The following is a 64,176-nucleotide window of genomic DNA, read 5'->3' as shown; positions in this document are numbered from 1 at the left end:
AAGAGTGAGGGGGTAAAGAGTGAGGGGTAAAGAGTGGGGGGTAAAGAGTGAGGGGTAAAGAGTGAGGGGGTAAAGAGTGAGGGGTAAAGAGTGGGGGTAAAGAGTGAGGGGTAAAGAGTGAGGGGTAAAGAGTGGGGTAAAGAGTGAGGGGTAAAGAGTGAGGGGTAAAGATGAGGGGGTAAAGAGTGGGGGGTAAAAGAGTGAGGGGTAAAGAGTGAGGGGGTAAAGAGTGAGGGGTAAAGAGTGGGGGGTAAAGAGTGAGGGGTAAAGAGTGGGGGGTAAAGAGTGGGGGTAAAGAGTGAGGGGTAAAGAGTGAGGGGGTAAAGAGTGAGGGGTAAAGAGTGAGGGGTAAAGAGTGGGGGTAAAGAGTGAGGGGTAAAGAGTGGGGGGTAAAGAGTGAGGGGTAAAGAGTGAGGGGTAAAGAGTGGGGGGTAAAGAGTGAGGGGTAAAGAGTGAGGGGGTAAAGAGTGAGGGGTAAAGAGTGGGGGGTAAAGAGTGAGGGGTAAAGAGTGAGGGGTAAAGAGTGAGGGGTAAAGAGTGGGGGGTAAAGAGTGAGGGGTTAAAGAGTGAGGGGGTAAAGAGTGAGGGGGTAAAGAGTGAGGGGGTAAAGAGTGAGGGGGTAAAGAGTGAGGGGTAAAGAGTGAGGGGGTAAAGAGTGAGGGGTAAAGAGTGAGGGGTAAAGAGTGAGGGGTAAAGAGTGGGGGGTAAAGAGTGAGGGGTAAAGAGTGAGGGGGTAAAGAGTGAGGGGTAAAGAGTGGGGGGTAAAGAGTGAGGGGTAAAGAGTGAGGGGTAAAGAGTGGGGGGTAAAGAGTGAGGGGTAAAGAGTGAGGGGGTAAAGAGTGAGGGGGTAAAGAGTGAGGGGTAAAGAGTGAGGGGTAAAGAGTGAGGGGTAAAGAGTGAGGGGTAAAGAGTGGGGGTAAAGAGTGAGGGGTAAAGAGTGAGGGGTAAAGAGTGAGGGGTAAGAGTGGGGGGTAAAGAGTGAGGGGTAAAGAGTGAGGGGGTAAAGAGTGAGGGGTAAAGAGTGAGGGGTAAAGAGTGAGGGGTAAAGAGTGAGGGGTAAAGAGTGAGGGGTAAAGAGTGGGGGTAAAGAGTGAGGGGTAAAGAGTGAGGGGTAAAGAGTGAGGGGTAAAGAGTGAGGGGTAAAGAGTGAGGGGTAAAGGGGGGGGTAAAGAGTGAGGGGTAAAGAGTGAGGGGTAAAGAGTGAGGGGTAAAGAGTGAGGGGTAAAGAGTGAGGGGTAAAGAGTGAGGGGGTAAAGAGTGAGGGGTAAAGAGTGGGGGGTAAAGAGTGAGGGGTAAAGAGTGAGGGGTAAAGAGTGAGGGGTAAAGAGTGAGGGGTAAAGAGTGAGGGGTAAAGAGTGAGGGGTAAAGAGTGAGGGGTAAAGAGTGAGGGGTAAAAAAGAGTGAGGGGTAAAGAGTGAGGGTAAAGAGTGAGGGGTAAAGAGTGAGGGGGTAAAGAGTGAGGGGTAAAGAGTGGGGGGTAAAGAGTGAGGGGTAAAGAGTGAGGGGTAAAGAGTGAGGGGTAAAGAGTGAGGGGGTAAAGAGTGAGGGGTAAAGAGTGGGGGGTAAAGAGTGAGGGGTAAAGAGGAGGGGGTAAAGAGAGTGCTAAGGTCTGGATCACGAGGATTCGAACCTTCATCAGGTGCTGAGGTCTGGATCACGAGGATTCGAACCTTCATCAGGTGCTGAAGGTCTGGATCACGAGGATTCGAACCTTCATCAGGTGCTGAAGGTCTGGATCACGAGGATTCGAACCTTCATCAGGTGCTGAAGGTCTGGATCACGAGGATTCGAACCTTCATCAGGTGCTGAAGGTCTGGATCACGAGGATTCGAACCTTCATCAGGTGCTGAAGGTCTGGATCACGAGGATTCGAACCTTCATCAGGTGCTGAAGGTCTGGATCACGAGGATTCGAACCTTCATCAGATGCTGAAGGTCTGGATCACGAGGATTCGAACCTTCATCAGGTGCTGAAGGTCTGGATCACGAGGATTCGAACCTTCATCAGGTGCTGAAGGTCTGGATCACGAGGATTCGAACCTTCATCAGGTGCTGAAGGTCTGGATCACGAGGATTCGAACCTTCATCAGATGCTGAAGGTCTGGATCACGAGGATTCAAACCTTCATCAGGTGCTGAAGGTCTGGATCACGAGGATTCGAACCTTCATCAGGTGCTGAAGGTCTGGATCACGAGGATTCAAACCTTCATCAGATGCTGAAGGTCTGGATCACGAGGATTCGAACCTTCATCAGATGCTGAAGGTCTGGATCACGAGGATTCGAACCTTCATCAGGTGCTGAAGGTCTGGATCACGAGGATTCGAACCTTCATCAGATGCTGAAGGTCTGGACCACTAGGATTCGAACCTTCATCAGGTGCTGAAGGTCTGGATCACGAGGATTCGAACCTTCATCAGGTGCTGAAGGTCTGGATCACGAGGATTCGAACCTTCATCAGGTGTTGAAGGTCTGGATCACGAGGATTCAAACCTTCATCAGATGCTGAAGGTCTGGATCACGAGGATTCAAACCTTCATCAGGTGCTGAAGGTCTGGATCACGAGGATTCGAACCTTCATCAGATGCTGAAGGTCTGGATCACGAGGATTCGAACCTTCATCAGATGCTGAAGGTCTGGATCACGAGGATTCGAACCTTCATCAGGTGCTGAAGGTCTGGATCACGAGGATTCGAACCTTCATCAGATGCTGAAGGTCTGGACCACTAGGATTCGAACCTTCATCAGGTGCTGAAGGTCTGGATCACGAGGATTCGAACCTTCATCAGGTGCTGAAGGTCTGGATCACGAGGATTCGAACCTTCATCAGGTGCTGAAGGTCTGGATCACGAGGATTCAAACCTTCATCAGATGCTGAAGGTCTGGATCACGAGGATTCGAACCTTCATCAGGTGCTGAAGGTCTGGATCACGAGGATTCGAACCTTCATCAGGTGCTGAAGGTCTGGATCACGAGGATTCAAACCTTCATCAGGTGCTGAAGGTCTGGATCACGAGGATTCAAACCTTCATCAGGTGCTGAAGGTCTGGATCACGAGGATTCGAACCTTCATCAGGTGCTGAAGGTCTGGATCACGAGGATTCGAACCTTCATCAGGTGCTGAAGGTCTGGATCACGAGGATTCGAACCTTCATCAGATGCTGAAGGTCTGGATCACGAGGATTCGAACCTTCATCAGGTGCTGAAGGTCTGGATCACGAGGATTCGAACCTTCATCAGGTGCTGAAGGTCTGGATCACGAGGATTCGAACCTTCATCAGGTGCTGAAGGTCTGGATCACGAGGATTCGAACCTTCATCAGGTGCTGAAGGTCTGGATCACGAGGATTCGAACCTTCATCAGGTGCTGAAGGTCTGGATCACGAGGATTCGAACCTTCATCAGGTGCTGAAGGTCTGGATCACGAGGATTCGAACCTTCATCAGGTGCTGAAGGTCTGGATCACGAGGATTCGAACCTTCATCAGGTGCTGAAGGTCTGGATCACGAGGATTCGAACCTTCATCAGGTGCTGAAGGTCTGGATCACGAGGATTCGAACCTTCATCAGGTGCTGAAGGTCTGGATCACGAGGATTCGAACCTTCATCAGGTCCTGAAGGTCTGGATCACGAGGATTCGAACCTTCATCAGGTGCTGAGGGTCTGGATCACGAGGATTCGAACCTTCATCAGATGCTGAAGGTCTGGATCACGAGGATTCGAACCTTCATCAGGTGCTGAAGGTCTGGATCAAGAGGATTCGAACCTTCATCAGGTGCTGAAGGTCTGGATCACGAGGATTCGAACCTTCATCAGATGATGAAGGTCTGGATCACGAGGATTCGAACCTTCATCAGATGCTGAAGGTCTGGATCACGAGGATTCGAACCTTCATCAGGTGCTGAAGGTCTGGATCAAGAGGATTCGAACCTTCATCAGGTGCTGAAGGTCTGGATCACGAGGATTCGAACCTTCATCAGATGATGAAGGTCTGGATCACGAGGATTCGAACCTTCATCAGGTGCTGAAGGTCTGGATCACGAGGATTCAAACCTTCATCAGGTGCTGAAGGTCTGGATCACGAGGATTCGAACCTTCATCAGATGCTGAAGGTCTGGATCACGAGGATTCGAACCTTCATCAGGTGCTGAAGGTCTGGATCACGAGGATTCGAACCTTCATCAGATGCTGAAGGTCTGGATCACGAGGATTCGAACCTTCATCAGATGCTGAAGGTCTGGATCACGAGGATTCGAACCTTCATCAGGTGCTGAAGGTCTGGATCACGAGGATTCGAACCTTCATCAGGTGCTGAAGGTCTGGATCACGAGGATTCAAACCTTCATCAGGTGCTGAAGGTCTGGATCACGAGGATTCGAACCTTCATCAGATGCTGAAGGTCAGGATCTACGAGGATTCGAACCTTCATCAGGTGCTGAAGGTCTGGATCACGAGGATTCGAACCTTCACGCATCAGTGACCAACATCTGCCGCAGCAGCTGCTGGAGGAGGGTGGAGGCCCCGGGACGCACCTGCAGATCATCTCAGGTGAGACCACGAGCTCTTCCAACCAACACTAACAAGCTGCTAATGGGAGGCTCCGAGAGGTCAAAGGTCATGTCCAGAAGAACTTCTTCACGCTGAACCACAAACGTCACGTGACGAAATGTTGTTTTCAAGGTTTAAACAAAAACATCAGTTAGTAAACACTGACACCTAGTGGACCATATTATCACTGCACTTGTTTTTATCTTTAACGTGTTAAACATGTACGAAGTAGAAGCAAATAGTATATTTATATTTATATCTATATCTATATCTATATCTATATCTATATCTATGTTTATGTTTATTTTTATTTATATCTGTATTTATATTTATATCTGCATTTATATCTATATCTATATCTATATCTATATCTATGTTTATGTTTATTTTTATTTTTATTTTATATTTATATTTATATTTATATCTGTATTTATATTTATATCTGCATTTATATTTATATCTATATCTATATCTATATCTATATCTATGTTTATGTTTATTTATATTTTTATTTTATATTTATATTTATATTTATATTTATATTTATATTTATATTTATATTTATATTTATATCTGTATTTATATTTATATCTGCATTTATATTTATATTTATATCTATATCTATATCTATATCTATATTTATATTTATATTTATATTTATATTTATATTTATATTTATATCTGTATTTATATTTATATTTATATTTATATCTATATTTATATCTATATCTATATTTATATTTATATCTGTATTTATATTTATATTTATATCTGTATTTGTATTTATATCTATATCTGCATTTATATTTATATTTATATCTGTATTTATATCTATATTTATATTTATATTTATATTTATATTTATATTTATATCTTTATTTATATTTATATTTATATCTTTATTTATATTTATATTTATATTTGTATCTTTATTTATATTTATATTTATATTTATATCTTTATTTATATTTATATTTATATTTGTATCTTTATTTATATTTATATTTATATTTGTATCTTTATTTATATTTATATTTATATTTATATTTGTATCTTTATTTATATTTATATTTATATTTATATTTATATTTAATCTTTATTTATATTTATATTTATATCTTTATTTATATTTATATTTATAATTGTATCTTTATTTATATTTATATTTATATTTATATTTATATTTATATCTTTATTTATATTTATATTTATATCTTTATTTATATTTATATTTATATTTATATCTTTATTTATATTTATATTTATATCTTTATTTATATTTATATTTATAATTGTATCTTTATTTATATTTATATTTATATTTATATTTATATTTATATTTATATCTGTATTTGTATTTATATTTATATCTATATCTGCATTTATATTTATATTTATATCTGTATTTATATCTATATTTATATTTATATTTATATTTATATTTATATCTTTATTTATATTTATATTTATATTTGTATCTTTATTTATATTTATATTTATATTTATATTTATATCTGTATTTATATTTATATTTATATTTATATTTATATCTGTATTTATATTTATATTTATATTTATATCTGTATTTATATTTATATTTATATTTATATTTATATCTGTATTTATATTTATATTTATATTTATATTTATATTTGTATCTTTATTTATATTTATATTTATATTTATATTTATATCTGTATTTATATTTATATTTATATTTATATTTATATCTGTATTTATATTTATATTTATATTTATATCTGTATTTATATTTATATTTATATTTATATTTATATTTAATCTTTATTTATATTTATATTTATATCTTTATTTATATTTATATTTATAATTGTATCTTTATTTATATTTATATTTATATTTATATTTATATTTATATCTTTATTTATATTTATATTTATATCTTTATTTATATTTATATTTATATTTATATTTATATCTTTATTTATATTTATATTTATATCTTTATTTATATTTATATTTATAATTGTATCTTTATTTATATTTATATTTATATTTATATTTATATTTATATCTGTATTTGTATTTATATTTATATCTATATCTGCATTTATATTTATATTTATATCTGTATTTATATCTATATTTATATTTATATTTATATTTATATCTTTATTTATATTTATATTTATATCTTTATTTATATTTATATTTATATTTGTATCTTTATTTATATTTATATTTATATTTATATTTATATTTATATTTATATCTGTATTTATATTTATATTTATATTTATATTTATATCTGTATTTATATTTATATTTATATTTATATCTGTATTTATATTTATATTTATATTTATATTTATATTTATATTTATATCTGTATTTATATTTATATTTATATTTATATTTGTATCTTTATTTATATTTATATTTCTACATGTTTTGTGTTCAACGTGAATCACAGGAATTCGTGGATTAAATAATGTTTATTAAACTCTTGAAAATCAATATTTATACTTTCTTTAAAAAAAAAAAACTTCAAATTAATGGAACTTTTGTTGATTATTTGCATAAATCGAGTAGAATGAGTTCATTATAGTTAACAGTTATTTCAACCAATCGCAGCGCCGGGTGTCGTTGTTTACATCACGTGGCCGGAAGTGTGCTCCAGACAAGATGGCGGCCGCGCAGAAGTGAACACGTTTGTTGAAGAACTTGAAACTCGTGACGAAACGTTGAGTCGCGATGACGTCACAGTCACTCGACGGTCTGCCGCACGCGCTGAGGAGAAGCTTCCGGACTCTGGACGCGCACGTGACGCAGTGGACGCGCGTCACGTGCGCGTTCGATCCGATGTTCGTGTCCTTGACGAACCTGAGTGCGCAGGCGCGAGCCCTGAGCCGCGTCAGCGTGACGTCACTGCACACCTGCCCGCACCTGCAGCAGCGACTCACCTTCAAGCTGGACGAGGCTGCCGACGTGCTGTGGAGCAAAGTGCAGGAGAAGATGTTGGTGCAACGTCAGAGTGACGTCACAGAGACGTCAGAGAGACGTCCATCAAAAGATTGATTGACATGTTGTTCTGTGCAGGACCAGTCTTCAGGCTCTGAGGGACTCGCTCAGTGATCAGCTCGCGCCGGTTCTTCACCTGGTTCCTCAGCAGGTTCCTCACCTGGTTCCTCACCAGGTTCCTCAGCAGGTTCTTCACCTGGTTCCTCACCTGGTTCCTCACCTGGTTCCTCAGCAGGTTCCTCACCAGGTTCCTCAGCAGGTTCTTCACCTGGTTCCTCAGCAGGTTCCTCACCTGGTTCCTCAGCAGGTTCCTCAGCAGGTTCCTCACCTGGTTCCTCAGCAGGTTCCTCACCTGGTTCCTCACCTGGTTCCTCAGCAGGTTCCTCAGCAGGTTCCTCAGCAGGTTCCTCACTCGGATCTTCTTCAGCTTCTGACTCGTGGCTCAGATGTTGTTCCTTCAGTCGCTGACATGTTGTCGTGGCTGCAGGACAGTGATCGTCACTATCGACATCAGTATCTTTTATCCCTCGCTGCTTCATCCCTCCTTCATCTCTCCTTCATCTCTCCTTCATCCCTCCTTCATCTTTCTTTCATCTCTCCTTCATCCCTCCTTCATCTCTCCTTCATCTCTCCTTCATCTTTCTTTCATCTCTCCTTCATCTCTCCTTCATCTCTCCTTCATCTCTCCTTCATCCCTCCTTCATCTCTCCTTCATCTCTCCTTCATCCCTCCTTCATCTCTCCTTCATCCCTCCTTCATCTCTCCTTCATCTCTCCTTCATCCCTCCTTCATCTCTCCTTCATCTCTCCTTCATCCCTCCTTCATCTCTCCTTCATCTCTCCTTCATCTCTCCTTCATCCCTCCTTCATCTTTCTTTCATCTCTTCTTCATCCCTCCTTCATCTCTCCTTCATCCCTCCTTCATCCCTCCTTCATCTCTCCTTCATCTCTCCTTCATCCCTCCTTCATCTCTCCTTCATCCCTCCTTCATCCCTCCTTCATCTCTCCTTCATCTCTCCTTCATCTCTCCTTCATCCCTCCTTCATCCCTCCTTCATCTCTCCTTCATCCCTCCTTCATCCCTCCTTCATCTCTCCTTCATCTCTCCTTCATCCCTCCTTCATCTTTCTTTCATCTCTCCTTCATCCCTCCTTCATCTCTCCTTCATCCCTCCTTCATCCCTCCTTCATCTCTCCTTCATCTCTCCTTCATCCCTCCTTCATCTCTCCTTCATCCCTCCTTCATCTCTCCTTCATCTCTCCTTCATCTCTCCTTCATCCCTCCTTCATCTCTCCTTCATCTCTCCTTCATCTCTCCTTCATCCCTCCTTCATCTCTCCTTCATCTTTCTTTCATCTCTCCTTCATCTCTCCTTCATCTTTCTTTCATCTCTCCTTCATCTCTCCTTCATCTCTCCTTCATCTCTCCTTCATCCCTCCTTCATCTCTCCTTCATCTCTCCTTCATCCCTCCTTCATCCCTCCTTCATCTCTCCTTCATCCCTCCTTCATCTCTCCTTCATCTCTCCTTCATCCCTCCTTCATCTCTCCTTCATCTCTCCTTCATCTCTCCTTCATCCCTCCTTCATCTCTCCTTCATCTCTCCTTCATCCCTCCTCCTCTTGCCAGTCATGGTCCTGATCCTTCATCTCAGGTACTTGAGGAGGAAGACTCTGCTCCAGAGCCTGAGGGAGGAGAAGCTCTCACAGATGGAATCTTCTCACCAACGATGGAAGTCGATCGAAGATCCTGCGTCTGAAGCTCGAATCTCAGGTCAGTGAAGAACTTTGTTATTTGAAGGTTCGTTGAAGAAGATGTTGAAGCTCAAGAGAAGGTAGAGGACAAGTGTTCAAGGTGAAGGTGATGAAGATGATGATAAAGATGATGAAGGTGAAGGTGATGAAGATGATGATAAAGATGATGAAGATGAAGGTGATGAAGATGAAGATGATGATGAAAATGATGATGATGATGATGAAGATGATGATGATGATGAAGATATTGATGAAGATGAAGATGAAGAAGAAGATGATGATGTAGATGAAGATGATGAAGATAAATGATGATGATGAAGATATTGATGAAGATGATGATGAAGAAGAAGATGATGAAGATGATGATGATGATGAAGATATTGATGAAGATGATGATGATGAAGATGATGATGAAGATGAAGATGATGATGATGAAGATGATGATGAAGATGATGATGAAGATGTTGATGAAGATGATGATGATGAAGATGAAGATGATGATGAAGATGTTGATGATGATATTGATGATGAAGATGATGATGAAGATGAAGATGAAGATGATGATGATGAAGATGATGATGATGATGAAGATGAAGATGATGATGATGAAGATGATGATGAAGATGATGATGAAGATGTTGATGATGATGAAGATGATGATGATGAAGATGAAGATGATGATGAAGATGTTGATGATGATATTGATGATGAAGATGATGATGATGATGATGAAGATGATGATGATGATGAAGATATTGATGAAGATGATGATGATGAAGATGATGATGAAGATGAAGATGATGATGATGAAGATGATGATGAAGATGATGATGAAGATGTTGATGATGATGAAGATGATGATGATGAAGATGAAGATGATGATGAAGATGTTGATGATGATATTGATGATGAAGATGATGATGAAGATGATGATGAAGATGATGATGATGAAGATGATGATGATGAAGAAGATGATGATGATGAAGATGAAGATGAAGATGATGATGATGAAGATGATGAAGATGATGATGATGATGAAGAACAAACGTGATTATTGTGAAGAATTAAACAATTTTAAACGTCCTTTTCGTTCCAGACGTTCTTTGCAAAGTTTCCTTCTTCCTGGAGTCTGGATGAAAGGAGGAGAAAAGGAGGAGAAAAGGAGGATGAACGGATGATAAAATGAGGATGAAAGGAGGATGAAAGGAGGATAAACGAGGCTCAAACAAATGAAACTTCATGAGTCGTTGATTCAAATCAATCATTTGTTGATTAAACTTCTATTGATTTCACCTGCGATCGATCGACACAATAAAAGCTGCTTCTGTCAACACTTTTATTTTGAAGTCCAACCACAAACCCACACTTGATGACACACACAGACACACACACACTCACGCACAGACACACTCACACACACACACTCACGCACAGACACACTCACACACCCACACACTCACACACACGCACAGACACACACACGCACACACTCACACACTCACACACACACGCACAGACACACACACACACACTCACGCACAGACACACAGACAGACACACACACTCACGCACAGACACACACACACAAACACACACACACACTCACGCACAGACACACACTCACACACACACACACTCACGCACAGACACACACACACAGACACACACACGTACGCACACACACACAGTCACACACACTCACGCACAGACACACAGACACACACACAAACACACACACACACTCACGCACAGACACACACTCACACACACACACACTCACGCACAGACACACACACACAGACACACACACGTACGCACACACACACAGTCACACACACTCACGCACAGACACACACACACAGACACACACACGTACGCACACACACACAGTCACACACACTCACGCACAGACACACAGACACAGACACACACACACTCACGCACACACACACTCACGCACAGACACACACACACAGACACACACACACAACACTGAGAACCTTCAGAACCAGCAGGTTCTCCTCAAACACTGAACATGATAGTAAACGTCATCCTCAGCTGGGCGGCAAAGCGTCACCGTTGGGGTCATGACCCGGCGGTTCCTCACACGTACTCCTTCATGGCGAGGCCGGCGGGTCCGGGCGGGTCGGCGGCGGGCGAGTTGGCGAAGCTGCGGCCCACGTAGCCGCGGCGGCGGCGGCGCCCGCCGGCCTCCATGACGGGACACGTGCTGCTCAGGACGGCGCCGCTGAGCACCAGGATGACGGCGGCCGCCCAGCCCAGGTAGATGGCCTGACCCAGCTCACGCTTGTGCGTCAGCGGCACGCCGGGGTCGTAGAAGTCGCGCACCACCGTGTTGGCGGTCCAGGACACGGGCACCAGGACGCACAGGCCCGTGACCACGAACAGGACGCCGCCGGCGAGGGCGAGGCCCGCCTTGGCGCGCCGGTCGTCGCCGGCGCAGGTGGTGCACTTCATGCCGCAGCAGGACACGGTGCAGGACAACCAGCCGGAGAAGATGGCGAGACACATGAGCGCCCGCGCCGCCTGCAGGTCGGGCGGCAGCGCCAGCAGCGAGTCGTAGGTCTTGCACTGCATGTGGCCCGTGGTCTGGTAGATGCAGCTCATCCAGATGCCCTCCCACTTGATCTCCGACGTCAGGATGTTGCTGCCCAGGAAGGCCGAGACTTTCCACTGCGGCAGCGCCGTGACCGCGATGGCCATGATCCAGCCGGTGACGGCGCAGGTGAAGCTGATGAGCTGCATCCCCGTGTTCACCATGATGATGCTCTTCAGGCTTCAGAGGGACTTCAGAGAGTCTTCAGAGAGTCTTCAGAGAGTCTTCAGAAAGTTCCTCAGAGTTCTTCAGATAGTTCCTCAGAGAGTTCTTCAGATAGTTCTTCAGAGAGTTCTTCAGAGAGTTCTTCAGATAGTTCCTCAGAGAGTCTTCAGAGAGTTCTTCAGAGAGTTCTTCAGATAGTTCCTCAGATAGTTCTTCAGAGAGTTCTTCAGAGACTTCTTCAGAGAGTTCTTCAGATAGTTCCTCAGAGAGTCTTCAGAGAGTTCTTCAGAGAGTTCCTCAGAGAGTCTTCAGAGAGTTCTTCAGAGAGTCTTCAGAGAGTCTTCAGAAAGTTCCTCAGAGTTCTTCAGATAGTTCCTCAGAGAGTTCTTCAGATAGTTCCTCAGAGAGTCTTTAGAGAGTTCTTCAGAGAGTCTTCAGAAAGTTCCTCAGAGAGTTCTTCAGATAGTTCTTCAGAGAGTTCTTCAGAGAGTTCTTCAGAGAGTTCTTCAGAGAGTTCTTCAGATAGTTCCTCAGAGTTCTTCAGATAGTTCCTCAGAGAGTTCTTCAGAGAGTTCTTCAGATAGTTCCTCAGAGAGTTCTTCAGAGAGTTCTTCAGATAGTTCCTCAGAGACTTCTTCAGAGAGTTCTTCAGATAGTTCCTCAGATAGTCTTCAGAGAGTTCTTCAGATAGTTCCTCAGAGAGTTCCTCAGAGAATCTTCAGATAGTTCCTCAGAGAGTTCTTCAGATAGTTCCTCAGAGAGTTCTTCAGATAGTTCTTCAGAGAGTTCTTCAGATAGTTCCTCAGAGAGTTCTTCAGAGAGTTCTTCAGATAGTTCCTCAGAGTCTTCAGAGAGTTCCTCAGATAGTTCCTAAGAGAGTCTTCAGAGAGTTCTTCAGAGAGTTCTTCAGATAATCTTCAGAGAGTCTTCAGAGAGTTCCTCAGATAGTTCTTCAGAGAGTTCTTCAGATAGTTCCTCAGATAGTTCTTCAGAGTCTTCAGAGAGTTCTTCAGATAGTTCCTCAGATAGTTCCTCAGATAGTTCTTCAGAGAGTTCTTCAGAGAGTTCCTCAGATAGTTCTTCAGAGAGTTCTTCAGAGAGTTCTTCAGATAGTTCTTCAGAGAGTCTTCAGAGAGTTCTTCAGATAGTTCTTCAGAGAGTCTTCAGATAGTTCCTCAGATAGTTCTTCAGAGAGTCTTCAGAACGTCCTCAGAGTCCTCAGCTCCCGGCGGACATGATGCTTTCTCCGACACTTTCACTCGCTGCATTATTCAGCAGCTCCAGGTGTTTCTTTACCTGAAGTCACCTGATCCTGAGCAGACGATGACGACCTTCAGCAGAAGAAGAAGCTTCTGGATCCACAGCGTGTCCGACCCTTGACCCTGGATCCGACCTCACGACCTGCTGCCGTCACATGTGGACCAACAGTGAGAGAAGCTCAGGATGACTGGAGGTCCGCCCGCTGGAGTCCCTGGAAAGCTGCGCGCGAGACGAGCCACGACTTTTCCTTCCAGACTCACTGAAGCATCAATTAAACATCTACCAGGTCGGGTTCCCTGCGTCGCCTCGGCAACCGTCGCCGTGGCAACACAACACAGGAAGTGGAGGGAGTCGCAGCAGGAAGTAGATCTTTGATCAAACCTGCTTAAAACTGTCACTTTTTACAAACATTACTTTATAAAGAGTTTAAACTTCATTCTCTCTTTTTTCACAGAAATACATTTTAATTATTCATATCTTTTATACACGTTTGTTAAATAATACACAGTATATTCAGTTGGTAAAAGTGTTTATTTGTCCTTAAAGTATTTCTGTCTCTCAAACATGAATCAAATCAAGTTGTTTATCTTTTTAAACGTCAATCATTACAAATGTTTTTGTTTCGCTCGCGTTTCTGCTTCATTTCAAAAACAAAAATGGCGGCGGCGGTGAAACAGCGACCTCTGGCGACAGAAAAGAGGAGCGCAGGCTGGAGGCATAAAAAACATTTTATTACATGAACAAAGATTCCCTGCAGCTAAAGAAACATGTTTAACGACAGCATGAGTGGCAGGTCCGAGTGAAGCTCCGCCCCTTTGACATGGTTCCACCCAATCACAGAGCAGGAAGATGACGAGCTCTTGAACCCCGATAACGATAGTCGCACGATCAAATACACAAATGATAATGATTGTTTAAAAAAAATTGCAGAGCTTTAAAAAAAACTTTATTAAGAAGTGCATTTCCGAGGGGGAGGAGCCAGCGTGGTTGCCACGGAGACAGCTGGGCCAGAGGGTCTCTTGTGAAGTTACCTCGTTTGAAGGAGACCCCCTCGTCACCCCGTCTATTGCTCGAGCACTAAACTCTCAGAATAAATATCTTTAAAAACATGCAGCGAGCGAAGGTTACACTGTTGAACACAAGAGTCTAACAACTACACAACTACACACAAGTGCACATTTTCCCACTGATTGATACAAGCAAATGAAACTAAAGACACGACAGCGAGAAGAACCACAGCAGCCGCGACGAGAGTACTGACTCCAGTTACACACCTGGACACACACCTGCGAGAACACACCTGTGAGAACACACCTGCGTGAACACACACCTGCGAGAACACACACCTGCGTGAACACACACCTGCGAGAACACACCTGTGAGAACACACCTGCGTGAACACACACCTGCATGAACACACACCTGCATGAACACACCTGCGTGAACACACACCTGCGAGAACACACCTGCGAGAACACACCTGTGAGAACACACCTGCGTGAACACACCTGCATGAACACACACCTGCGAGAACACACCTGTGAGAACACACCTGCATGAACACACCTGCATGAACACACACCTGCGAGAACACACCTGTGAGAACACACCTGCATGAACACACCTGCGTGAACACACACCTGCGTGAACACACACCTGCGTGAACACACACCTGCATGAACACACCTGCGAGAACACACCTGCGTGAACACACCTGCGTGAACACACCTGCATGAACACACACCTGCATGAACACACCTGCATGAACACACCTGCATGAACACACCTGCATGAACACACCTGCATGAACACACCTGCATGAACACACACCTGCATGAACACACACCTGCATGAACACACACCTGCATGAACACACCTGTGAGAACACACCTGCGTGAACACACACCTGCGAGAACACACCTGCGAGAACACACCTGTGAGAACACACCTGCATGAACACACCTGCGTGAACACACACCTGCGAGAACACACCTGCATGAACACACCTGCGAGAACACACCTGCGTGAACACACCTGCGTGAACACACCTGCATGAACACACCTGCATGAACACACCTGCATGAACACACCTGCATGAACACACACCTGCATGAACACACACCTGCATGAACACACCTGCATGAACACACACCTGCATGAACACACACCTGCATGAACACACCTGCATGAACACACCTGCATGAACACACACCTGCATGAACACACCTGCATGAACACACACCTGCATGAACACACACCTGCATGAACACACCTGCATGAACACACACCTGCATGAACACACACCTGCATGAACACACCTGCATGAACACACCTGCATGAACACACCTGTGTGCACGTCCTCGACAGGAAGCTGCTCAAACTCATTCATAGTAAACCTGCAGCTTCAGGTGGTTTATTACAAAAGGGTTCTAGCGAGCAGACCCCCTGCTGAGGCGTACACGACCCACAACTCACTTCAGACGCACACCAGGTGCTCCAGCAGCCTTCACGCCTGTCAATCAACCACGACCTGTCAATCAACCACGGCCTGTCAATCATGAAGTGTTTGTGTGCGAAGGTCGAGCTTTAATCCAGTGTTTGTTAAAAACATGAAACACATTGAAATATATACACACATGATAGAAACATATCCATTACTTTGGTCTGATCCTCAGATTCAACCCACTCGATCCATTACTTTGGTCTGATCCTCAGATTCAAACCACTCGATCCATTACTTTGGTCTGATCCTCAGATTCAAACCACTTGATCCATTACTTCTGTCTGATCCTCAGATTCAAACCACTCGATCCATTACTTTGGTCTGATCCTCAGATTCAAACCACTTGATCCATTACTTCTGTCTGATCCTCAGATTCAAACCACTCGATCCATTACTTTGGTCTGATCCTCAGATTCAAACCACTCGATCCATTACTTTGGTCTGATCCTCAGATTCAAACCACTCGATCCATTACTTTGGTCTGATCCTCAGATTCAAACCACTCGATCCATTACTTTGGTCTGATCCTCAGATTCAAACCACTGGATCCATTACTTTTGTCTGATCCTCAGATTCAAACCACTCGATCCATTACTTTGGTCTGATCCTCAGATTCAAACCACTTGATCCATTACTTTGGTCTGATCCTCAGATTCAAACCACTTGATCCATTACTTTTGTCTGATCCTCAGATTCAAACCACTGGATCCATTACTTCTGTCTGATCCTCAGATTCAACCCACTGGATCCATTACTTCTGTCTGATCCTCAGATTCAACCCACTGGATCCATTACTTCTGTCTGGGCCACTGGTCTCCTCGCCATCACGTCACGATGCTACAAACCAAGTCTACACTCGTCACCTGCTGAACTACACAACCAGCAGATCATCACAACAGCACGACAACGACGACGACAACATCAACCACAAGTTCTAAACAACATCTCTTAAGATAAGCAGGAAAAAAACATCTTATATTAAACCTTTACAAATCTGTTTGTATAAATGCATAAAGGTACGAGAGCGCCCCCTGTTGCCTGCCCGGGTCAGTGCAATGAAGAGAAGGAAGTGAAGACGATGCTGGTTCGAATACACCATAGAATCTTTACCATGACGACGATCAGGTCCGAACAAGAGAAGGATCTCCACACACACCGTCAGCCTCGCGGGTCTGGACCGGGTCAGGACCGGGTCTGGACCGGGTCAGGACCGGGTCAGGACCGGGTCAGGACCGGGTCAGGACCGGGTCAGGACCGGGTCACCGCTGCTACACGAGCTCCGCCCACCGTTGAGTGATGTCAATCAAAATAAGTGATTCATATGTGACTATAGATGTAAATATATGTTTACGTGAGAATATAAAAACATTTACAGCAGTTTAACTCCTTGATTTCCCTTTTACAATTCAGTGGCCTGCCATGAACATCTCCACACACACACACACACACACACACACACACACACACACACAGCAGTATATACAGATATGCACACACACACACACATGATGGGAGGAAAGTAGTAATGGGCGTGAACACCCGGGTCACCTCGCTTGTACAAGACAGTGAAGGAAAATGTTAAAACACGTAAAAAAGGAAAAAAATATTTCATTCTTAAAAGGTCAGGTCGCCCCCCCCCCCCCTTGACCCCCACCCCCCGCTGTGACCCCCCCGCTGTGACCCCCCCGCCCCACCCAAGAGCTTGTGACAGAGGGCCCTGAAGGGCTTTGAGGTAAACGTAGATCCTGGCTTCGCTGACACTGATCCGGCCTGATGACGCCGGTTCGTGTCCATCAACACAAAAACAACACAATGGCTCAAACTATTTCCCGCTCGTTTCCTTCGGAGACACCGCGACCCTCGACCCTCGACCCTCGACCCTCGACCCTCCCTCAGTGCTGGGGTTGCTGGTTTAATGGCGGCTCGATCGGGGAACGCTGGTGAGTCCCGTGTCAGAGCTGCTGGACACTGAGGTCCAAGAACCGCTTTGGTGCCGACACACCAGGAGAAGAGACAAAACACACGAGGAGGAGGAGGAGGAGGAGGAGGAGGAGGAGGAGGAGGAGGAGGAGGAGGAGGAGGAGGAGGAGGAGGAGGAGGAGGAGGAGGAGGAGGAGGAGGAGGAGGAGGAGGAGGAGGAAGAGAGGGAGAATAGAGGGAGGAAGAGGAGGAAGGAGGAAGGAGGAGAGGGAGGAAGGAGGAGAGGGAGGAAGAGGAGTTTGATGGATCGCCAGCCTAAGCGAAGTACATGGTGTGCTGGGTGTCGTAGTGGATCTGAACCGCCTTGGCCAGCGCCTGTGGATCCCGACCGTTGCTCTGGCCCGACACGTGGCTGCCTTCAGCGCTGAAACACAGGAACATCGTCTCAGAACCACAACTCCCAAGATGCAACACACTAATTATTATGATTAAGTAATTGTGACAGTTAATCGAAGTCTTCCTCGAGGTGATGAACATTTAAATGTTGACAGTTTTCACTCAAACTTGTTTTAACTTTAACTCTAAAGACACTTTATTTTCATATTTTGCTGCTTCTGTGAGTGAACGTCCTCGTGAGAAGATGTATATTTATATTTATACGTGTTCAATGACACGTATAAATATAAATGTACTTATATATATATTTATACGTGTTCAATGACACGTATAAATATAAATGTACTTATATATATATTTATACGTGTTCAATGACACGTATAAATATAAATGTACTTATATATATATTTATACGTGTTCAATGACACGTATAAATATAAATGTACTTATATATATATTTATACGTGTTCAATGACACGTATAAATATAAATGTACTTATATATATATTTATACGTGTTCAATGACACGTATAAATATAAATGTACTTATATATATATTTATACGTGTTCAATGACACGTATAAATATAAATGTACTTATATATATATTTACACGTGTTCACGAGCGACATCGAGACTAACTCACTTGTTCACTAGTGACATCGAGACTAACTCGCGTGTTCACGAGTGACATCCAGACTAACTCACTTGTTCACGAGTGACATCGAGACTAACTCACGTGTTCACGAGTGACATCGAGACTAACTCACGTGTTCACGAGTGACATCCAGACTAACTCGCGTGTTCACGAGTGACATCGAGACTAACTCACGTGTTCACGAGTGACATCCAGACTAACTCACGTGTTCACGAGTGACATCCAGACTAACTCACGTGTTCACGAGTGACATCCAGACTAACTCACGTGTTCACGAGTGACATCCAGACTAACTCACGTGTTCACGAGTGACATCCAGACTAACTCACGTGTTCACGAGTGACATCCAGACTAACTCGCGTGTTCACGAGTGACATCCAGACTAACTCGCGTGTTCACGAGTGACATCCAGACTAACTCACGTGTTCACGAGTGACATCCAGACTAACTCGCGTGTTCACGAGTGACATCCAGACTAACTCACGTGTTCACGAGTGACATCCAGACTAACTCACGTGTTCACGAGTGACATCCAGACTAACTCACGTGTTCACGAGTGACATCCAGACTAACACGTGTTCACGAGCGACATCGAGACTAACTCGCGTGTTCACGAGTGACATCCAGACTAACTCACGTGTTCACGAGCGACATCCAGACTAACTCACGTGTTCACGAGTGACATCCAGACTAACTCACGTGTTCACGAGCGACATCCAGACTAACTCACGTGTTCACGAGTGACATCCAGACTAACTCACGTGTTCACGAGTGACATCCAGACTAACTCACGTGTTCACGAGTGACATCCAGACTAACTCACGTGTTCACGAGTGACATCCAGACTAACTCACGTGTTCACGAGTGACATCCAGACTAACTCACGTGTTCACGAGTGACATCGAGACTAACTCACGAGTTCACGAGCGACATCCAGACTAACTCACGTGTTCACGAGCGACATCGAGACTAACTCACGTGTTCACGAGCGACATCGAGACTAACTCGCGTGTTCACGAGCGACATCCAGACTAACTCGCGTGTTCACGAGCGACATCGAGACTAACTCGCGTGTTCACGAGCGACATCGAGACTAACTCGCGTGTTCACGAGCGACATCCAGACTAACTTGCGTGTTCACGAGCGACATCCAGACTAACTCGCGTGTTCACGAGCGACATCGAGACTAACTCACGTGTTCACGAGCGACATCGAGACTAACTCACGTGTTCACGAGCGACATCGAGACTAACTCACGTGTTCACGAGCGACATCGAGACTAACTCGCGTGTTCACGAGCGACATCGAGACTAACTCGCGTGTTCACGAGCGACATCGAGACTAACTCGCGTGTTCACGAGCGACATCGAGACTAACTCGCGTGTTCACGAGCGACATCGAGACTAACTCGCGTGTTCACGTGCGACATCGAGACTAACTCACGTGTTCACGAGCGACATCGAGACTAACTCACGTGTTCACGAGCGACATCGAGACTAACTCACGTGTTCACGAGCGACATCGAGACTAACTCACGTGTTCACGAGCGACATCGAGACTAACTCACGTGTTCACGAGCGACATCGAGACTAACTCACGTGTTCACGAGCGACATCGAGACTAACTCACGTGTTCACGTGCGACATCGAGACTAACTCGGGTGTTCACGAGCGACATCGAGACTAACTCGCGTGTTCACGAGCGACATCGAGACTAACTCACGTGTTCACGAGCGACATCGAGACTAACTCACGTGTTCACGAGCGACATCCAGACTAACTCACGTGTTCACGAGCGACATCGAGACTAACTCACGTGTTCACGAGCGACATCCAGACTAACTCACGTGTTCACGAGCGACATCCAGACTAACTCACGTGTTCACGAGCGACATCCAGACTAACTCACGTGTTCACGAGCGACATCGAGACTAACTCACGTGTTCACGAGCGACATCGAGACTAACTCACGTGTTCACGAGCGACATCGAGACTAACTCGCGTGTTCACGAGCGACATCGAGACTAACTCACGTGTTCACGAGCGACATCGAGACTAACTCACGTGTTCACGTGCGACATCGAGACTAACTCGCGTGTTCACGAGCGACATCGAGACTAACTCGCGTGTTCACGAGCGACATCGAGACTAACTCACGTGTTCACGAGCGACATCGAGACTAACTCACGTGTTCACGAGCGACATCGAGACTAACTCACGTTTTCACGAGCGACATCGAGACTAACTCGCGTGTTCACGAGCGACATCCAGACTAACTCACGTGTTCACGAGTGACATCCAGACTAACTCACGTGTTCACGAGCGACATCCAGACTAACTCACGTGTTCACGAGTGACATCCAGACTAACTCACGTGTTCACGAGCGACATCCAGACTAACTCACGTGTTCACGAGCGACATCCAGACTAACTCACGTGTTCACGAGTGACATCCAGACTAACTCACGTGTTCACGAGTGACATCCAGACTAACTCACGTGTTCACGAGCGACATCCAGACTAACTCACATGTTCACGAGCGACATCCAGACTAACTCACGTGTTCACGAGCGACATCGAGACTAACTCACGTGTTCACGAGCGACATCGAGACTAACTCACGAGTTCACGAGCGACATCCAGACTAACTCACGTGTTCACGAGCGACATCGAGACTAACTCACGAGTTCACGAGCCACATCGAGACTAACTCACGTGTTCACGAGCGACATCGAGACTAACTCACGAGCGACATCGAGACTAACTCACGTGTTCACGAGCGACATCCAGACTAACTCACGTGTTCACGAGCGACATCGAGACTAACTCACGTGTTCACGAGCGACATCGAGACTAACTCACGTGTTCACGAGCGACATCGAGACTAACTCACGTGTTCACGAGCGACATCGAGACTAACTCACGTGTTCACGAGCGACATCGAGACTAACTCACGTGTTCACGTGCGACATCGAGACTAACTCACGAGTTCACGAGCGACATCGAGGCCAACTCTCGTGTTCACGAGCGACATCGAGACTAACTCACGTGTTCACGAGCGACATCGAGACTAACTCACGTGTTCACGAGCGACATCGAGACTAACTCACGTGTTCACGAGCGACATCCAGACTAACTCACGTGTTCACGAGCGACATCGAGACTAACTCACGTGTTCACGAGCGACATCCAGACTAACTCACGTGTTCACGAGCGACATCGAGACTAACTCACGTGTTCACGAGCGACATCGAGACTAACTCACGTGTTCACGAGCGACATCGAGACTAACTCACGTGTTCACGAGCGACATCGAGACTAACTCGCGTGTTCACGAGCGACATCGAGACTAACTCGCGTGTTCACGAGCGACATCGAGACTAACTCGCGTGTTCACGAGCGACATCGAGACTAACTCGCGTGTTCACGAGCGACATCGAGACTAACTCACGAGTTCACGAGCGACATCGAGACTAACTCACGTGTTCACGACAATATTGAAATATAAACTGGTTTCTTCTCATCAGTTCTTCACCAGGACCTTCAAGGACGCGACAGTTGAGCAGTTTGAAGGCGTTTAGATGTTAAGAGTCTTTTTGGACGGAGAAGCTGCAGTCGCTACATTAAAATGAACAAACGTGTCTAAAAAGAACGGATTAAAATGATCCACATTATTCCACATGAAGCTTGAAAGTCAAGTTGCAAACCGAGTCTGGTTCTGCTCCAGGTTTCTTCTAAAAGCAACGCTGGTGAGTCACTGTTTCTTGAACCGTCGAGAGAGAAGTTCATGAAAACACACTTGAAATAAAGTTCAATCACTTGTGATGAACGATTGAAACTTCTTTAGTTCCTCAACCCGGAAGTTATGAGTCGAGAAGAAAGAATATGTTTGGTCTACAGAAGAAGATGATGCTCTTCATGATGTTCCTCTGTTTGAAGAGAAAAGATTTGTTTAAATCTCTCGTTCATATACTTATTTTTCTTAACATAAATGTGTGACATCATGATGTCGAGGAGTCGATCTTGACATGAACATTTAAAACCTTTTAAATCATGTTCAATGAAATGTTTATTCATCTTGTTTTTATGCTTCAAGTCGTCTTTGATGCTTCAAAATCAGCTGTTATCGTACGTGATGATTGACAGCAGAGATGATGAGATGTTCTAGGAAAGAACCTGGAACCTGATGTTTCAAGTTCATTTATTTTAAACGTGCTCCATCCACACAGAAGGAACCAGAGCAGCTTCTCTAGTCAGAAGAGCCGGAACAAGGCGGCGCTCTGGTCTAACCTGTCGTGGTCTTTGTCCACCAGGTGGTAGCGAGCGCGGAACGCCACCAGCCGGGCGTAGTACGCCGGCGCCGGGATGGACACGGAGCGCGTGCAGCGGACGTAGGTGTGGCAGAGCTGGTAGGTGAGCAGCTGCAGCTCGTCCGCCGTGAAGCAGTTGTCGTCCCACAACACGTGGTAGTGCGAAGGTCGGCTGGTTCCCTGAGGAAGTTACACACGAGATCAACACAAGTTGTTGCTTTTTGTGTTCATTTTAGTCTTGATCCAACACTCCTGTCATATACTGTGATGTTTTCAAGGCATAATGATGGTGATCCAACAGATACCAGAATAAAGGTGATCTTGTGGCAGAGAGACTGTGGGTCATGAACACATGACCTACTACATCAGTCTAGACTGTGGGTCATGAACACATGACCTACATCAGTCTAGACCGTGGCTCATGAACACATGACCTACTACATCAGTCTAGACTGATGTGGGTCATGAACACATGACCTACATCAGTCTAGACTGTGGGTCATGAACACATGACCTACTACATCAGTCTAGACTGTGGGTCATGAACACATGACCTACTACATCAGTCTAGACTGTGGGTCATGAACACATGACCTACTACATCAGTCTAGACTGTGGGTCATGAACACATGACCTACTACATCAGTCTAGACTGTGGGTCATGAACACATGACCTACATCAGTCTAGACTGTGGGTCATGAACACATGACCTACATCAGTCTAGACTGTGGGTCATGAACACATGACCTACATCAGTCTAGACTGTGGGTCATGAACACATGACCTACATCAGTCTAGACTGTGGGTCATGAACACATGACCTACATCAGTCTAGACTGTGGGTCATGAACACATGACCTACTACATCAGTCTAGACTGTGGGTCATGAACACATGACCTACTACATCAGTCTAGACTGATGTGCTTCATGAACACATGACCTACATCAGTCTAGACTGTGGGTCATGAACACATGACCTACTACATCAGTCTAGACTGTGGGTCATGAACACATGACCTACTACATCAGTCTAGACTGTGGGTCATGAACACATGACCTACATCAGTCTAGACTGTGGGTCATGAACACATGACCTACATCAGCCTAGACTGTGGGTCATGAACACATGACCTACTACATCAGTCTAGACCGTGGGTCATGAACACATGACCTACATCAGTCTAGACCGTGGGTCATGAACACATGACCTACATCAGTCTAGACCGTGGGTCATGAACACATGACCTACTACATCAGTCTAGACTGTGGGTCATGAACACACGACCTACTACATCAGTCTAGACTGTGGGTCATGAACACATGACCTACATCAGTCTAGACTGTGGGTCATGAACAACTACATCAGTCTAGACCGTGGGTCATGAACACATGACCTACTACATCAGTCTAGACTGTGGGTCATGAACACATGACCTACATCAGTCTAGACTGTGGGTCATGAACACATGACCTACATCAGTCTAGACTGTGGGTCATGAACACATGACCTACTACATCACTACACTAAATCAATCTAGACTGATGTAGTAGGTCATGAACACATGACCTACTACATCACTACACTAAATCAATCTAGACTGATGTAGTAGGTCATGAACACATGACATGATACTGAAGTGGACCCACAGGTGTCATCAATGATGGCGTCTCACCTGGATGCCAGCGTGGCTGCACAGGTAGAAGTCGAACTCCGACGGGTGAGTGATGGTACTGTCCACGGTGGTGCCGGCCGGGACGTTTCCGCTCTTGCCGACCTGGAGGAGTCAACGTTAACAACACCGAGGTCTTAGAGTCCAAGTCCAGGCAAACTGACCCGCTCTGCTTTATCCGAGCAGAAGAGACGGGTGTGGTGGCGCTTCTGGACCACGATGTAGGTGATGCCGGGCCTGTAGTCCTCCTCCAGGCTGATGCAAGCCTTCCTGATGGCGATCAACTCTGGCCACGCCACCTGCTTCATCTGACCCTCCGACACGCCGCCGCGGTAGTAGATGATGCGCGTGGGCTTGAAGCGAGTCGACTTGTAGAACTGAATGAGCAGCTCTCGAACCATGTTGGTCAGATCCTGGATCACCTCCTGACTGAAGAGCTGCTCCTGCAGACACAAGAGGAGGAGAAACACTAGAAAATAGTTGGATTACAGTTGAAAATAGTTGGATTCTAGTTGAAAATTGTTGGATTCTAGTTGAAAATTGTTGGATTCTAGTTGAAAATTGTTTGATTCTAGTTGAAAATTGTTGGATTATAGTTGAAAATTGTTGGATTCTAGTTGAAAATTGTTTGATTCTAGTTAAAAATTGTTGGATTATAGTTGAAAATTGTTGGATTATAGTTGAAAATTGTTGGATTATAGTTGAAAATTGTTAGATTATAGTTTAAATTGTTTGATTATAGTTGAAAATTGTTTGATTATAGTTGAAAATTGTTGATTATAGTTGAAAATTGTTTGATTATAGTTGAAAATTGTTTGATTATAGTTGAAAATTGTTGGATTATAATTAAAATTGTTGGATTATAATTAAAATAGTTGGATTATAATTAAAATTGTTTGATTCTAGTTAAAAATTGTTGGATTATAGTTGAAAATTGTTGGATTATAGTTGAAAATTGTTGGATTATAGTTGAAAATTGTTAGATTATAGTTGAAAATTGTTTGATTATAGTTGAAAATTGTTTGATTATAGTTGAAAATTGTTGATTATAGTTGAAAATTGTTTGATTATAGTTGAAAATTGTTTGATTATAGTTGAAAATTGTTGGATTATAATTAAAATTGTTGGATTATAATTAAAATAGTTGGATTATAGTTAAAAATTGTTTGATTATAGTTGAAAATTGTTAGATTATAGTTGAAAATTGTTGGATTATAGTTGAAAATTGTTTGATTATAGTTGAAAATTGTTTGATTATAGTTGAAAATTGTTGGATTATAATTAAAATTGTTGGATTATAATTAAAATAGTTGGATTATAATTAAAATTGTTGGATTATAGTTGAAAATTGTTTGATTCTAGTTGAAAATTGTTTGATTATAGTTGAAAATTGTTTGATTCTAGTTGAAAATTGTTGGATTATAGTTAAAAATTGTTTGATTATAGTTGAAAATTGTTTGATTATAGTTGAAAATTGTTAGATTATAGTTGAAAATTGTTGGATTATAATTAAAATTGTTGGATTATAATTAAAATAGTTGGATTATAATTAAAATTGTTGGATTATAGTTGAAAATTGTTGGATTATAGTTGAAAATTGTTTGATTATAGTTGAAAATTGTTTGATTCTAGTTGAAAATTGTTGGATTATAGTTAAAAATTGTTTGATTATAGTTGAAAATTGTTAGATTATAGTTGAAAATTGTTGGATTATAATTAAAATTGTTGGATTATAATTAAAATAGTTGGATTATAATTAAAATAGTTGGATTATAATTAAAATTGTTGGATTATAATTAAAATTGTTGGATTATAATTAAAATAGTTGGATTATAGTTGAAATAGTTTGATTATAATTAAAATAGTTGGATTATAATTAAAATAGTTGGATTATAGTTGAAATTGTTGGATTATAATTAAAATAGTTGGATTATAATTAAAATAGTTTGATTATAATTAAAATAGTTGGATTATAATTAAAATAGTTGGATTATAAGTGTGTGAAGACTTACACTGGTGACCTGGGACATGTCCTGCCGTGACGTCTGCACACGCACAGTAGCACAGTAGCGACTCGGATGACCATCCATACTTCCCACCACTGCAGCGATCGAAGGCTTCTTTCCATCTCCTGCTGGAGGATGAGTGACATCTGCTCCCAGAAAGATGACGGGCTGCTGGAACACAGACGGCCTGCAGGGGGCGTGACGACAAGAGGTTCACATCACACTGAAGAAGACTCTTCACAGTGTTGACCTCTGACCTCTGATGTGGCACCAGGACGTTGTTGATGCCTCCCAGCTTGGCGTTGATCTTCAGACAGAGGTTGGAGAGGGTCTGTGGGGAGGTCTTCACCACGTTCTTCACCTGGACACACTGGGTGGCCATGCCCAGGAGAGTGTCCCCGACACGCTTGACCTCGGCTGGACGACAGTTGACCTCAAGTTACACAACAATAAACCACTACAAGTGTTTGTGACCTCATGAGCTGGACTCACTGGTGACATCACTGGACAAACTACTGTCCAGCATGATCATCTCCCATGATGCAACACTGTCATCAGTGAACACATGCAGCACCAATGCTCCTCCCATGATGCAACACTGTCATCAGTGAACACATGGAGCACCAATGCTCCTCCCATGATGCAACACTGTCATCAGTGAACACATGGAGCATCAATGCTCCTCCCATGATGCAACACTGTCATCAGTGAACACATGGAGCACCAACGCTCCTCCCATGATGCAACACTGTCATCAGTGAACACATGCAGCATCAATGCTCCTCCCATGATGCAACACTGTCATCAGTGAACACATGCAGCACCAATGCTCCTCCCATGATGCAACACTGTCATCAGTGAACACATGCAGCATCAATGCTCCTCCCATGATGCAACACTGTCATCAGTGAACACATGGAGCACCAATGCTCCTCCCATGATGCAACACTGTCATCAGTGAACACATGGAGCACCAATGCTCCTCCCATGATGCAACACTGTCATCAGTGAACACATGGAGCACCAACGCTCCTCCCATGATGCAACACTGTCATCAGTGAACACATGGAGCACCAACGCTCCTCCCATGATGCAACACTCATAGACTCAGGGACTCATTCATTCCTCGCGTTATTACAATGTTTACTTCTGAGTTTAAGGACGGAAGTGAAAAGATGATTCTATGTTAATCTTTGTATCCTTTTTATTTTTCTTTGATCTTGTTTTTTATTTCTAGACTTGGATTGAGTCGTTTTTATAGAAACTTTGTTCTTGTTTCATGAATCAATCGTCTGTTTCCAGAAAGAGACCTGCATCCATCATCTATAAATCCATCCATCCAACATCTATAGAGTCTTCAACACAAACATCTCACCATACACCAGAGTCTTCAACACAAACATCTCACCATACACCAGAGTCTTCAACACAAACATCTCACCATCCACCAGAGTCTTCAACACAAACATCTCACCATGCACCAGAGTCTTCAACACAAACATCTCACCATACACCAGAGTCTTCAACACAAACATCTCACCATCCACCAGAGTCTTCAACACAAACATCTCACCATACACCAGAGTCTTCAACACAAACATCTCACCATCCACCAGAGTCTTCAACACAAACATCTCACCATACACCAGAGTCTTCAACACAAACATCTCACCATCCACCAGAGTCTTCAACACAAACATCTCACCATACACCAGAGTCTTCAACACAAACATCTCACCATACACCAGAGTCTTCAACACAAACATCTCACCATACACCAGAGTCTTCAACACAAACATCTCACCATCCACCAGAGTCTTCAACACAAACATCTCACCATACACCAGAGTCTTCAACACAAACATCTCACCATACACCAGAGTCTTCAACACAAACATCTCACCATACACCAGAGTCTTCAACACAAACATCTCACCATACACCAGAGTCTTCAACACAAACATCTCACCATACACCAGAGTCTTCAACACAAACATCTCACCATACACCAGAGTCTTCAACACAAACATCTCACCATACACCGGAGTCTTCAACACAAACATCTCACCATCCACCAGAGTCTTCAAAACAAATCTCACCATACACCAGAGTCTTCAACACAAACATCTCACCATACACCAGAGTCTTCAACACAAACATCTCACCATACACCGGAGTCTTCAACACAAACATCTCACCATACACCAGAGTCTTCAACACAAACATCTCACCATACACCAGAGTCTTCAACACAAACATCTCACCATACACCAGAGTCTTCAACACAAACATCTCACCATCCACCAGAGTCTTCAACACAAACATCTCACCATACACCAGAGTCTTCAACACAAACATCTCACCATACACCAGAGTCTTCAACACAAACATCTCACCATACACCAGAGTCTTCAACACAAACATCTCACCATACACCAGAGTCTTCAACACAAACATCTCACCATACACCAGAGTCTTCAACACAAACATCTCACCATACACCAGAGTCTTCAACACAAACATCTCACCATACACCAGAGTCTTCAACACAAACATCTCACCATACACCAGAGTCTTCAACACAAACATCTCACCATACACCAGAGTCTCCAACACAAACATCTCACCATACACCAGAGTCTTCAACACAAACATCTCACCATACACCAGAGTCTTCAACACAAACATCTCACCATACACCAGAGTCTTCAACACAAACATCTCACCATACACCAGAGTCTTCAACACAAACATCTCACCATACACCAGAGTCTTCAACACAAACATCTCACCATACACCAGAGTCTTCAACACAAACATCTCACCATCCACCAGAGTCTTCAACACAAACATCTCACCATCCACCAGAGTCTCCAACACAAACATCTCACCATACACCAGAGTCTTCAACACAAACATCTCACCATACACCAGAGTCTTCAACACAAACATCTCACCATACACCGGAGTCTTCCCGGGCAGGATGACCACGATGAGCTGGAGTCCGACATAAGACATCTTCAGGTGTTTGAACATGGGCTCCACGCTGTCGGCTCCCTGGGCGTACTTGCAGAAGCAGGGCTGGCCTTGGATGGGCATCCCTGCGTCCTTGGAGATCTTGCGCAGTTGGTCCGTGAAGCTCCTTCAAACGACATTTATCGTGAAACACAAACCTTCTCAAACTTCTTCGATCCTTCACTCACTTGAGAAGATCTTCTCGACACTGCTTCTGAGGAGCGAAGCAGGCCACGGCCCAGACTTTGATCTCGATGCCGGCGTAGAACTGCTTTCCTCTCATGTCCCACACGCCCTGGTTGGGCGTGGCGACGGTTTTGTTCTGCGGAGAGAGTCCCTAACCTCTTAGTCAATCCACCGTCTGGACCAGCCAACGCTCGCCATACACAGTGTCGGGAACATACGAGTGTCGGGAACATACGAGCGTCGGGAACATACGAGCGTCGGGAACATACGAGCGTCGTGAACATACGAGTGTCGGGAACATACGAGCGTCGGGAACATACGAGCGTCGGGAACATACGAGCGTCGGGAACATACGAGCGTCGGGAACATACGAGCGTCGGGAACATACGAGCGTCGGGAACATACGAGCGTCGGGAACATACGAGCGTCGGGAACATACTAGCGTCGGGAACATACGAGCGTCGGGAACATACGAGCGTCGGGAACATACGAGCGTCGGGAACATACGAGCGTCGGGAACATACGAGCGTCGGGAACATACGAGCGTCGGGAACATACGAGCGTCGGGAACATACGAGCGTCGGGAACATACGAGCGTCGGGAACATACGAGCGTCGGGAACATACGAGCGTCGGGAACATACGAGCGTCGGGAACATACGAGCGTCGGGAACATACGAGCGTCGGGAACATACGAGCGTCGGGAACATACGAGCGTCGGGAACATACGAGCGTCGGGAACATACGAGCGTCGGGAACATACGAGCGTCGGGAACATACGAGCGTCGGGAACATACGAGCGTCGGGAACATACGAGCGTCGGGAACATACGAGCGTAGGGAACATACGAGCGTCGGGAACATACGAGCGTCGGGAACATACGAGCGTCGTGAACATACGAGCGTCGGGAACATACGAGCGTCGGGAACATACGAGCGTCGGGAACATACGAGCGTCGGGAACATACGAGCGTCGTGAACATACGAGCGTCGGGTACATACGAGCGTCGGGAACATACGAGCGTAGGGAACATACGAGCGTCGGGAACATACGAGCGTCGGGAACATACGAGCGTCGGGAACATACGAGCGTCGGGAACATACGAGCGTCGGGAACATACGAGCGTCGGGAACATACGAGCGTCGGGAACATACGAGCGTCGGGAACATACGAGCGTCGTGAACATACGAGCGTCGGGAACATACGAGCGTCGGGAACATACGAGCGTCGGGAACATACGAGCGTCGGGAACATACGAGCGTCGTGAACATACGAGCGTCGGGAACATACGAGCGTCGTGAACATACGAGCGTCGGGAACATACGAGCGTCGGGAACATACGAGCGTCGGGAACATACGAGCGTCGTGAACATACGAGCGTCGGGAACATACGAGCGTCGTGAACATACGAGCGTCGGGAACATACGAGCGTCGGGAACATACGAGCGTCGGGAACATACGAGCGTCGGGAACATACGAGCGTCGGGAACATACGAGCGTCGGGAACATACGAGCGTCGTGAACATACGAGCGTCGGGAACATACGAGCGTCGGGAACATACGAGCGTCGGGAACATACGAGCGTCGTGAACATACGAGCGTCGGGAACATACGAGCGTCGTGAACATACGAGCGTCGGGAACATACGAGCGTCGGGAACATACGAGCGTCGGGAACATACGAGCGTCGGGAACATACGAGCGTCGGGAACATACGAGCGTCGGGAACATACGAGCGTCGGGAACACGCGCTTCACTCTCTCAGAAGATAGATGCGTATCCTGCAGAAGGATGAGGTTCTACCTTCAGCTGTGAAGGAAGGATGAGGTTCTACCTTCAGGTGTGAAGGAAGGATGAGGTTCTACCTTCAGCTGTGAAGGAAGGATGAGGTTCTACCTTCAGGTGTGAAGGAAGGATGAGGTTCTACCTTCAGGTGTGAAGGAAGGATGAGGTTCTACCTTCAGGTGTGAAGGAAGGATGAGGTTCTACCTTCAGGTGTGAAGGAAGGATGAGGTTCTACCTTCAGGTGTGAAGGAAGGATGAGGTTCTACCTTCAGGTGTGAAGGAAGGATGAGGTTCTAGCTTCAGGTGTGAAGGAAGGATGAGGTTCTACTTCTCAATGTAGTTGGTTTGATCTTATAGATGATGTGTGTCGTTCTTCTGGATCAGTAGATCATAGTGAGAAGAACATCCTTCAATACTTGTTTCATTTGAAACATTTCTGTCCCGCTTAAGATGTTTGGACTTTAAAGTATTCTTTGATTTAAAAAGGAACAAAGAGGGTTTTGAAGTGACTTCCAGGAATTTAACAGATGCAAAGGAATGGAATAATTCACTTGAGGTCCAAGGACCTGGACGAAGGTTCTCTCTCACACGCCCAGGACTCACCCTGCCACAGTCCCTCCCGGTGTCGGTGCTGACCCGGCCCCCGTACTGCAGCATGGGTGCCGGCAGAACCCGGCCCGTGACCTCCGTCATGTCATTGTGGACTACGATGCCGAACTCCTTCAGGTACGGGTCTGGACCCCCGACCATACTGTTGCTTTTCACCTGCAAGAGAAGACCTGGTTTTAGAAGGTCCTTCTCCACGGGCCGGACCTCCAGGTGAACCCACCAGACGACTGATCTCCTCCTGTCTGTCGGGGGCCGAGCGAGCGGTGGCTTTGATCATGGTGGACGTCTGGTTGTCGGTGAGCTTCTTGATGCAGCGCTGGCCTGCTACGATGTTACACACCTGCACACAGGTGTGTTCGTGGTCCAGACATGAAACCAGACGCATCAACAATTAAAAAACACTAATAATGTAGAAAACACAACTTTCAAATATTTAAATGATTCAATTATTTTATTATTTAAACAAATTCAACCTTTAACTAAAGAAATGATTCTATTCAATAATTAAAAAATAATTAAATGTCATAGAATTACTCAAAGTACCTTCAGTACCAGATACACACGTGGATATTAACAACTACACTAAAACTTTAACAACACTTTACACACATGTTTGACTTCATATGGCGATACTTCACAAGATTCTGAGTTCGTTCATGTTTTCAGAAAGAAAACTTTAAAGAGTTAAATGTTGTTATTTAAGAGTCAGACTTAATCTAGTCAAGTTAATGAAGATGAGTATTTTCTTAGTTTCTGTCATTGATCAAATACCATCTATAATACACATGACATTATTTGCACGTTTTGAGATAAAGAAATTCTTTTTTTTCAATACTTCCTCTTGAAGGCTTTTAATATATACTTGTTCGAATGTACATAGATGTTTATACTTGTTGTACTTGAAGCTGCTTTTAATATATACTAGTTCGAATGTACATAGATGTTTATGCTTGTTGTACTTGAAGCTGCTTTTAATATATACTAGTTCGAATGTACATAGATGTTTATACTTGTTGTTGTACTTGAAGCTGCTTTTAATATATACTAGTTCGAATGTACATAGATGTTTATGCTTGTTGTTGTACTTGAAGCTGCTTTTAATATATACTAGTTTGAATGTACATAGATGTTTATACTTGTTGTTGTACTTGAAGCTGCTTTTAATATATACTAGTTTGAATGTACATAGATGTTTATGCTTGTTGTTGTACTTGAAGCTGCTTTTAATATATACTTGTTCGAATGTACATAGATGTTTATACTTGTTGTACTTTAAGCTGCTTTTAATATATACTAGTTTGAATGTACATAGATGTTTATACTTGTTGTTGTACTTGAAGCTGCTTTTAATATATACTAGTTTGAATGTAAATAGATGTTTATACTTGTTGTTGTACTTGAAGCTGCTTTTAATATATACTAGTTTGAATGTACATAGATGTTTATACTTGTTGTTGTACTTGAAGCTGCTTTTAATATATACTAGTTTGAATGTACATAGATGTTTATGCTTGTTGTTGTACTTGAAGCTGCTTTTAATATATACTAGTTTGAATGTACATAGATGTTTATGCTTGTTGTTGTACTTGAAGCTGCTTTTAATATATACTAGTTTGAATGTACATAGATGTTTATACTTGTTGTTGTACTTGAAGCTGCTTTTAATATATACTAGTTTGAATGTACATAGATGTTTATACTTGTTGTTGTACTTGAAGCTGCTTTTAATATATACTAGTTTGAATGTACATAGATGTTTATGCTTGTTGTTGTACTTGAAGCTGCTTTTAATATATACTAGTTCAAATGTACATAGATGTTTATGCTTGTTGTTGTACTTGAAGCTGCTTTTAATATATACTAGTTCGAATGTACATAGATGTTTATACTTGTTGTTGTACTTGAAGCTGCTTTTAATATATACTAGTTTGAATGTACATAGATGTTTATGCTTGTTGTTGTACTTGAAGCTGCTTTTAATATATACTAGTTCGAATGTACATAGATGTTTATACTTGTTGTTGTACTTGAAGCTGCTTTTAATATATACTAGTTTGAATGTACATAGATGTTTATACTTGTTGTTGTACTTGAAGCTGCTTTTAATATATACTAGTTCGAATGTACATAGATGTTTATACTTGTTGTTGTGCTTGAAGCTTTTAATATATACTAGTTCGAATGTACATAGATGTTTATACTTGTTGTTGTACTTGAAGCTGCTTTTAATATATACTAGTTCGAATGTACATAGATGTTTATGCTTGTTGTTGTACTTAAAGCTGCTTTTAATATATACTAGTTTGAATGTACATAGATGTTTATGCTTGTTGTTGTACTTGAAGCTGCTTTTAATATATACTAGTTTGAATGTACATAGATGTTTATGCTTGTTGTTGTACTTGAAGCTGCTTTTAATATATACTAGTTCGAATGTACATAGATGTTTATACTTGTTGTTGTGCTTGAAGCTTTTAATATATACTAGTTCGAATGTACATAGATGTTTATACTTGTTGTTGTACTTGAAGCTGCTTTTAATATATACTAGTTTGAATGTACATAGATGTTTATGCTTGTTGTTGTACTTGAAGCTGCTTTTAATATATACTAGTTCGAATGTACATAGATGTTTATACTTGTTGTTGTGCTTGAAGCTTTTAATATATACTAGTTCGAATGTACATAGATGTTTATACTTGTTGTTGTACTTGAAGCTGCTTTTAATATATACTAGTTCGAATGTACATAGATGTTTATGCTTGTTGTTGTACTTGAAGCTGCTTTTAATATATACTAGTTTGAATGTACATAGATGTTTATGCTTGTTGTTGTACTTGAAGCTGCTTTTAATATATACTAGTTCGAATGTACATAGATGTTTATGCTTGTTGTTGTACTTGAAGCTGCTTTTAATATATACTAGTTTGAATGTACATAGATGTTTATGCTTGTTGTTGTACTTGAAGCTGCTTTTAATATATACTAGTTTGAATGTACATAGATGTTTATACTTGTTGTTGTACTTGAAGCTGCTTTTAATATATACTAGTTTGAATGTACATAGATGTTTATGCTTGTTGTTGTACTTGAAGCTGCTTTTAATATATACTAGTTCGAATGTACATAGATGTTTATACTTGTTGTTGTACTTGAAGCTGCTTTTAATATATACTAGTTTGAATGTACATAGATGTTTATGCTTGTTGTTGTACTTGAACTTTAATATATACTAGTTTGAATGTACATAGATGTTTATGCTTGTTGTTGTACTTGAACTTTAATATATACTAGTTTGAATGTACATAGATGTTTATGCTTGTTGTTGTACTTGAACTTTAATATATACTAGCTGTTGATTCCGTCCTTTATTTGTATATTCACAAGAAGACAAACCTTATCGTTTCTACTCTTTTAATGTTAAATGATTTTTCTATACATTATTTAATAAAGTCTTTAATCATAGTAAAGAAATTGTATCAAAGTTTCAGAATATGTACTAGTTTAAGTATCCATTACTCAAAAATGTTTTAAAACATGACGAAATGGCTCCAAAATATACGTGGAGAAAAAGTATGTTGAAAGTGTGTTTTCAAGCGATTCCCTTCCAAGCTATATTGTGGTAGATGGTGATTTAAAGTTACTTTTCATATCCCTAGTGACCAGAGAGAAGGTGATGCTACACATGTTGACCTCACTGACCTCCAAGGGAAGGTAGGTGTGCTTCTGTTCCTGGCCGACTTGCAGACAGGGCAGGTGAGGATACTTGAGCTGCAGGTTGTACTTCTGTTTGAAATACTGGGCGACGGTGCACTCCATGGCTTGACCGTTTTCCAGCTGCAGGGGGAACCTGTGCACGGTGGAGACGAGATGAGAAGCCAGCAGCGAGAAGATGGAAGGTTCCATGGATACGTACGTCTGGTGACTGGCAGGACGACGGGTCACGTTGCAAACACGGTACTTTCTCTTCATCTGACCACAATGTGTGACTTCAACCTTTAGACCTGAGAGAACAACAGACCTCAGTCAAGATTTGACCGTATTTTCACAGATAATAATCATTACAAGAAACTCAAATTGATATCAAACTCATTTTAGTCAAACATCACCTGCTGACCACAACGTTATTGAGGAAACATCTCGTCATATATCTGACCATTGTTTACATATTTTGTCCTTTCAGCCTTTTATTAGTCAATACTCGTGTAAGTAAGTAATATTTATAGAGCTTTTCCAGACCAGGGTCACAAAGAACTTAAACAATCAAAACAATATTCAATACTCAATCAAAACAATACTAAACCGATATGAGAATCTAATGAGAAGATGCTTCTGAAGCTTTGGAGCAACAGGAAGTGTTTCTCTCGTCTGGTCTTGAACCATCAGCTCGTCTGTTTCTAATCATTATGTATAAAGTGGCAACTAATTTAACTAAATAAATGAGATTTTATATTTAACCTTTACTAACTTACTGACTCCTTCAAGAAACATGTGTGTTTGATGATCTACTGACTCCTTCAAGAAACATCTGTGTTTGATGATCTACTGACTCCTTCAATAAACATCTGTGTTTGATGATCTACTGACTCCTTCAAGAAACATCTGTGTTTGATGATCTACTGACTCCTTCAAGAAACATCTGTGTTTGATGATCTACTGACTCCTTCAAGAACCATCTGTGTTTGATGATCTACTGACTCCTTCAAGAAACATCTGTGTTTGATGATCTACTGACTCCTTTAAGAAACATCTGTGTTTGATGATCTACTGACTCCTTCAAGAACCATCTGTGTTTGATGATCTACTGACTCCTTTAAGAAACATCTGTGTTTGATGATCTACTGACTCCTTCAAGAAACATGTGTGTTTGATGATCTACTGACTCCTTCAAGAAACATCTGTGTTTGATGATCTACTGACTCCTTCAAGAATCATCTGTGTTTGATGATCTACTGACTCCTTTAAGAAACATGTGTGTTTGATGATCTACTGACTCCTTCAAGAAACATGTGTGTTTGATGATCTACTGACTCCTTCAAGAAACATGTGTGTTTGATGATCTACTGACTCCTTCAAGAATCATCTGTGTTTGATGATCTACTGACTCCTTCAAGAAACATCTGTGTTTGATGATCTACTGACTCCTTTAAGAAACATCTGTGTTTGATGATCTACTGACTCCTTTAAGAAACATGTGTGTTTGATGATCTACTGACTCCTTCAAGAAACATCTGTGTTTGATGATCTACTGACTCCTTCAAGAAACATCTGTGTTTGATGATCTACTGACTCCTTCAAGAAACATCTGTGTTTGATGATCTACTGACTCCTTCAAGAAACATCTGTGTTTGATGATCTACTGACTCCTTTAAGAAACATCTGTGTTTGATGATCTACTGACTCCTTCAAGAAACATGTGTGTTTGATGATCTACTGACTCCTTCAAGAAACATCTGTGTTTGATGATCTACTGACTCCTTCAAGAAACATGTGTGTTTGATGATCTACTGACTCCTTCAAGAAACATCTGTGTTTGATGATCTACTGACTCCTTCAAGAAACATCTGTGTTTGATGATCTACTGACTCCTTCAAGAAACATCTGTGTTTGATGATCTACTGACTCCTTCAAGAAACATCTGTGTTTGATGATCTACTGACTCCTTCAAGAAACATGTGTGTTTGATGATCTACTGACTCCTTTAAGAAACATCTGTGTTTGATGATCTACTGACTCCTTCAAGAAACATCTGTGTTTGATGATCTACTGACTCCTTCAAGAAACATCTGTGTTTGATGATCTACTGACTCCTTCAAGAAACATGTGTGTTTGATGATCTACTGACTCCTTTAAGAAACATCTGTGTTTGATGATCTACTGACTCCTTCAATAAACATCTGTGTTTGATGATCTACTGACTCCTTCAATAAACATCTGTGTTTGATGATCTACTGACTCCTTCAAGAAACATCTGTGTTTGATGATCTACTGACTCCTTCAATAAACATCTGTGTTTGATGATCTACTGACTCCTTCAAGAAACATCTGTGTTTGATGATCTACTGACTCCTTCAAGAACCATCTGTGTTTGATGATCTACTGACTCCTTCAAGAACCATCTGTGTTTGATGATCTACTGACTCCTTCAAGAAACATCTGTGTTTGATGATCTACTGACTCCTTTAAGAAACATCTGTGTTTGATGATCTACTGACTCCTTCAAGAACCATCTGTGTTTGATGATCTACTGACTCCTTCAAGAACCATCTGTGTTTGATGATCTACTGACTCCTTCAAGAACCATCTGTGTTTGATGATCTACTGACTCCTTCAAGAAACATCTGTGTTTGATGATCTACTGACTCCTTTAAGAAACATCTGTGTTTGATGATCTACTGACTCCTTCAAGAACCATCTGTGTTTGATGATCTACTGACTCCTTTAAGAAACATCTGTGTTTGATGATCTACTGACTCCTTCAAGAAACATCTGTGTTTGATGATCTACTGACTCCTTCAAGAATCATCTGTGTTTGATGATCTACTGACTCCTTTAAGAAACATGTGTGTTTGATGATCTACTGACTCCTTCAAGAAACATGTGTGTTTGATGATCTACTGACTCCTTCAAGAAACATGTGTGTTTGATGATCTACTGACTCCTTCAAGAATCATCTGTGTTTGATGATCTACTGACTCCTTCAAGAAACATCTGTGTTTGATGATCTACTGACTCCTTTAAGAAACATCTGTGTTTGATGATCTACTGACTCCTTTAAGAAACATGTGTGTTTGATGATCTACTGACTCCTTCAAGAAACATCTGTGTTTGATGATCTACTGACTCCTTTAAGAAACATCTGTGTTTGATGATCTACTGACTCCTTCAAGAAACATCTGTGTTTGATGATCTACTGACTCCTTCAAGAAACATGTGTGTTTGATGATCTACTGACTCCTTCAAGAAACATGTGTGTTTGATGATCTACTGACTCCTTTAAGAAACATCTGTGTTTGATGATCTACTGACTCCTTCAAGAAACATCTGTGTTTGATGATCTACTGACTCCTTCAAGAATCATCTGTGTTTGATGATCTACTGACTCCTTTAAGAAACATGTGTGTTTGATGATCTACTGACTCCTTCAAGAAACATGTGTGTTTGATGATCTACTGACTCCTTCAAGAAACATGTGTGTTTGATGATCTACTGACTCCTTCAAGAATCATCTGTGTTTGATGATCTACTGACTCCTTCAAGAAACATCTGTGTTTGATGATCTACTGACTCCTTTAAGAAACATGTGTGTTTGATGATCTACTGACTCCTTTAAGAAACATGTGTGTTTGATGATCTACTGACTCCTTTAAGAAACATCTTAAGTTATCTTATTTTCTTTTCCTTGATTTTCTGGAACTCCTGTGTTGTTCTCAGTATTATCTTGATCTTTAAAGTATATACTTTATTGAATATTGTTTTGATTGTTTAAGCGCTTTGTGACCCTGGTCTGGGAAAGCTCTATATAAATAAATATTACTAACTTACTTACTCACTGAACTCATGTAAATTTCCACAAATTCTTTGTCCTCACGCTTCATGAATGTTGGTCAACCTTCAGAGTGAGAAAGAGGTTCTTCAAGCTGAAGCCCAGATTAAAGCCCACCTCGTATTTCCTTAGTGAACTTGACCCGCTGCGAGTCGGTGAGTGGTTTGGTCTGTTCGTTGATGTTCTGGATGTCAAGAACCTCGCACATGAACTCGATCACGGGCTGAGCGCGGTAGAAGGCGGTGGCCGACACTGAGCGAGAGAAGAGTCGTTACAAACATACGTTCACACCAGTTCAAGTCTCACCATCGATGTTGAGCATCATGTTCCACATGGCAGGACGGACAGACTGATGGAAGCCGAACCAAACCTCTCGTCCTCCTCCCAGTGGATGGTAGTAGCCCTCGGGGGGCGAGAAAAACGAACGCCCCACCGGCGTGTACCTGGATCAAACACACACAATATTTGTTACTTTAATCACGTCAAACACACACAATATTTGTTACTTTAATCACGTCAAACACACACAATATTTGTTACTTTAATCACGTCAAACACACACAATATTTGTTACTTTAATCACGTCAAACACACACAATATTTGTTACTTTAATCACGTCAAACACACATTTTTACAACTGTTTAAAGATTGAATATAAGGAGCCTTGAGAGGGTTTATGTTAACCGTGATTAAATCATGTGGGTTATTTTAAATACACTCCAGTGAAACCATCAGGCGTGAAGGCATCAGTACCTCATGGAAGGAAGATGACGCGTGATGACGTCCAGAGCCTGAACAGAGTCTTCTGGAACCTCGTTCAGGTGACCCGACAGAGCTTCCAGCAGCATCTGAAGACTGACCACAGACACCCACTGCAACGACACCTTGAACGTCTGATCCTTGCCCTCCCCGGGCAGCGTCACCTCCAGGTCCACCTGCAGAAGATCCACGAGACGATCAAACGTCGCCAAACCACCAGCGTCCATCATAGCGATCGTGACACTCACCCGGTCTCTTCCTATCGGCAGTGGGTGCGCCGTGTACATGTTCCTCTTCCCATCGTAGCCCGGCTGTCGGTCTCCAAAGATCTGCATCTTGAAGTGCCGCACCATGGTGTCCACCACCTCTCTGCAGGAGAACTCGGTGAATACACAATATTCAACGACAACCATATTACAAAGTTCTCCAAAAACAAAAGGTCACAAAGAAAAAAACTGTCGACCTCTCACCTGTTGACCCTTCGAGGTCGTTTCTCAGGCTTGATGTCGATATCATAATGATAGACATCAATCTTGGGAATCTGCACCTGGAAGTGGTTGGCGAGGAGCCGGATGGGTTTGCCCACCGTGCCGAGGCCGGGACGCCGGGGAGGCTGGAACAGAGACGCAGGGGCGGGCGGGCCTGGAGGGAACATGAGGACTTGGATGAGGTTCACAGTTCAAATGTCTCTTTTCGGGGTCAAGAACGAAGGTTCAAAGCAACAAACGGTCAAAAACAATCTGATAAACCTTCATTACGCTCTATATGGATGAAAGTAGTGATACCGCTCTCCAATATCAGCCCGACCCAGACCCTCGGAGTCGGATCAGGTATCGGTAAAAAAATGAAGCTACGATCCGCTAGATTTAAAGTTCACGAACCTCAGGACGATCAATGATGTCACACACATTTGAGCGTTTGTGTGACGAGCCTCTCAGAGTTAAGACAGTTTCTACGAAGACGCTTCGATCCGCAACCGCCGTCGTTCGATAGCAACAAAATAACAAAGAAAATGTTTGAATGGATGTTGATTGAACATTCCTGGGAGACGTTAAGAAGGTTTGTTTAATATTTAGAACATCAAGGGTTAAATAAGACGCTGAGACTTGGATCTACAAACAACCTTCAAATATAGACCAACTTTCAGGCTTCGATACAAGACGTTACAGACGAGCAGTCTGAGGGTATTTGGATGTTTCCAGCCGTCGTTTTGGACGAAGATGACTGAGCTCCAGTCGCTACATTAAAATCAACACTTTTGTCTATACGAGTAAAGTTTAAATTAGCATAAAGTAAAGCTATAATGACTGCATAAGGAATTAGTGACTTTTTAATTGGATCAGCAATGAACGGTTCATACTCAAAGCCCTGTGCTGTGTCTAACCATACTTCTCTGAGTATACTAGAAGTTAGTATGCATCAGTATAGTGTACGTACTAACTAGTAACTAATCCTCCACAGATAGTATGTCTAACCATACTTCTCTGAGTATACTAGAAGTTAGTATCATCAGGATAGTGTACGTACTAACTAGTAACTAATCCTCCACAGATAGTATGTCTAACCATACTTCTCTGAGTATACTAGAAGTTAGTATCATCAGGATAGTGTACGTACTAACTAGTAACTAATCCTCCACAGATAGTATGTCTAACCATACTTCTCTGAGTATACTAGAAGTTAGTATCATCAGGATAGTGTACGTACTAACTAGTAACTAATCCTCCACAGATAGTATGTCTCAAACATACTTCTCTGAGTATACTAGAAGTTAGTATCATCAGGATAGTGTACGTACTAACTAGTAACTAATCCTCCACAGATAGTATGTCTCAAACATACTTCTCTTAGTATACTAGAAGATAGTATCATCAGGATAGTGTACGTACTAACTAGTAACTAATCCTCCACAGATAGTATGTCTCAAACATACTTCTCTTAGTATACTAGAAGTTAGTATCATCAGGATAGTGTACGTACTAACTAGTAACTAATCCTCCACAGATAGTATGTCTCAAACACACTTCTCTTAGTATACTAGAAGTTAGTATCATCAGGATAGTTTACGTACTAACTAGTAACTAATCCTCCACAGATAGTATGTCTCAAACATACTTCTCTGAGTATACTAGAAGTTAGTATCATCAGGATAGTGTACGTACTAACTAGTAACTAATCCTCCACAGATAGTATGTCTCAAACATACTTCTCTTAGTATACTAGAAGTTAGTATCATCAGGATAGTGTACGTACTAACTAGTAACTAATCCTCCACAGATAGTATGTCTCAAACATACTTCTCTTAGTATACTAGAAGTTAGTATCATCAGGATAGTGTACGTACTAACTAGTAACTAATCCTCCACAGATAGTATGTCTCAAACATACTTCTCTTAGTATACTAGAAGTTAGTATGCATCAGGATAGTGTACGTACTAACTAGTAACTAATCCTCCACAGATAGTAGGTCTAAACATACTTCTCTTAGTATACTAGAAGTAAGTATCATCAGTATAGTGTACGTACTAACTAGTAACTAATCCTCCACAGATAGTAGGTCTAAACATACTTCTCTTAGTATACTAGAAGTTAGTATCATCAGGATAGTGTACGTACTAACTAGTAACTAATCCTCCACAGATAGTATGTCTAAACATACTTCTCTTAGTATACTAGAAGTTAGTATCATCAGGATAGTGTACGTACTAACTAGTAACTAATCCTCCACAGATAGTATGTCTCAAACATACTTCTCTTAGTATACTAGAAGTTAGTATCATCAGGATAGTGTACGTACTAACTAGTAACTAATCCTCCACAGATAGTATGTCTCAAACATACTTCTCTTAGTATACTAGAAGTTAGTATCATCAGGATAGTGTACGTACTAACTAGTAACTAATCCTCCACAGATAGTATGTCTCAAACATACTTCTCTGAGTATACTAGAAGTTAGTATCATCAGGATAGTGTACGTACTAACTAGTAACTAATCCTCCACAGATAGTATGTCTCAAACATACTTCTCTTAGTATACTAGAAGTTAGTATGCAACAGGATAGTGTACGTACTAACTAGTAACTAATCCTCCACAGATAGTATGTCTCAAACATACTTCTCTTAGTATACTAGAAGTTAGTATCATCAGGATAGTGTACGTACTAACTAGTAACTAATCCTCCACAGATAGTATGTCTCAAACATACTTCTCTTAGTATACTAGAAGTTAGTATCATCAGGATAGTGTACGTACTAACTAGTAACTAATCCTCCACAGATAGTTTGTCTCAAATCAATCTCTGCTGCTACACACTAACAGGAAATGACGCGACAGCTTCTTCTTCTACTACTATTTAATGATGTTTCAACCAGCTGTAGGAACACTAGCGACACCTGCTGGCAGCACGTTTTGCAAGTTTGGAAAAAGAAATAAATAAAAATATGAGAATCGAAATATTCACAAGATATTTAAGCTGGTATCAGCAGTGAAGACGTGTTTATCCTCCTACTGCTGCTGAAAATACACCTGTATATACATACATACATACTAATATATATATATATATATATATATATATATATGACGTAACTTCCGTTTACAACGTCACTAAGAAGGAGTAATTTAGTGTAGAAAGTGTCCATCGATTCATGGTATCAGGACAATGACAGTAGGATGTGCAGCTATAGTTCAACAGTTCATAACAATATGAAGATGATATTCCAAAAATAAATCAATTCACCATTTTCACTTCAGCACGAATACATCCAAGAGTACTACCTGGTAGTACCTGGTGATCTAGCGCCGACATTAAACCCCAGGTTGTTAAACGTGCTGCCCTCGTCCGTCTAATAAATGTCATTTTCCTGAATAAAGGACATGATGGCGACACAATGCCAGGCTTGTCGCACGACCCCCTCGTGGACATCAACTGCTTGACTGAACTGAAATGGCCTCCGACTGGCCGGTGGAGCCGCGCGTCGGCCTCTGACCTACTTGGGTCAACCCAGGCTTTGGGGAAACAATGACCCCCAATTATCCTCCAGCCCGCCCCCCCAGCTCCACCCAGACATACAGGTCGCCCTACACCCGAGACAAAGAGCATCTCGGAGACAGACAGCAGCGCCATATGGACGGGTCCACGAGTCTGGGATTATCGTTAGCAACAGGGACCCCCTCGACCCCCTCAACCCCCTCAACCCCCTCGACCATACAGTGGTCCCTCGGTCCGATATACAAGATGTTTACCTTCCATCAAGATACTTCATTGAGCATCTCTTTGACGTCACATCTCGTCCTTGTATTGTTGCTTATAATGTTTTAATGTTTACATTAGTGTTCATGTGATTCAACACTTTTTTCTCGTGTTAACCTTTAAGAAATGATCACTTGTGTTTTTATTCTGCAACATAAACACATGGATGGTGAGTATATTCAAGCTAGGATGTCAGGATCAGTTACTAGCAACACTTAACAGGTTAACCTGCAACTGGTTATGGTTTCAAATCGTCAAATCATCAGGTTTTCACTCAGAGACACAAAAGTGCATTAAATGGAGATAATAACCTTAGAAGTGATGATGTGTTTCCACCTAAGGAAGAACTACATTGACCTGGACAAGTAACTATTACATCAAATAGTTGTTGTTGAATATAAAATAGTTGTTGTTGAATATAAAATAGTTGTTGTTGAATATAAAATAGTTGTTGTTGAATATAAAATAGTTGTTGTTGAATATAAAATAGTTGTTGTTGAATATAAAATAGTTGTTGTTGAATATAAAATAGTTGTTGTTGAATATAAAATAGTTGTTGTTGAATATAAAATAGTTGTTGTTGAATATAAAATAGTTTCAAGAATGAGTGTATGAGGCGAGGTATTGTATTTTGTCAACTGATGGCGAGGAGACTGCAGGGCTCCTGAACGCTCCTGAACGCTCCTGAACGCTCCTGGACGCTCCTGGACGCTCCTGGACGCTCCTGGACGCTCCTGGACGCTCCTGGACGCTCCTGGACGCTCCTGGACGCTCCTGGACGCTCCTGGACGCTCCTGGACGCTCCTGGACGCTCCTGGACGCTCCTGGACGCTCCTGGACGCTCCTGGACGCTCCTGGACGCTCCTGAACGCTCCTGAACGCTCCTGAACGCTCCTGGACGCTCCTGGACGCTCCTGGACGCTCCTGGACGCTCCTGGACGCTCCTGAACGCTCCAGTTAACACGTGATGCTCAAGAACGCAGACAATCCGGACGCTCTCTCCACAACTTCCTGAACCTTCTTTAACGCGTCCTCATGTGGCCCCGTTCACCACTGTGTGTGTGTGTGACACACTATAGTAATGAGTGTGTGTGTGTGTGACACACTATAGTAATGAGTGTGTGTGTGTGTGACACACTATAGTAATGAGTGTGTGTGTGTGGGACACACTATAGTAATGAGTGTGTGTGTGTGGGACACACTATAGTAATGAGTGTGTGTGTGTGACACACTATAGTAATGAGTGTGTGTGTGTGGGACACACTATAGTAATGAGTGTGTGTGTGTGACACACTATAGTAATGAGTGTGTGTGTGTGACACACTATAGTAATGAGTGTGTGTGTGTGTGACACACTATAGTAATGAGTGTGTGTGTGGGACACACTATAGTAATGAGTGTGTGTGTGTGGGACACACTATAGTAATGAGTGTGTGTGTGTGACACACTATAGTAATGAGTGTGTGTGTGTGGGACACACTATAGTAATGAGTGTGTGTGTGTGACACACTATAGTAATGAGTGTGTGTGTGTGACACACTATAGTAATGAGTGTGTGTGTGGGACACACTATAGTAATGAGTGTGTGTGTGGGACACACTATAGTAATGAGTGTGTGTGTGTGGGACACACTATAGTAATGAGTGTGTGTGGGACACACTATAGTAATGAGTGTGTGTGTGTGACACACTATAGTAATGAGTGTGTGTGTGGGACACACTATAGTAATGAGTGTGTGTGTGTGACACACTATAGTAATGAGTGTGTGTGTGTGACACACTATAGTAATGAGTGTGTGTGTGGGACACACTATAGTAATGAGTGTGTGTGTGTGACACACTATAGTAATGAGTGTGTGTGTGTGGGACACACTATAGTAATGAGTGTGTGTGTGTGACACACTATAGTAATGAGTGTGTGTGTGTGACACACTATAGTAATGAGTGTGTGTGTGTGACACACTATAGTAATGAGTGTGTGTGTGTGGGACACACTATAGTAATGAGTGTGTGTGTGTGGGACACACTATAGTAATGAGTGTGTGTGTGGGACACACTATAGTAATGAGTGTGTGTGTGTGACACACTATAGTAATGAGTGTGTGTGTGTGGGACACACTATAGTAATGAGTGTGTGTGTGGGACACACTATAGTAATGAGTGTGTGTGTGTGGGACACACTATAGTAATGAGTGTGTGTGTGGGACACACTATAGTAATGAGTGTGTGTGTGGGACACACTATAGTAATGAGTGTGTGTGTGGGACACACTATAGTAATGAGTGTGTGTGTGGGACACACTATAGTAATGAGTGTGTGTGTGGGACACACTATAGTAATGAGTGTGTGTGTGGGACACACTATAGTAATGAGTGTGTGTGTGGGACACACTATAGTAATGAGTGTGTGTGTGGGACACACTATAGTAATGAGTGTGTGTGTGGGACACACTATAGTAATGAGTGTGTGTGTGGGACACACTATAGTAATGAGTGTGTGTGTGGGACACACTATAGTAATGAGTGTGTGTGTGGGACACACTATAGTAATGAGTGTGTGTGTGGGACACACTATAGTAATGAGTGTGTGTGTGTGACACACTATAGTAATGAGTGTGTGTGTGGGACACACTATAGTAATGAGTGTGTGTGGGACACACTATAGTAATGAGTGTGTGTGTGGGACACACTATAGTAATGAGTGTGTGTGTGTGGGACACACTATAGTAATGAGTGTGTGTGTGGGACACACTATAGTAATGAGTGTGTGTGTGGGACACACTATAGTAATGAGTGTGTGTGTGTGGGACACACTATAGTAATGAGTGTGTGTGTGTGGGACACACTATAGTAATGAGTGTGTGTGTGGGACACACTATAGTAATACGTGTGTGTGTGGGACACACTATAGTAATGAGTGTGTGTGTGGGACACACTATAGTAATGAGTGTGTGTGTGTGTGGGACACACTATAGTAATGAGTGTGTGTGTGTGTGACACACTATAGTAATGAGTGTGTGTGTGACACCTGAACATGTGTCTCAAACACGCCTTGTGTCTTTCATCGTGTCACACTTGTGTGTTTTTATCAAAGTCACATTATTAAAAACACAAATACAAACATCAGGTCGACAAGCTTTTGTTCAGACGCTCAGGAAACGTTTAGCAAAGTTTGTCTCAGTGCTTTGAGTCTGAATACAAATGATGTCACTTTGAGTCAAAGAAGTGGAAACATGTCACGGTTCTGGAGCAGGTACTACACAAAGTCATGCTCTGGAGCAGGTACTACACAAAGTCATGTTCTGGAGCAGGTACTACACAAAGTCATGTTCTGGAGCAGGTACTACACAAAGTCATGCTCTGGAGCAGGTACTACACAAAGTCATGTTCTGGAGCAGGTACTACACAAAGTCATGCTCTGGAGCAGGTACTACACAAAGTCATTTTCTGGAGCAGGTACTACACAAAGTCATGTTCTGGAGCAGGTACTACACAAAGTCACGGTTCTGGAGCAGGTACTACACAAAGTCATGTTCTGGAGCAGGTACTACACAAAGTCATGCTCTGGAGCAGGTACTACACAAAGTCATGCTCTGGAGCAGGTACTACACAAAGTCATGTTCTGGAGCAGGTACTACACAAAGTCATGTTCTGGAGCAGGTACTACACAAAGTCATGTTCTGGAGCAGGTACTACACAAAGTCATGTTCTGGAGCAGGTACTACACAAAGTCATGCTCTGGAGCAGGTACTACACAAAGTCATGCTCTGGAGCAGGTACTACACAAAGTCATGCTCTGGAGCAGATACTACACAAAGTCATGCTCTGGAGCAGGTACTACACAAAGTCATGTTCTGGAGCAGGTACTACACAAAGTCATGTTCTGGAGCAGGTACTACACAAAGTCATGCTCTGGAGCAGGTACTACACAAAGTCATGCTCTGGAGCAGGTACTACACAAAGTCATGCTCTGGAGCAGGTACTACACAAAGTCATGCTCTGGAGCAGGTACTACACAAAGTCATGCTCTGGAGCAGGTACTACACAAAGTCATGCTCTGGAGCAGGTACTACACAAAGTCATGTTATGGAGCAGGTACTACACAAAGTCATGTTCTGGAGCAGGTACTACACAAAGTCATGTTCTGGAGCAGGTACTACACAAAATCATGCTCTGGAGCAGGTACTACACAAAGTCATGTTCTGGAGCAGGTACTACACAAAGTCATGCTCTGGAGCAGGTACTACACAAAGTCATGCTCTGGAGCAGGTACTACACAAAGTCATGTTCTGGAGCAGGTACTACACAAAGTCATGCTCTGGAGCAGGTACTACACAAAGTCATGCTCTGGAGCAGGTACTACACAAAGTCATGTTCTGGAGCAGGTACTACACAAAGTCATGCTCTGGAGCAGGTACTACACAAAGTCATGCTCTGGAGCAGGTACTACACAAAGTCATGTTCTGGAGCAGGTACTACACAAAGTCATGTTCTGGAGCAGGTACTACACAAAGTCATGCTCTGGAGCAGGTACTACACAAAGTCATGTTCTGGAGCAGGTACTACACAAAGTCATGTTCTGGAGCAGGTACTACACAAAGTCATGTTCTGGAGCAGGTACTACACAAAGTCATGCTCTGGAGCAGGTACTACACAAAGTCATGTTCTGGAGCAGGTACTACACAAAGTCATGCTCTGGAGCAGGTACTACACAAAGTCATGTTCTGGAGCAGGTACTACACAAAGTCATGTTCTGGAGCAGGTACTACACAAAGTCATGTTCTGGAGCAGGTACTACACAAAGTCATGTTCTGGAGCAGGTACTACACAAAGTCATGTTCTGGAGCAGGTACTACACAAAGTCATGTTCTGGAGCAGGTACTACACAAAGTCATGCTCTGGAGCAGCTACTACACAAAGTCATGCTCTGGAGCAGGTACTACACAAAGTCATGTTCTGGAGCAGGTACTACACAAAGTCATGCTCTGAAGCAGGTACTACACAAAGTCATGTTCTGGAGCAGGTACTACACAAAGTCATGTTCTGGAGCAGGTACTACACAAAGTCATGTTCTGGAGCAGGTACTACACAAAGTCATGTTCTGGAGCAGGTACTACACAAAGTCATGTTCTGGAGCAGGTACTACACAAAGTCATGTTCTGGAGCAGGTACTACACAAAGTCATGTTCTGGAGCAGGTACTACACAAAGTCATGCTCTGGAGCAGCTACTACACAAAGTCATGCTCTGGAGCAGGTACTACACAAAGTCATGTTCTGGAGCAGGTACTACACAAAGTCATGTTCTGGAGCAGGTACTACACAAAGTCATGTTCTGGAGCAGGTACTACACAAAGTCATGTTCTGGAGCAGGTACTACACAAAGTCATGCTCTGGAGCAGGTACTACACAAAGTCATGCTCTGGAGCAGCTACTACACAAAGTCATGTTCTGGAGCAGGTACTACACAAAGTCATGTTCTGGAGCAGGTACTACACAAAGTCATGTTCTGGAGCAGGTACTACACAAAGTCATGTTCTGGAGCAGGTACTACACAAAGTCATGTTCTGGAGCAGGTACTACACAAAGTCATGTTCTGGAGCAGGTACTACACAAAGTCATGTTCTGGAGCAGGTACTACACAAAGTCATGTTCTGGAGCAGGTACTACACAAAGTCATGTTCTGGAGCAGGTACTACACAAAGTCATGTTCTGGAGCAGGTACTACACAAAGTCATGTTCTGGAGCAGGTACTACACAAAGTCATGTTCTGGAGCAGGTACTACACAAAGTCATGTTCTGGAGCAGGTACTACACAAAGTCATGTTCTGGAGCAGGTACTACACAAAGTCATGTTCTGGAGCAGGTACTACACAAAGTCATGTTCTGGAGCAGGTACTACACAAAGTCATGTTCTGGAGCAGGTACTACACAAAGTCATGTTCTGGAGCAGGTACTACACAAAGTCATGTTCTGGAGCAGGTACTACACAAAGTCATGCTCTGGAGCAGGTACTACACAAAGTCATGTTCTGGAGCAGGTACTACACAAAGTCATGTTCTGGAGCAGGTACTACACAAAGTCATGTTCTGGAGCAGGTACTACACAAAGTCATGTTCTGGAGCAGGTACTACACAAAGTCATGTTCTGGAGCAGGTACTACACAAAGTCATGTTCTGGAGCAGGTACTACACAAAGTCATGTTCTGGAGCAGGTACTACACAAAGTCATGTTCTGGAGCAGGTACTACACAAAGTCATGTTCTGGAGCAGGTACTACACAAAGTCATGTTCTGGAGCAGGTACTACACAAATTCATGTTCTGGAGCAGGTACTACACAAAGTCATGTTCTGGAGCAGGTACTACACAAAGTCATGTTCTGGAGCAGGTACTACACAAAGTCATGCTCTGGAGCAGGTACTACACAAAGTCATGCTCTGGAGCAGGTACTACACAAAGTCATGCTCTGGAGCAGGTACTACACAAAGTCATGCTCTGGAGCAGGTACTACACAAAGTCATGCTCTGGAGCAGGTACTACACAAAGTCATGTTCTGGAGCAGGTACTACACAAAGTCATGTTCTGGAGCAGGTACTACACAAAGTCATGTTCTGGAGCAGGTACTACACAAAGTCATGTTCTGGAGCAGGTACTACACAAAGTCATGTTCTGGAGCAGGTACTACACAAAGTCATGTTCTGGAGCAGGTACTACACAAAGTCATGTTCTGGAGCAGGTACTACACAAAGTCATGTTCTGGAGCAGGTACTACACAAAGTCATGTTCTGGAGCAGGTACTACACAAAGTCATGTTCTGGAGCAGGTACTACACAAAGTCATGTTCTGGAGCAGGTACTACACAAAGTCATGTTCTGGAGCAGGTACTACACAAAGTCATGTTCTGGAGCAGGTACTACACAAAGTCATGTTCTGGAGCAGGTACTACACAAAGTCATGTTCTGGAGCAGGTACTACACAAAGTCATGTTCTGGAGCAGGTACTACACAAAGTCATGTTCTGGAGCAGGTACTACACAAAGTCATGTTCTGGAGCAGGTACTACACAAAGTCATGTTCTGGAGCAGGTACTACACAAAGTCATGTTCTGGAGCAGGTACTACACAAAGTCATGTTCTGGAGCAGGTACTACACAAAGTCATGTTCTGGAGCAGGTACTACACAAAGTCATGTTCTGGAGCAGGTACTACACAAAGTCATGCTCTGGAGCAGGTACTACACAAAGTCATGTTCTGGAGCAGGTACTACACAAAGTCATGTTCTGGAGCAGGTACTACACAAAGTCATGTTCTGGAGCAGGTACTACACAAAGTCATGTTCTGGAGCAGGTACTACACAAAGTCATGTTCTGGAGCAGGTACTACACAAAGTCATGTTCTGGAGCAGGTACTACACAAAGTCATGTTCTGGAGCAGGTACTACACAAAGTCATGTTCTGGAGCAGGTACTACACAAAGTCATGTTCTGGAGCAGGTACTACACAAAGTCATGTTCTGGAGCAGGTACTACACAAATTCATGTTCTGGAGCAGGTACTACACAAAGTCATGTTCTGGAGCAGGTACTACACAAAGTCATGTTCTGGAGCAGGTACTACACAAAGTCATGCTCTGGAGCAGGTACTACACAAAGTCATGCTCTGGAGCAGGTACTACACAAAGTCATGCTCTGGAGCAGGTACTACACAAAGTCATGCTCTGGAGCAGGTACTACACAAAGTCATGCTCTGGAGCAGGTACTACACAAAGTCATGTTCTGGAGCAGGTACTACACAAAGTCATGTTCTGGAGCAGGTACTACACAAAGTCATGTTCTGGAGCAGGTACTACACAAAGTCATGTTCTGGAGCAGGTACTACACAAAGTCATGTTCTGGAGCAGGTACTACACAAAGTCATGTTCTGGAGCAGGTACTACACAAAGTCATGTTCTGGAGCAGGTACTACACAAAGTCATGTTCTGGAGCAGGTACTACACAAAGTCATGTTCTGGAGCAGGTACTACACAAAGTCATGTTCTGGAGCAGGTACTACACAAAGTCATGTTCTGGAGCAGGTACTACACAAAGTCATGTTCTGGAGCAGGTACTACACAAAGTCATGTTCTGGAGCAGGTACTACACAAAGTCATGTTCTGGAGCAGGTACTACACAAAGTCATGTTCTGGAGCAGGTACTACACAAAGTCATGTTCTGGAGCAGGTACTACACAAAGTCATGTTCTGGAGCAGGTACTACACAAAGAACACTGGACAGAGTTACAGACTCACAGCAACTGGAACGAACGCACTGAGAGCTAAACACTAATTATATACCATATATATATGTATATATATGTATATATATATATATTTCATCTTCCATCTCTGCATCTATGAATGATGTGTAGTTTGTCGTGTAAATAAACACCGAAGATCAACAGCATCGACGCTCACGTTTATTTTAACTCAGACGAGTAACTTCATCCGTTAACTTGTTTGTCGGCAGAACATCAAGTACGACTCGTTTCTTCGCAGCACGACATTCAAGGAAACTAGAGAAATAAATAACGGAAGTAGAAAGTCGTCCTTTAAAAAAGGGGATCTTGTCGATTCCTTCAAAGGCAACACAACCTCAAGTCAGTCCCTGGAGTGAGTCTGATTGAATGGAGGTCAAGGTCCTCGTGCATCAACTCCTGAGTCTTCCATCAATTTACTAGAACATTCCCAACAGGAAAAACCTCAGATGAGCAGCTAGAGGAGCTTCAACATTTGATGACCACGTCCTCTGGACACAACACAGAATGTGAAGGTATCTCTGGAAAACACATGCTGTGGGGGGCAAAGTGACTGCGGGTTTCAGGGTTTGGGGCACTAAAGGGGTCTCATAAGAACGGGACTGAACAACATGATGGACCATATGTTCTGGACTAGAAGTGTCTCCGGAGCACGAGTCGCTCCAGACATGAAATACATAATAAAGAAGTAAAAACATATATAAGTCGCAATTTGGGGGGAAAGTGATTTGATAAAATCCAAGAACATGTGATCTTGAAAGATTAAAATAAAACTAGAGGCAACAACAGAATAATGTTCCGTTACATGAAGTGAGAACCTGGTATGTTAACATAACATATGAAGAGTTATTCAGAGAACTATAGCATCAATAACTAACTAGTTTACCAAACCATCCGTGTAACTCCAAATAACTCTTCATCCTCGTGTCACTTTTAAACAACTAACTAACTCCGGAGGTAGAAGATGCTTCCTCTTCTACGTGGAAATGATCAACACAGGCCTAGAGCGCCCTCTTGTGGTTTAGTGTGAGAATAACATGTGAAATGATATAATAATGTGGTAATAATTTCACACATACAGTGCCTTGCGAAAGTATTCGGCCCCCTTGAACCTTTCAACATTTCCCCACATTTCAGGCTTCAAACATAAAGATATAAAATTTTAAATGTTTGTCATGAATCAACAACAAGTGGGACACAATCGTGAAGTGGAACGAAATTTATTGGATAATTTAAACTTTTTTAACAAATAAAAAACTGAAAAGTGGGGCGTGCAATATTATTCGGCCCCCTTGCGCTAATACTTTGTAGCGCCACCTTTTGCTGCAATTCCAGCTGCAAGTCTCTTGAGGTATGTCTCTATCAGTTTTGCACATCGAGAGACTGGAATTCTTGCCCATTCTTCCTTCAAAACAGCTGGAGCTCAGTGAGGTTGGATGGAGAGCGTTTGTGAACAACAGTCTTCAGCTCTTTCCACAGATTCTCGATTGGATTCAGGTCTGGACTTTGACTTGGCCATTCTAACACCTGGATACGTCTATTTGTGAACCATTCCATTGTAGATTTGGCTTTATGTTTTGGATCATTGTCCTGTTGGAAGATAAATCTCCATCCCAGTCTCAGGTCTTTTGCAGACTCCAACAGGTTTTCTCCCAGAATGGTCCTGAATTTGGCTCCATCCATCTTCCCATCAATTGTAGCCATCTTCCCTGTCCCTGCTGAAGAAAAGCAGGCCCAAACCATGATGCTGCCACCACCATGTTTGACAGTGTTGATGATGTGTTCTGGGTGATGAGCTGTGTTGCTTTTACGCCAAACATGTCGTTTTGCATTGTGGCCAAAAAGTTCAATTTTGGTTTCATCTGACCAGAGCACCTTCTTCCACATGTTTGGTGTGTCTCCCAGGTGGCTTGTGGCAAACTTTAAATGAGACTTTTTATGGATATCTTTGAGAAATGGCTTTCTTCTTGCCACTCTTCCATAAAGGCCAGATGTGTGCAGTGCACGACTGATTGTTGTCCTCTGGACAGACTCTCCCACCTCAGCTGTAGTTATCTGCAGTTCATCCAGAGTGATCATGGACCTCTTGGCTGCATCTCTGATCAGTCTTCTCCTTGTTTGAGATGAAAGTTTGGAGGGACGGCCGGGTCTTGGTAGATTTGCAGTGGTCTGATACTCCTTCCATTTCAATATAATTGCTTGCACAGTGCTCCTTGAGATGTTTAAAGCTTGGGAAATCTTTTTGTATCCAAATCCGGCTTTAAACTTCTCCACAACAGTATCTCGGACCTGCCTGGTGTGTTCTTTTGTCTTCATGGTTCTCTCTGCGCTTTAAACAGAACCCTGAGACTATCAAAGAGCAGGTGCATTTATACGGAGACTTGATGACACACAGGTCTATTCTATTTATCATCATCAGTCATTTAGGACAACATTTGATCATTCAAAGATCCTCACTGAACTTCTGGAGTGAGTTTGCTGCACTGAAAGTAAAGGGGCGAATAATATTGCACGCCCCACTTTTCAGTTTTTTATTTGTTAAAAAAGTTTAAATTATCCAATAAATTTCGTTCCACTTCACGATTGTGTCACTTGTTGTTGATTCATGACAAAAAATTAAAATTTTATATCTTTATGTTTGAAGCCTGAAATGTGGCGAAATGTTGAAAGGTTCAAGGGGGCCGAATACTTTCGCAAGGCACTGTAAGTCGCTCCAGAGTATAAATCGCGGACAAACTATGAAAAATACTGCGACTTATAATCCAGAAAATACGGTATTTAAGAGAAAACATTTGCCCTGATGGTTGGATTCTCACCTTTGACTCTAAACAGCCCATAAGTCATGAAGTCACGAGTCGACCTGCTGCCGTCATCAAGTAGCTTGTAGCTAACGTGCTAACGTGCTAACGTGCTAACACACAAGAACAGAGAAGCAAGACTCTGCTGCTAGAAAGGTCACGAGGCTTCATGGTCGTATACAAATATGAACAAACACCAAGTGTGGGTCACAGCCAAACAAAAACATGCTCACAATTGAAATGTTCATCATTATACATGGAAAACTGAATAAAAAGTAGTAAAACATACACTTAAAGTTGACTTTCTTTATACATTCTGAAGCCTCTGCAGTGTTTTTGCAATGTGGGTCATTCATTGGTTAATGGGTCTGGTCACGGTGAAGCTTGAAAGGTGTCAGAGATCATGGATCTTCTGCTGGTGTCGACGAACCTCTTCAATGACGCCATGATTGAAACCATCATTTATGTTTGTTGAAGAAGTTGTTAAGAGCCGTGGAACTGTTTTCAACTCGAACATCTTCAATTGAGCTTAACTGTGCTTCGACAAGAAGCATTGATGAAACTATCATAATTATTAACTCAGTGGATGAAGCTGATCACAAGTAACATTGAAACTATCATAATTATTAACTCAGTGGATGAAGCGGATCACAAGTATCATTGAAACTATCATAATTATTAACTCGGTGGATGAAGCTGATCACAAGTAACATTGAAACTATCATAATTATTAACTCAGTGGATGAAGCGGATCACAAGTAACATTGAAACTATCATAATTATTAACTCAGTGGATGAAGCGGATCACAAGTAACATTGAAACTATCATAATTATTAACTCAGTGGATGAAGCGGATCACAAGTATCATTGAAACTATCATAATTATTAACTCAGTGGATGAAGCTGATCACAAGTATCATTGAAACTATCATAATTATTAACTCAGTGGATGAAGCTGATCACAAGTAACATTGAAACTATCATAATTATTAACTCAGTGAATGAAGCTGATCACAAGTAACATTGAAACTATCATAATTATTAACTCAGTGAATGAAGCGGATCACAAGTAACATTGAAACTATCATAATTATTAACTCAGTGAATGAAGCGGATCACAAGTAACATTGAAACTATCATAATTATTAACTCAGTGGATGAAGCGGATCACAAGTATCATTGATACTATCATAATTATTAACTCAGTGAATGAAGCGGATCACAAGTAACATTGAAACTATCATAATTATTAACTCAGTGGATGAAGCGAATCACAAGTATCATTGAAACTATCATAATTATTAACTCAGTGGATGAAGCTGATCACAAGTATCATTGATACTATCATAATTATTAACTCAGTGGATGAAGCGAATCACAAGTAACATTGAAACTATCATAATTATTAACTCAGTGGATGAAGCGAATCACAAGTATCATTGAAACTATCATAATTATTAACTCAGTGGATGAAGCGGATCACAAGTAACATTGAAACTATCATAATTATTAACTCAGTGGATGAAGCGAATCACAAGTATCATTGAAACTATCATAATTATTAACTCAGTGGATGAAGCGGATCACAAGTAACATTGAAACTATCATAATTATTAACTCAGTGGATGAAGCGAATCACAAGTAACATTGAAACTATCATAATTATTAACTCAGTGGATGAAGCGGATCACAAGTAACATTGAAACTATCATAATTATTCTTTGCGCTTGATGGTCTACTGACTCCTTCAAGAAACATCTGTGTGTTTGATGATCTACTGACTCCTTCAAGAAACATCTGTGTTTGATGATCTACTGACTCCTTCAAGAAACATGTGTGTTTGATGATCTACTGACTCCTTCAAGAAACATCTGTGTTTGATGATCTACTGACTCCTTCAAGAAACATCTGTGTTTGATGATCTACTGACTCCTTCAAGAAACATCTGTGTTTGATGATCTACTGACTCCTTCAAGAAACATCTGTGTTTGATGATCTACTGACTCCTTCAAGAAACATGTGTGTTTGATGATCTACTGACTCCTTCAAGAAACATCTGTGTTTGATGATCTACTGACTCCTTCAAGAAACATCTGTGTTTGATGATCTACTGACTCCTTTAAGAAACATCTGTGTTTGATGATCTACTGACTCCTTCAAGAAACATCTGTGTTTGATGATCTACTGACTCCTTTAAGAAACATCTGTGTTTGATGATCTACTGACTCCTTCAAGAAACATCTGTGTTTGATGATCTACTGACTCCTTCAAGAAACATGTGTGTTTGATGATCTACTGACTCCTTCAAGAAACATCTGTGTTTGATGATCTACTGACTCCTTCAAGAAACATGTGTGTTTGATGATCTACTGACTCCTTCAAGAAACATCTGTGTTTGATGATCTACTGACTCCTTTAAGAAACATCTGTGTTTGATGATCTACTGACTCCTTCAAGAAACATCTGTGTTTGATGATCTACTGACTCCTTCAAGAAACATCTGTGTTTGATGATCTACTGACTCCTTCAAGAAACATGTGTGTTTGATGATCTACTGACTCCTTTAAGAAACATCTGTGTTTGATGATCTACTGACTCCTTCAAGAAACATCTGTGTTTGATGATCTACTGACTCCTTCAAGAAACATGTGTGTTTGATGATCTACTGACTCCTTCAAGAAACATCTGTGTTTGATGATCTACTGACTCCTTCAAGAAACATGTGTGTTTGATGATCTACTGACTCCTTTAAGAAACATCTGTGTTTGATGATCTACTGACTCCTTCAAGAAACATCTGTGTTTGATGATCTACTGACTCCTTCAAGAAACATCTGTGTTTGATGATCTACTGACTCCTTCAAGAAACATGTGTGTTTGATGATCTACTGACTCCTTCAAGAAACATCTGTGTTTGATGATCTACTGACTCCTTCAAGAAACATGTGTGTTTGATGATCTACTGACTCCTTCAAGAAACATCTGTGTTTGATGATCTACTGACTCCTTCAAGAAACATGTGTGTTTGATGATCTACTGACTCCTTCAAGAAACATGTGTGTTTGATGATCTACTGACTCCTTCAAGAAACATCTGTGTTTGATGATCTACTGACTCCTTCAAGAAACATCTGTGTTTGATGATCTACTGACTCCTTCAAGAAACATCTGTGTTTGATGATCTACTGACTCCTTCAAGAAACATCTGTGTTTGATGATCTACTGACTCCTTCAAGAAACATCTGTGTTTGATGATCTACTGACTCCTTCAAGAAACATCTGTGTTTGATGATCTACTGACTCCTTCAAGAAACATCTGTGTTTGATGATCTACTGACTCCTTCAAGAAACATCTGTGTTTGATGATCTACTGACTCCTTCAAGAAACATCTGTGTTTGATGATCTACTGACTCCTTCAAGAAACATCTGTGTTTGATGATCTACTGACTCCTTCAAGAAACATCTTAATACGTTTCTATTTGTTCAGGCTTTTCCTTGATTTTCTGGAACTCCTGTGTTGTTATCAGTTTTATCTTGATCTTTAAAGTATATACTTTATTGAATATTGTTTTGATTGTTTAAGTTCTTTGTGACCCTGGAAAAGCTCTCTATAAATAAAAATTACTTACTTACACAAGAACAGACTTGAAACTGTTTAGAACATCTTAGAATTTTGTAGATATTTCAAATCATTTGTTTTTGATTCGCTGCATCAACATTTGATTGACAGGAGACACAAGAACACGTGTGTGTGTAACTATCAGAACATAATAAAACTATTGATCTATGTTATATTTAACGTCGTTATTCTACACATCTGGTCCAGGTGTGTCTCAACGTTCAGACCAGGTTCAGAGATAATGTCTTTGTTATCAGGAGTGACATCGATAGAAGATCGATAGAAGATCGATGTTCCACAGAAGACGCGCGGAAACGACAACAACAACACACACACTTCCTGCCGTCGAGCTACACGACTGACACACACTTCCATTTTCGTTTCGATCAACGTTTCCTGGCTTTCATTTTACGTTTCCGTCCAGAGCTGTCATCATGGACGAACCCGCCGGAAGAGACACGCACTTCTGATGGCGCGGAGAAGAATCCACGAGAAGACACTTGAAATGAGATCGAGAGCACGAGACGTAAACACGGAACCAGGCGGAAGAAGGACGCGAGGAAGGAAGGAAGGACGCGAGGAAGGAAGGAAGGAAGGAAGGAGGGAGGGAGGAAAGGAGGGAGGAAAGGACGGTCCTTGTTAAATCTCACTCACACAATACACGGACACGACGAGAGTGTCTTCGCTCAGCTCTGGACACACTTGTTGTCACGAACACTCAACTGACGCCATTAACGGCCTGTGTTTCCCGGCGCCGCGCGGAGGCCTCAGTGAAGCCTCGGCCCACAGTGCTGCGCCGCGGCCGCGTACACACGCACCTCCGGCGGCTGCCTCGTCTGTACTCACCGGGTCCGAGCGCTTCCATGGCCGAGGCCTCTCTCTCCGTCTCTGTCCCGGCCTGGCGGCTCCGTACCGACGCTGAGATTGGAGGCGGTATCGCGAGGCTGAGCGAGTCAAACAGAAGAAAAGGAAATAAACGCAGGACTGACGGCCTCGACCGACACTGCTGCTGTGGTGGCGCGGATCTGCCACTGCGCATGCGTCAGCCAGAGAAGCAGGAGCCCGTGCTGCGCATGCGTGTACTCGCCACTATTTACGTTACAGTAACGTGTTTTAGAAATAATTATGTCAAATGATACGATTAATCTTAATGATTAATTACGATCAGAAATATAGAGACTTACAAACATTAACGTGTTTTAGAAATAATTATGTCAAATGATAAAAAATGATATAATTAATCTTAATAATTAATTACGATCAGAAATATAGAGACTTACAAACATTAACCTGTTTTAGAAATAATTATGTCAAATGATACGATTAATCTTAATAATTAAAACAAGTCCGGTTTCAAATAAGCTGCCAATATTCACGGCTTTAATTAATTTTGTATTTATTCAAGTTAAGATGGTCGTCGTTAGTCCTCTGCAGTGAAGACCTGGAGGAGTTTCTCAGGGTCTTGGATGTCGCGGGTCTCTCTGACCCGTCAGTACCTCTTGAAGGATCCTCGAGGGTTCATGTCCTCATGTGTTCTGTGGATCTGACAGGATCCGACCCTCGGGGAGTTCTGTGGAGGTGGTTCCAGATCCTGTGGTCTGGTCTCTGTGGAACGAGTCAGAACCTGGTCCACGGGGCTGGTGTTAAGTCGGACTCATTTCCAGTGAAGGTTGGACGCGTCTGGTCTGATCTTCATGACTTTCATGGACATCTTCTCTAGGTGTAGTCAGAGGTGGGGTGAGATCCTGCCTCAAGCTGGGCCTCCCTGCTGAAGCTGCTGCCCCCGTGACCCAGAGAAGGTTGGAATCTGCAGTAAATAGTGATGGTGGGTCAGGAAGTATCTGTACTCAAAAAGTACTACCAACTACATGTTCAAAACATAAACCAATAAAAATTAAATGTGTTTCATTCGTTTACTTGAAATGTGTCTCTCACCTGGTCCAGGTGAAGACTGAGGTGTGAAAACATACATGATGCCTTCAAAGGATTCTTGGATCCAGATGGTCGTTTGGAAAACTGCCAACTTTGACCAGCTGTTCTGCTGACAGGTCGACGGACGTCTGTGGAGAGAAAGAGAAATATTGTAGTACTATTGTAGTAATATTGTAGTAATATTGTTGTAATATTGTAGTACTATTGTAGTAATATTGTAGTAATATTGTAGTAATATTTATTAATATTGTTGTAATATTTTAGTAATATTGTAGTAATATTGTAGTAATATTGTAGTAATATTTTAGTAATATTGTAGTAATATTGTTTTAATATTGTAGTAATATTTTATTAATATTGTAGTAATATTTATTAATATTGTTGTAATATTTTAGTAATATTGTAGTAATATTGTTGTAATATTGTAGTAATATTTTAGTAATATTGTAGTAATATTGTAGTAATATTGTTGTAATATTGTAGTAATATTGTTGTAATATTGTAGTAATATTGTAGTAATATTGTAGTAATATTTTAGTAATATTGTTGTAATATTGTAGTAATATTGTTGTAATATTGTAGTAATATTTTAGTAATATTGTAGTAATATTGTTGTAATATTGTAGTAATATTGTAGTAATATTGTTGTAATATTGTAGTAATATTGTAGTAATATTGTAGTAATATTGTAGTAATATTGTTGTAATATTGTAGTAATATTTTAGTAATATTGTAGTAATATTGTTGTAATAGTGTTGTAATATTGTAGTAATATTGTAGTACTATTGTAGTCATATTTTAGTAATATTGTAGTAATATTGTTGTGATATTGTTGTAATATTTTAGTAATATTGTTGTAATATTGTTGTAATATTGTAGTAATATTGTAGTAATATTTTAGTAATATTTTAGTAATATTGTAGTAATATTGTAGTAATATTGTTGTAATATTAAGGTAAGGTAAGGTAAGGTAAGGTAAGGTAAAACTTTATTGATCCCTCAGGAGGTCTCCTTTGGGAAATTGTTTTTTACCAATAGCCAGCAATTTTTCATAAACAATAAAAAATAATACATAAAAAATAAAATAAGAAGAACATAAAGAGGAAGAACAAGATGACACAATCTAAGTCTAAAGATAAAGATAAAGAACATAGGTCAAGGAAAGAAAAACAGCAAAGACAAAGATACAAAGACTAACATGGAACAGAACATCCAGATACTTTCACTCCACTCCTGCCCCCGAACTCAGAATTGTACAATTTAATAGCCCGAGGGATGAATGAGTCCCTGAGTCTATTTGTTTTGCACCTGGTAGGAGCATTCGTGCTTCATCTGCTTCTCTGCTCACTGATGACAGTGTTCAGAGGATGACTGTCATCATCCATGATGGACAGTAGTTTGTTCAATGATATCCTCTCAGCAACTGTCACCAGTGAGTCCAGCTTCATTCCAACCACAGAACCAGCCCTCCTGATCAACCTGTTGACCTGTTGACCTCCTCTTGGACACATTTCCACCCCAACACACCACAGCATAGAACAGGACACTGGCCACCACAGACTGGTAGAACATGCAGAGGAGCTTCTTGCAGATGTTAAATGATCGAAGCCTCCTCAGAAAGTACAGTCTACTCTGAACCTTCTTATACACATGGTCTGTGTTGCAGGACCAGTTTACTGTCCATCCACACACCGAGGTACTTATAGTTGTCCACTATCTCCACCTCGTCGCCTCTGATGGACACTGGACGTGGCTTTGTCCTGGACCTCCCGAAATCCAAGACCAGCTCCTTGGTTTTTGAGGTGTTCAGCTGCAAGTGGTTCCTCTCACTCCAGTCCACAAAGTCACGTATCAGACTCCTGTACTCGTCTTCGCTGTTGTCCCTGATTCATCCAACAATGGCAGTGTCGTCAGCAACTTCTGGACGAGACTCAACTCTGAGTTGTAGCAGAAGTCTGAAGTGTAGATGGTGAAGAGGAGAGGGGCCAGTACTGTCCCCTGAGGTGCTCCTGTACTGCACACCATAGTGTCAGACTTGATGTCCTTCAGCCTGACATACTGTGGTCGATCAGTAAGATAGTCCGTAATCCAGGAGACCAGACCAGGGTCCACATGCATCTTAGTCAGTTTGTCCTGCAGCAGAGTGGGTTGGATAGTGTTGAAGGCACTAGAAAAGTCCAGGAACAGGATTCTCACTGAACCGCTTCCTTTATCCAAGTGGGAGTAGGTCCGATGCAGGAGGTGAAGGATGGCATCTTCCACACCAACTGCTGGCTGGTAGGCAAACTGCAGGGGGTCTTGCGCGTGCTGGACTTGTGGCGTGAGATGTTTGAGGACCAGCCGCTCCAGTGTCTTCATCAGCTGCGAAGTCAGTGCCACCGGTCTGTAATCGTTCAGCACACTCGGTCGGATCTTTTTAGGGACTGGAACGATACAGGAAGTCTTCCACAGAGTTGGTACTTTCCCCAGCCGTAGACTGAGGTTGAAGACATGCTGGAGTGGTTCAGCTAGTTCAGCAGCGCAGGTCTTTAGCAGTCGAGCAGACACTTGTCAGGACCAGCAGCCTTCCCTGGACGAATCCTCCGAAGTACATC

General features: G+C 42.2%; 3 protein-coding genes and 1 long non-coding RNA gene across 12 annotated transcripts; 1 reads left to right on the top strand and 3 right to left on the bottom strand.

The window, feature by feature from the left end:
* Nucleotides 1-7,214: 7,214 nt before the first annotated feature.
* On the top strand, nt 7,215-10,623 carry airim (AFG2 interacting ribosome maturation factor). Its single transcript, XM_087785626.1, has 4 exons — nt 7,215-7,539; nt 7,622-8,056; nt 9,193-9,311; nt 10,389-10,623. Exons 1-4 carry the CDS (start codon nt 7,277-7,279, stop codon nt 10,427-10,429), a joined length of 858 nt encoding a protein of 285 aa, XP_087641752.1. The 5' UTR covers nt 7,215-7,276; the 3' UTR covers nt 10,430-10,623.
* A 772-nt stretch (nt 10,624-11,395) lies between these two features.
* Nucleotides 11,396-12,073, bottom strand: cldn35 (claudin 35). The gene has a single exon (XM_087785649.1). It carries the CDS (start codon nt 12,071-12,073, stop codon nt 11,396-11,398), a length of 678 nt encoding a protein of 225 aa, XP_087641775.1.
* Nucleotides 12,074-13,846: 1,773 nt separating this feature from the next.
* On the bottom strand, nt 13,847-15,026 carry LOC148082973 (uncharacterized). The gene is made up of 2 exons (XR_015710715.1): nt 14,787-15,026; nt 13,847-14,740 (listed from the first exon to the last, which is right to left on the bottom strand). It is a non-coding gene; the product is annotated as an uncharacterized LOC148082973 (long non-coding RNA).
* Nucleotides 15,027-17,530: 2,504 nt separating this feature from the next.
* On the bottom strand, nt 17,531-60,666 carry ago4 (argonaute RISC component 4). Of its 9 annotated transcripts, none has more exons than XM_087786123.1 (18): nt 60,497-60,665; nt 41,167-41,338; nt 40,945-41,065; nt 40,691-40,872; nt 40,243-40,379; nt 40,054-40,188; nt 36,307-36,394; nt 36,093-36,240; nt 32,611-32,730; nt 32,385-32,546; nt 30,001-30,149; nt 29,755-29,939; nt 27,055-27,214; nt 26,804-26,984; nt 24,956-25,234; nt 24,795-24,896; nt 23,100-23,299; nt 17,531-18,181 (listed from the first exon to the last, which is right to left on the bottom strand). In XM_087786123.1, the coding sequence occupies exons 1-18, from the start codon at nt 60,513-60,515 to the stop codon at nt 18,073-18,075; spliced, it is 2,649 nt and encodes an 882-aa protein (XP_087642249.1). In that variant the 5' UTR covers nt 60,516-60,665; the 3' UTR covers nt 17,531-18,072. The 9 variants fall into 9 exon arrangements, with proteins under 9 accessions (XP_087642249.1, XP_087642250.1, XP_087642252.1 ...); XM_087786124.1 differs by having other exon boundaries at nt 26,813-26,984; XM_087786126.1 differs by having other exon boundaries at nt 26,813-26,984; nt 30,001-30,134.
* Nucleotides 60,667-64,176: the final 3,510 nt, after the last annotated feature.

This window comes from Callionymus lyra, chromosome 3 (assembly GCF_982586985.1).
Source record: "Callionymus lyra chromosome 3, fCalLyr1.hap1.1, whole genome shotgun sequence".
NCBI classification, from domain to species: domain Eukaryota; kingdom Metazoa; phylum Chordata; class Actinopteri; order Syngnathiformes; family Callionymidae; genus Callionymus; species Callionymus lyra.
The sequence above is the reverse complement of the archived record's forward strand: the minus strand, read 5'-3'. Positions and strand labels throughout refer to the sequence as shown.

What these genes read in the sequence shown, in the direction of transcription:
- ago4 (XM_087786119.1), bottom strand. An exon ending in CGTCCTGCCAGTCACCAGAC is followed by an intron (nt 36,241 to 36,306) that starts GTACGTATCCAT and finishes CACCGTGCACAG; the next exon opens with GTTCCCCCTGCAGCTGGAAA. An exon ending in GTGGACAAAGACCACGACAG is followed by an intron (nt 18,182 to 23,099) that starts GTTAGACCAGAG and finishes CCTGTGTTTCAG; the next exon opens with CGCTGAAGGCAGCCACGTGT.
- cldn35 (XM_087785649.1), bottom strand. Translation starts at nt 12,073, where the DNA reads ATGGTGAACACGGGGATGCAGCTCATCAGCTTCACCTGCGCCGTCACC.
- airim (XM_087785626.1), top strand. Translation starts at nt 7,277, where the DNA reads ATGACGTCACAGTCACTCGACGGTCTGCCGCACGCGCTGAGGAGAAGC. An exon ending in AGCAAAGTGCAGGAGAAGAT is followed by an intron (nt 7,540 to 7,621) that starts GTTGGTGCAACG and finishes TGTTCTGTGCAG; the next exon opens with GACCAGTCTTCAGGCTCTGA. An exon ending in GTCTGAAGCTCGAATCTCAG is followed by an intron (nt 9,312 to 10,388) that starts GTCAGTGAAGAA and finishes TTTTCGTTCCAG; the next exon opens with ACGTTCTTTGCAAAGTTTCC.